The following is a 72,089-nucleotide window of genomic DNA, read 5'->3' as shown; positions in this document are numbered from 1 at the left end:
TGTTGAAACTGCTGGTGGTGATTTTGCTCGGGTCGAGGGGGCTGGCACTAGGGATGTCAATCGGGCCAGCCCACCGGGTTTCGGGCCAACCCTATTCGGGTTGCGGGTCAATCGGGTGCGGGCTAATCGGGTTGTTATTTTTTCGGGTTATAAAAGTTCAGCCCTAACCCTAAAAGCTCGGGTTTCGGGCTAGCCCATCGGGTTAATCAGGTTGCTACCGATAAAATTAACATGCGATCAATCCAATAAATAATGGTAAAAATTAGTTATATTTATAAAATGTAAAATATTTAATTATGATAAATTTGAGATATATGCGTAAACTCAAATATTAACATGATCAAATACTAATATTTGAGATTTATGCAACATAAAACATAAACATCAAGAAATTTTAAAGCATGTTTAGAAATTTAAATATATTTTTTTAGTGAATTTGAAGTTTCTAATTCATTTATCTATTATTATATTAATAAAAACTTAATATATAATTTATATATTTAATATATAAAATGGAAAGTTATTTTTTCAGTAATCTGTATTATAGAATAATCAATGAAGTGTCGAATTAGAGTCAAACAAATAGAACAATATAAATTTTATCGGGTTTCCGGGCCAGCCCATCGGGTTTTCGGGTCTGGCCCTAACGGGTTGCGGGTTAATCGGGTGCGGGCTAATCGGGCTGTAATTTTATCGGGCTGGAAATTTTCAGCCCTAACCCTATAAATTTGGCGGGCTATTCGGGTCAGCCCACGGGTTGCGGGCTAAATTGACATCCCTAGCTGGCACTGTTCAAATTTCTCCTACTTTGAAAATATCTAATTGTCTTTACGTGCCATCTCTTTCCCAGAAACTAATGTCTATTAGTCATGTAACACGAGAGCTAAATTGTACTCTTCTGATGCATCCTAAATTTTGTTTTCTTCAGGATATCCGGATGGGGACAATTATTGGGCGTGGCACTGAACGCCGCGGGTTATACTATGTGGACGAGATAGCTCAAACTGGCAGGGCAATGTTGGCTCATGGATCTTCAGAACGAGAAACATGGTTATGGCATAGGCGGTTAGGGCATCCATCTTCTAGTTATTTAAAACTTTTATTTCCGCATCTTGTGAACAATTCTGTTTTTGAGTGTGAAACTTGTGTTTTGGCTAAAAGCCACAGAAAATCTTTTAAATCCAGCAATACTAGAGTGGACTCAATTTTTTCCTTGATACATTCAGATGTGTGGGGTCCTTGTCCAATTCCTGGGGGAAACGGTTTGAAATACTTTGTCTCATTCATTGATGATTGCACTCGCATGACATGGGTGTATTTTTTGAAAAACAAATCCGATGTCTTCTCTAGATTTTGTGAATTTTATGCCATGATCCTCACCCAATTTCAGACAAAAATCAAAATTCTTCGATCAGATAATGGGGGGGAGTTTGTTAACGCACAAATGAAAAATTTTTGCATTGAGAAAGGTATTATTCACCAAACTTCTTGTGCCTACACGCCCGAACAGAATGGGGTAGCTGAACGCAAAAACCGAACTATTCTAGAGATGACAAGGGCACTTATTTTTGAGTCCAAAGTTCCAAAATATTTTTGGCCCGAAGCAATTGCTACTTCAGTATACCTTATAAATCGTCTCCCAACTAGAATCCTAAATCTCCAAACCCCACTTAAAGATTTATCTACCTTAACTAGTGTTCCTCAAGCCTTATCTCTTGAACCTCGAATTTTCGGATGTTCCGTGTTCGTTCATGTCCCGAAACATGAGCGAACAAAACTAGCCCCTTGTGCGATTAAGTGTGTTTTCATTGGGTATGGGCGAAGTCAAAAGGGATACAGATGCTACGATCCACAAAACCGACAGGTTATCACCACGATGAACTGTAATTTCCTAGAAACAGAATTCTTTTACAACACCCAACTTAACAGTCAGGGGGAGAAGGAAATGAATGAGGTTTCAAATAATGACATGCTAAGTTGGATGCTTATGTTCCATGATCATAATCCCAATGAAGGTCAACCCGAGCCAACTACTCCTGTCGCCGAGCAGGTCTTGCACACATGTCAACCTGCGGAACAAAGTGTCACCCAAACGTCCTCTCATCCGATATCCGAGGTAAACAACTCTAATGAGAACTCTATTACTGTTACTGCTGACAATATGGTTGCAGAAGATGAAGAAAGAGAAATCATTGATGAGGATACTGGACAATATATTTTGCCACGTCGGAGTACTCGGGGAATTCCACCAAAAAAATATTCTCCCGAAAAGATAGGCGGAAGAAAATCAAGATATCCGATAGGAAGTGTAGCAAAAGCAAACTTGACAAAACTGGCCCGAGCATTTGAGGCAGCTTTATATGAAGAAGAAGAAATCCCACAGACAGTGAGAGAAGCACTAAGAATCAAACACTGGAGAGAAGCGATGATGGTCGAATTAAAAGCCTTGGAGAGAAACAAGACTTGGAAAAAATGTCAACTACCAAAAGGAAAACGCATTGTTGGCTGCAGATGGGTCTTTACAATCAAACGGAGGCCAGACGGAACTATCGAGAGATACAATGCCCGTCTTGTAGCTAAAGGATATACTCAGACATATGGGGTGGACTACTCCGAAACATTCTCACCAGTGGCAAAGATGAATACAGTTCGAGTACTGCTCTCCATCGCAGCAAACAAAGATTGGCCCCTGCACCAGTTAGATGTAACTAATGCATTCTTGCATGGTGAACTCAAGAAGGAAGTCTACATGGAAGCTCCGCCTGGTTTCGAGGATGACTTTGAAGTCGGAGAAGTCTGCCAATTGAAGAAAACCTTGTATGGGTTAAAACAGTCTCCGAGAGCTTGGTTCGGGAGATTTACAGAAGCCATGAAGAAGTACAACTATCAGCAGAGTAATGCAGATCACACTCTATTCCTGAAGAAGAGAGGGGATAAAATCACGTGCCTAATAATTTATGTTGATGATATGATCATCACAGGGGACGATTTTGAAGAGATAGAGCAACTTAAGAAGAATTTGGCGACGGAATTTGAAATGAAGGATTTGGGGGTACTCAAGTATTTTCTGGGAGTTGAAGTCCTAAGATCAAAGGAAGGGATTTTTATCAATCAGAAGAAATACACTTTGGATCTTCTAGCAGAATCCGGCATGATGGAGTGTAAGCCAGCAGACACACCAATTGCAATAAACCATGGTCTTCAAATGACCGAGGGAGCCCAGCTAGCTGACCGAGAGAGGTATCAAAGGTTAGTAGGAAAATTAATCTACTTGTCACACACTAGACCAGATATCGCATATGCAGTAAGTGTGATAAGTCAGTTTATGCACCGACCCCAAAATGACCACCTTGAAGCAGCATTGAGAGTTGTCCGATACCTCAAAGGAACCTTTGATCATGGAATTATGTTCAAGAAGAATGGACATTTGGAGATTCACGGTTATACAGATGCCGACTGGGCTGGAAACCCAGTAGATAGAAAATCCACTTCTGGGTACTTTACATTTGTTGGAGGAAACCTAGTCACTTGGAAGAGCAAGAAGCAGAAAGTCGTAGCGTTGTCAAGCGCAAAGGCAGAATTCAGAGGAATCCGAAATGGTTTGACAGAGGTACTGTGGCTTAGGGGATTGATGGAAGAGTTGAGTTTTCTATCACGAAAACCATGTCGATTGTTTTGTGATAACAAAGCCGCGATCAGCATTGCAGAAAATCCAGTCCAACATGATCGAACAAAACACGTTGAAATAGATAGACACTTCATCAAGGAGAAAATCGAGGCAGAAATTGTTGAGTTTCCGTTTGTTCGATCTAAATATCAGCTTGCAGATATTTTGACAAAAGCAGTTGGAGCAAAAGTTTTCTCAGAAGCTCTTACCAAGTTAAGTATCGGAAATCCCGTTACTTAACTTGAGGGGGAGTGTTAGTTAATGAACATCAAGGATTCCAAGACAAAGCATCAAGAGTTCCAAGATGAACATCAAGAGTTTCAAGAATAAAGCATTTATAGTATCTAGTTTCAATGTATACTAGTTCCAAAAATATATTTATTAGTGTATCTCAAGAGTCTCCAACTCTCCTATAAATTCATGGATGTTGGAGTACTTTCTCAATCAATATAGAATATGAAAACTACATGTTCTAACAATTTGTTCCTAAATGTAGGGCTGACAATTCGTGCGGATTGGGTCGCTATCGGGTCAACCCAATATCTACCCAACCCAATAAGGTCAAACCACCCCAACTCGGAATCATCGTGTTCTTATCGGGTTCCAACCCAACAGATTCGTGCGGATTTCGTGTCATTCAAATCCTCTTTTAATGATAGTAAGTTACTATACAATATAGCTTGACGGTACACGATAACGACCGAAACATGATATTATATAATTAAAATTTGATATTACATGATAAAATAAGATATTACAAAATTAAAATAATTAATTTAAATAATTTTAAATCCAAATAATAAAATTAAAGTATAATTTAAATTATATTAAAATTAAATCCTAATAATAAAGTTAAAATAATTAAAATAATTATTTTTTAATAAAATTTAAGTATGCAGTAATATTTTTTTATTATGAAAAATAATTAATAATAGTATTAATCATATTTTTTACTAATAAAATAAAAGTATAATATTTTTTCATTAATAAAAATAATTAAAAATAAATTTTAATATATTATTTTAATTAATAAAAATAATAAAAATAATTATTTATTTTTCTTAACGGATAACCTAACCCGACCCAAACCAACCCAACCCAATCCAAAATTTTTGGATTCTTATTGGGTCGACCCTATAAGGACTCAAATACTAAACGTGCGTGTTCGTGTCGGGTTAACTTTGTGCGGATTCGTATCGGATAAAAAATTGTCAGCCCTTCTTAAATGTGTGAAGATATGGAATTGGTGGTTCATGTGTATTTGTTAATGAGTAGTACTTATTATGTGTAGCAGTCAGTCTAAATTGGTTGGCTGAAGTTTAAGAATGATTAATTTGTTTACGACTTAAGCCTTAAGATTCTCTTTTATCACAATCTAATCTTTGCACGCATGAAACGCAAAAGGAAGACGTGCTCCATGTTTCTTGAGAAAGCAACAAAGGTAGGTGAATGGTAAATGCATTATTATCCACGATTATACAGTGAATAAAGAAGAAATAATTAATTGAGCGGAAAAAATATCAAAACATTCATACCGAGCCGATTTAATTATATTAACACTTATTAACAGATTCGACATCTGCAAGTTAAAAAGCCTTTATTATTATTATTATTATTATTATTATTATTAGAATGATGATGAGGATGCATCTATTGTATATTTTCATAAACAAAACATTATCATATTACACAGTGGAATTTCACAAATTATTTTCTTTATCAATAGACACAATTTAGTTTTGTTTTAGGAAATTAACTAATAATGCCTTGAAGCATTAATTTACTAGAGAATCATTTGTCAAGTTCAATCATAATATGTTGTTCAAAAGTAATTTCAATAACATACCTACTTTTGACAATGAACGCATTCCGTGTCAAGTTGTATCCCATGTTTTGATGCACATGGTATTATTATCAATCATAGCACGTATCACGATTCACATGATATATTTTATGCAAAATTTGTATTCAGTTGTTACAAATTATTTTTAATGATAATAATAAAGAGTGTAGAGTTTCACACGGAAAAAGGCAGAAAAGAAACAGAGAAGAATTAAATAAATATTTTAATGATTATATATATGAGCTGCTCTGCTCTGCTCTAGTAGTGGCAGAAAGTCATATCTAATCGGTTTTCATTACTCACTCCCCTACTCTGTAATTAAGATCTTTCCTCTCTCTTAGATTCTGGAGTATAAAAGAAAGGAAAAAACTTTGGTGCTATTAGAGATAGTTTCGATCTGATCGCAGGCTGCGGTTTGGAGAGAAAAGAGTCGTGAAAACCGTTTTTCATTATACTATTTTGTTTTGTTTTCAAGTTGGGATGTGAGTGAGTGGTGCGTTTGAATTTGGAATTGGCAGAGTAGAGAGAGAATGTCGACGCAGAGGCAAGCAGAGGAAGCTATTGTCTCCAGCGGCGGGAAGGAGGAGGAGGAGGAGGAGGAAGAGGAAGATCATTCTTTCAGTATGAGTAACTTCCTCTGGCACGGCGGTTCCGCTTGGGATGCCTGGTTCAGCTGCTCTTCCAATCAAGTAAGTAGTAAATAGTAGTAGTAATTCTGGGTGTCTCTAAAAAAGTAGTAGTAAGGAGTTTGAATGAGTGAATGTATTGGTGATAGGTTGCGCAAGTGCTGCTGACACTCCCATACTCATTTTCCCAGCTTGGGATGGTGTCTGGAATAGTGTTTCAAATATTCTACGGTTTGGTGGGAAGCTGGACTGCTTACCTGATCAGCCTTCTGTACATGGAGTACAGAAGCCGGAAGGAAAAAGAAGGTGTGAGCTTCAAAAACCATGTGATTCAGTGGTTTGAAGTTCTGGATGGATTACTTGGTCCCTACTGGAAAGCAATGGGTTTGGCTTTCAACTGCACTTTCCTTTTATTCGGATCTGTCATCCAGCTTATAGCCTGTGCTAGGTGGGTGGGTGGCTATTTAGTTAGTACTTATTTTCTAAAATTAAATTTACCACTAATTAACATGTTTTGTTTTGTTACAGCAACATATACTACATCAATGATCATTTGGACAAGAGAACATGGACTTACATATTTGGAGCTTGCTGTGCAACCACTGTTTTCATTCCATCATTCCACAACTACAGAATTTGGTCTTTTCTAGGTCTCGGGATGACCACTTATACCGCTTGGTACTTAACTGCCGCCTCACTCGCTCATGGCCAGGTAATCCTATCAATTTTTATCTACTACTACTACTACTACTACTACTAAATAATTTTATATTAATAGGTTGCAGATGTTCAACACACTGGTCCAAAAAAGCTGGTGCTCTACTTCACCGGCGCCACCAATATACTCTATACTTTTGGAGGGCATGCTGTTACAGTGTAAGCTTTTTCTTGCTAATAAATTAATCTGCTTCTTCCTCACCAGCTTTTTTGCCGGTAACCTCGGGGGCTGTGAAAACACACAGAATCATAGTAGTATACTAGTACAAAGTAAGGAGATAAAAAGAAAACAAAGTAAGAAAGTTTTGCTTTTTGCTAAAAGATGGTCCCAATTACTTAAAATAAAAATACCTTTATTCACTCTCCTTTACTAGTCTCACATTTTATTTTGTAACAGTGAAATAATGCACGCAATGTGGAAACCACAAAGGTTCAAGTACATATACTTGGTGGCCACACTCTATGTCTTCACTCTCACCATTCCGTCAGCCTCTGCAGTCTATTGGGCGTTTGGCGATCAGCTTCTCAACCACTCCAACGCCTTCTCACTCCTTCCCAAGACCGGATGGCGCGACGCTGCAGTAATCCTCATGCTCATCCATCAGGTCTGCTACTTGCTTTCTTCACATTACATTCAAAATTTTAATTGATTTTTTAAATCTTTGGATATTTGACTGCAGTTTATAACATTCGGGTTCGCCTGTACACCACTCTACTTCGTGTGGGAGAAGGTGATCGGAATGCACGACACGAGGAGCATGTGCTTGAGGGCACTGGCTAGGCTGCCTGTGGTCATACCAATATGGTTCTTGGCTATTATATTCCCATTCTTTGGCCCCATCAATTCTGCCGTCGGAGCTCTTCTAGTCAGTTTTACCGTCTACATCATTCCCGCCCTTGCGCATATGCTCACCTACCGAAAAGCCTCCGCTCGTCAGGTAACCATTTTTTCTTATATACATTTGAACTAGTAAATGTAAGTGGCTACTTTAATGTCCACTTTCCCTATATGGTAACCTAGCGTAATGGAAGATCTAATCAAGATTCCAAGAATTTATATGCACACTGCTTTCATTCAAGGATGATTTACTATGAATTTATACCTTAAATAAGTATCACCAAATGGACTGCGTTTTTGGGAAGGAGGATGACCCTTGGTTATCCGGGATATATTATCCAAAAAATACAAAAGATAAAGAAAAAGTGGAATATTTTAGTTTTTTTTTTTGTTTGAATATTTTAGTTCCTACAATAATTTTTATTTATTTATTTTGATAATTATAACTATTAAAATTAAAAAATACAATCTTCGTCCCACAATAAGAGTCCACTTTTGTTATTTTAGTTCGTCCCACAATAAATGTCCACTTTTAGTTTTAATATAAATGGTAAGTAGGTCTCACATTCTACTAACCTATTCCACTCATATTCATTATGAATCTAATAAATAAAAGTGAAACCCTAACTCTACTAATTTTTTCAACTCACTTTTATTCACATGTGACAAGTCAAATGTGGACTTCTATTATGGAATGGAGATAGTACAATACAAGGGATTGAAATTTTGACTTTTGACCTCAGACTTCAACTAGTTTACTGCTTGATCAAGGAACATCATTAGATAAAATTTAGATGTTACTTGTGAATTGTGACCATACACTAAGTTTTGGAATTGGATTTGACATGTTGGTTTCATTACAGAATGCTGCCGAGAAGCCTCCATTCTTTCTCCCAAGCTGGGCAGCCATGTACGCTATAAATACATTCATAGTGATTTGGGTGTTGATAGTAGGGTTCGGATTTGGTGGTTGGGCTAGTGTGACCAATTTTGTGAGACAAGTTGATACATTTGGGCTATTCGCCAAGTGCTACCAGTGCAAGCCGCCGCCCGCTACACATCCACTAGCAGCGGCACCGCCACCGCAACACTAGCAATTCTTCGACGAGAAGGACAAAGGTTTCCTTTTCTTTCTTCTTTCCTTCCTATCTCTAATTTTTTTTTTGTAATATAATATGGGGAAGAGTAATATTTTCCCTTACATGTGATGCGTGTTTTTTTTTATTCCTTGGTTTTGGAATATTTTTATTTATTTAATTAAGTGAGGATATAGACTGTTGAATTGTGGTGGTTAATTCCTTTGCTTTGTTAGAAGGTTTATTAATTTACAGTCAATACCAGTTCAGCCTAGCTCTTTTCTTTGTTTTTTGTTGTCCATTTACTTGGCTATTTCTTATTAGTAGAATAAAATATAAAACTATTACTATTCCGTCCTTCTTGCTAAAAGACATATTTCTTAGTGGTAGGGAATTTTAGAAATTATTGAATAATGTATTTAATTGGAAAGAGAAATTGTGGATTAAGTATTAAATGGAGAGAAAAAAAATTAAAAATTTAATTGTAAAGAGAAATAGTGGTTTACTGTATTTATTAAAGACATAAAATTTTCAACAATAAAAATGTATTATTTTATTTGGAACAAACTAAAAGGGAAATTATTTTATGTTAATTGAAATGGAGGAAGTACTATACTGTATTCGGAATTCTTACTTTTGCTCGAAAATTATTCGGAATTCTTACTTTTATTATACTGTATTCGGAGTAATTCATTTGCTATATTCACTATGTTGATCCTAATTTCTTACTTTTGCTAGAGGAAACTAATTCATTTTTATTCGACAAACTAATGCACTGAATAAAGCCAATATATATTGATAAACCTTGATCATTATTTTTGTAAATGAGTATTTAGTCGGAGCTTTTTTTCCTAATGCAATATTGCTTGCAACCGGAAGTTGTAGGCTAGAAATCAAAATCTAATTATTTATTGACTAATTTTGACCAAAAAGATTCTCTTGAATACGAGTGTGGGATGTGGGACCACCCACCAATCACATGGCAGCACATTTGTTTCATTGATCATCACGAGCCGCTGTTTTCTCTCCCCTATTTATGAGATGATTTATGCATAATGACAATGCATCGACAGGCTTCATATATAACTAAGACCAATTTTTTACATTAGATATTAAAATAATGGATGACGTTAAATTTTATAAATCTAAATAGTGATAAATTTTAATTAATAAAAACTATATATATATTTAAAATGTCTTTCAATTTTAACTAGAATAAGACCAAATTATTTTAAATTATTAGCATCATTAATTACCTACTTTATAACTAATTTAACCCTATTTATAATTATAGGAGAAAAAATATACTATTATTACAAATTTTTCTTAGTTATTTATATTATATTATAAAATTTGTAATTGATTTTATTCTTGAAAATATCCATTTTTATTGAAAGATTAATAATAAAATTTTAGATAGAATAGTCATTCATTATTTTAATATACTCATTATATTTAAACTATCACAATGATATGAAGATAGATAAATTATTTCTTTTCCTATAAAGTAAAATTTGGGAAAAATACTCTTTTGTTTGAAATTTCTCTTGTATTATGCCATATATATTTTTAAATCTACTGGTATTTTATTTTTTATTTCTTCGCAAGTATTATAGTACATGTTGGTAGAAATTTTAAAAGGGAAAAATTATTTGTTTGAAAAAAAAAACATTTCACTTAAATATATTTTAATATTTCTTTGTAATAATATATTTTTAAGCTTTTCTAAATATTGTTTTGCTAGTATATAATATTTCTTAGTACATGAAATAGCAGGTTTAGTGCAGGTCGTGTAATCAACTCATCAAGGGGAGATCCCAAATCTAGTCGTGTCGCTGGCACGAGGACCTAAGAGCATCCGCAAGGTGTGCGTCCGTGCCAGCGGCGCGTCCGTCCGTCCGTGCCAGCGGCGCGTCCGTCCGTCCGTGCCAGCGGCGCGGCACCGCCTGCTCGCCGCTGCGCTCTTGCCGCTGGCGCGGCACTGCTCTTAGCTAAGAGCACGTCCGTGCCAGCGAGCAGGTGACGTGGCGCGTTCTGATTGGCCAACGGCATTTCCGTTGGAAATTCAAGCCCGATTCAACATTGTGAAGGCCTCGCCTCGGCTGTGGTACGTGAAAAATATCGCCGACATCATGTACACGTGTATTATCTTGCACAACATGATTATAGTTGACGAAGGACCGATGGCGGCTAGCTTTTACGACGAGGATGAAGCCGGAAGCTTAACCGCGAGGTCTCCCTCATGCGAGGTGTGCATACGACGGTGAGCGAAAGGATCGAAACAAGAAACACAATGCGCGATATCCGAGCCCACATTGAGCTACAAGAAGACCTAATCAAACACATTTGGGCGAAATTCGGCCACGAGTAGTGGGTTTTTTTAATTTTATGAATTTAATTATATAATTTTTAATTTTTATGATTTTAATTATGTACTTTTTAATTTTTAGGATTTTAATTATGTAATTTTTAATTTTTTTGTAATTTGTAAAAGTATTCCAGATATTTTTAATGCATTTTAATTTTGTGGAAATGTTTTTATTTAAATTGAATAATAGAATGGTGGGACCCTTGAGCTTGTCCTTGCGGAAGAACACGGATGTGGGTGTTGTGCTCTTGCCTAAGAGCAGGGAGTAAAAGTGGGTCCGGGCCCACATCCATGCTCGTTGGCAAGAGCACGGATGGGGATGCTCTAAAACCTGTTATCAACAAAATTCCTCAACCCATTTCTACTGGCTAGTATAGTGGAGCAAGGGTCGAATCCCACAGAGATGGATGAGTGCGAAATGTGATTGAGATGATAATCTAGAAGGGGTTGGTTGACTACCACGCTTTGGGTTGAGATCTACCTAGACACAACTTAATAGGGACCTATACTATCCTGACTGGTAAGACGGTGTCTTATCGGAATGAAGTCGAGTACGTGAAAAGCGGGATAAGACTGGAGTGCATGTGAAAAGTGAAAGTTTACTAAAAATGGACATATAGCGACTGCAACGAATATTCGAACGAACTGGCTGACAAACTGCAAGATCCGCATAAAAGCTGGAGAAAGTGGAAGGACAAAAGGTAAAGTAGCTGAAAAGTGTAAAGTGGTCCACAAATCAGATCTGGGTGTTGTCTTCTCCAACAAGTATGCAAAAATTGCAGATAAACAAAAACTCCATGAACAACATCTTGAATCAACACTTTCCACAAATTTAGATATGAAATTAAAAGCTAAATCGAGAAGATTAAAACCGGTAATCATAGATCATGCAAACTGACTAACATGCAAGGTGACAAACTACGCGAGTACATATTTCATGCATTCCACTTTGAAATAAACAATCAAACACTTGGAGATTTACTCAATAAAACCAGATCTATCCTACCCTAGAGAATCCATGATCAAACAGTTGAAAATTTACGTTAAACTACTAGATCTAACTGATCTAGGCATGAAGAAAACGTTTGCAACCGAAAGATAAACAAAAAGTAAATTTCAACTTCATAACGATCGGATCCAAAACAGAGTACGTTAAATCCAAGTAGTAACGACGATCAACAAGAGATTCCAAATAAAACAAGTAAACTAGAGTTAAAATACGAAAAGCAAGTAAAGATTGTTTGGCCCCTAGGGCGATAAAACAATGATTCTGGCGACTACAACGGCTGGATGGAACGATGGTGAACTCCCTCCGGTAGAGTACCGGAGTCTTCAAGTGATCATGACGGACAACGAGGAACGAGAAGTGTCGGAGCTAGTCTCCGCTGTAGGAACTTGGGATATCCGAGAGTGTAGTGTGTTTGTCTATCTAAGTGAGTCATCTCTCTTCCTTCATGTGACCTTCTATTTATAGGGTGGCTTGCCCTCATTCTTAGGGTTTCCTTCTGATGTGGAAATGTCGCTTTTGCCTTTTTGAACAGTCGGTCTTTTCTAGCAATCCTCCCTTCTCCATCTCGAGCGTTGTTGTCACGACCGCCCTTTTTAGGGTTAATAAATGCGGGTGGTCGTAATGGGACATTAAGAAAGAATAATTTTCTAAGGTTTCGATAAAGAGTTTGACCAAGATAATTAATATTCAAATAACGAGGGAAAATCAGAGTAAATGTTCAAGCTTTAAATCCAAAGTCAACAGTTATCATAATTAATGATCCAAGGGTGAAAAGAGGTTAAAAAACATAATGGAGAAAAACAGTCATAATTCAACGGAAGCATTCAAGAGTAAGAGTGACGCCTTGTATGAAGACACGACGCCCCTCAGAGTTCAAAATAAATCCAACAATGATTAAGGTTCGACTCAACACCACCTCAAGCTCGTCGCCGCTCAACCTGCACATAAGAAAAACACATGCATGGCTGAGTACTATAAAATACTCAGTGGACTCATGCCGAAAACAAGTTATCAAAAATATTTATATTTATCATTCCACTGTCAAGTAACAATCGGGGTTTAGCTTTAGAAATGTACGAGGCAACAAAATATTTCACCATTCAAAATCACGACTGCGCAGTCATTTTCCCATAGACGTCAACCATATCTGCCCATACAAACCAACCGCGCAGTTCTGCCAGATTTGTTGTTATGTGGAAATATCTCTTGTTGCCAAGTTTGAGTGAATTATATGATGCATGTATGATTTAGGAATGTATCCTATGACGTGATTATGTGTGACACGTTGAGAAATATTATGGCATGTCTTCCTTATGTTGATGAATGTTGGGATGGGTAAATTTAAGAGAATGATAAAAGGAACGATAGGACATGCATGATAATGTGAATTGATGGAAGACTGATTTGTATCGTGGTTTGGCAAGGGTTATTGTGTGTACGTGAGCACAAGGAACGAGGGTTGCCTTAAGTGGATATTGAATTGTCTAAGCAAATGAGGTGGGCTTTCTTTTCAAATCTCTTTATTTTCCGAAAATACGATGTGGTGTTATAAGGGTGGTTTAACTTGTTATGTCATGCCACGTTATTTTGTTTGTGTAATTGTTGCCTGATGCCTAGTTCGTCTGAGCTTGCTCCGTTAGGCTATATGGTTGTGTTGTGAAACGAATTCGGGTCTGAGTAGGGCCGTAAACCCTATCAGGCTGTGTACTGGTGGGATCGTGAGCCGTCCTTGCTAGTCGGCCGGTCTCGTGGGCGAATAGTGTGGCCACACTTTCGTCGCACTGTGATATGATGATTGTGATTTATGGATTGATGAGAAAAGCGGGGAGATAAATTGTCTGGCCAGACTTTGAAATATTTTTGTGTTCTCGTGATATTTATTACTACATATAAAACTCGAGATCACTGGTATGGATGACATAACTATATTAAAATGTTTTCGGCATGAGCCCATTGAGTACAACAAGTACTCAGCCCTGCATATTCTTTTTCTTTATGTGCAGGTTGAGCGGGATGTTGAGTTGGCCCTAGAACTTAGGATACGTTGTGTCTTCATACATAGCCGTTATCCTCGACTCTCTTAAAACCTTAGTTCCGCTGCTATATTTTTTGAACTAGGCCTCAAGACTTTATTCCTTTTCGTATTGTGTTTGAGCATGTTTAATTGTGTTAGGCTTTAATATGATGTTTACCTTGGTTCTCTAAAATGGTTTCTCGTGAACTAAACCAAATGTTTTCTTTTGGAAGTTAATTGTTTTTTTTTATTTTCTCCGCTGCTTATTTTGAAAAACCTTTTTGTCTTAAGTCGTTGCTAATTAATAATAAATTTATAACATTAAGTTCTTTAAACTAAAAAATTGTTGTCTAAACTTTTAATGAACTAAAATATTGTTCCTTTAAGCTATTTAAGCTTTCATAAACTGTTATCCTTGTATGTCGTCGTTATTGTTGTCCCTTGGTCACGATCGCCTCGTTTGTGGTACCCCTAGTATGGGCGGTAGTGACAGTGACGCCCACGAAGCAGCTGAAGGCCGGCAAGAAACTCCACCAACCAGCCCTGGAGACTATCCGGGTTGAGGAGAGATTCGCCGAGTACATTACCGGCATTGGTTTTGAATAGATGCTGGAGATCGAGGATCCTTCGTGCCTGAGGACCTAGCCAAAGAATTCTTCACGTCCATCCGGTTTACCGGAAGCACAAACTTAGAGGCCAGGAGCGTCTCCTTCTGGGTGTTCCGGCGTGAGCAGAAGATGAGCCTGAATGAGTTCTCTGTGAGGATGGGACTCTATACAAAGGCCCAGGTCGCTAGTGGAGAATGGTTCGGGCGCGACATTGGCCATCCTCAGAGGAAGCCAGACTTCGATCAACAGGCCGTCTGGCAGGCCTTGTGCAACGGACGTGCCCCCGATTTCAAAGCCTCTGAGTCCAGAGGAACCCATATTGTTGATCCGGCCCTCCGCCTTGCCCAGGTCTACCTTGCCTGCAATCTCCTTGGCCAAGCCAATACACTGGCGATCATTACTCTAGTTGAGCTCTACTTTATGTGGAGCATGAAGGAGCAGAGGAGGTTGCACCTTGGCTACTGGCTTCCTTACTCAATAAATCAGATTGCCACTCGCCCTGCCCGCCACCTCAATATATGCCATCTTCTCGGGGTTATCTTAAGCGGAATTGGACCCTGGTGTTCCTCAGGGACGTGGAGCATCCCAGCAGTTGCCCTAAGCCCTAATTATTTAACCTGGATTTCTTTGTAAGAATACAGGTACTCGAATGGCTGCCCGGCGGGAAGCTTCGCTTCTATACGAAGGCTAGGCAGGAGAGGCAGAAAGAGCAACAGGAGGCCAGGTGCGAGGAAGGGAGGAGGACGGCCAATCGTCCGACAAGCCCTGAGAGGCAACAGAGACGAAGGCTGGAGATGGTCCCCACGACAGAGCCAGAGGAGGCTGCACGTACTAACAATGAATGGAGGCTCCGCATGGAGCAGATGCTTACGCAGTTGGTGGAAAACTCACATGCCTAGCTGGTTGCTCAAGCTAGGATTCTGGAGGCGATCCGCCTACAAACCCTTGACAGCCAACCACCATCTCCCTCTACAAGCTATCCTCCGTCTCGGCGCCCATCATCCTCCAGGCCATCCACAGCTCCTCCCAGTCAACCTCCCCAGAAGCTTTAAGTACAACCCCCCATCTCAGCTCATTTCAATCTCAAAACAATTTTAATTTTATTTGATTTTGGTTTGTATAACTGATTTTCTGCTCCACCTCACACTTAGACCTGTGTTAGGTCTAAGTGTGAGAAGTTATGTATGTTGTTTTTGTTTGTGTTTGTTGGTATGCCTATATCTGTTTTGATTTTTGTTTTTCTGTTTTGGTTGGCATGTTTGACTGTTGGCACTATTTCACACTTAGCCCAGTGTCTGGTCTAAGTGTGAGAAGTTTTCCTTATTTTTTCTGTCGTGCCATTGCCTGTACCTAACCCTTTTCCACTACATCCAGTCCCTCGAGGACGAGTTCATATGCAATGGGAGGGGGGAGGGTTAGTTCCAGAAAATAAAAATCATACATGTCAAAAGTTTGAAAACACAAAATATCAGTTAGTAATAAATAGGCAATATGCATGAAAATTGGATAAGTGGAAGACTTGATTACTTTGGGAAGAGTTAGAGAAAAGAATCAGTATGTTTACAAGCAGAAACTTGATTACAAAAAAACTTGATCAGTTTGAACGACGCAAGTATGATGGAAATGCTCAATTTTTAAACCTACTGTTAAGCCTCTCTATATGTGAGTTATAAGCCAAAGTAGAACACTTTCTACTTTTTTACAAAAAAAAAATTTACGAGAGGCTGAATTTTTTATATTTAGATGAAAATTGCACAAGTAGTAAAGACTAAAGGCATTATGACTTAACCAATTTGAGCCTTCTCTTCTTACGCTCTACGAACTCGCCTCGTCAAGAAAGGCACCCCTTAGTTAACCAAGTTGAGCCCATACACTTTGACCCGTTCTTTTGAAACCAGAACCCATATCCATACACTTTTCCTTTTCTTTTACAAACACGTGAGGAAAGGAGGTCAAGAGATGAGTCATTTCAAAGTAAGGGGTAGTACGATAGAAAGTAAAAAATAGTAGTCGGGTTGAGCGAGTTAATCAATCAGGTTGATCAAATTAGAAATCAAGTCAAAAAAAGGGGGGGTTTCTGTATAATATAACCTTTTTTGAACACCTCTTAAGGGTATTATCGAACTGGACTCACCCAGCACACGATTCATTGCAATAACAATACAAGCACCTCTAGACATTGATCACCACTACCCAAGATATCAGGAATTTTAGATTGCGGAAAATCTGAACCATTTGACAAATCAAAGTAGTGCAGAATCAATATTATATGCTTAATGCTATGTCAACAATAATTAAGAAATAGCAATCACCGAGACCTCTTCTTTCAGTAAATAACAAGAAAAACTTATCTTAACTGATAGATCCTTCAGTGTTATACCTCACCAGTGTCGTTTATTACCTAAGTTTAGGAAACATAGGACTGACACTGCAACCTTTCACGATAGGTTGTCATCTAGGTTGTGAAATTCTATTTCTCTTCTACAAAAACCGACTGCGTCATCTTCTATGAACGTCGTTCACGATCGTAGACCAATCTACGATGTATAAGAATTAGATTTGTCTGTTTCTTATACATTTAAATGTTTAAGAAACATCTTATAAATGCACAAACAAACACCAATGTGATAAAATTACTTCTTCTCGCCTTGAGTTAAAAGTGAATTCTAAAGTTTATTGTATACAAGTAATTCTACCAGTGCAACATGCTCGAAATATGCTTTTCACGAGTGTCGTTTATTACCTATGGTTAGGAAACATACGGACTGACACTGCAACCTTTCACGATAGGTTGTCATCTAGGTTGTGAAATTCTATTTCTCTTCTACAAAAACCGATTGCGTCATCTTCTGTGAACGCCGTTCACGATCGTAGACCACTCTACGATGTAGAAGAATTAGATTTGTCTGCATCTTATACATTTAAATGTTTAAGAAACATTTTATAAATGCATAAACAAACACCAATACGATAAAATTACTTCTTCTCGCCTTGGATTAAAAGTGAATTGTAGAGTTTATTGTATACAAGCAATTCTACCAGTGCAACATGCTCGAAATATGCTTTTCAGTATATCAATCCTAACAAATGAATACTCCTACACCGTAGCTAAATTATTATGAATTAATTGTGAGAAAGAATACTAATTATGTACTAATATTTGTGTCTGACCGACCGTTTCATTGTTTTGGAAATACATGTCAATAACTATATACTCCTACGTTTCATATATATATTTATGTGATTAATGATTTCTTAATGTGATCAAATTAATTCCAAAATGATTAAGTTAATATGCAATTGATTATCATAATCTATCTATATATACAAATATATAAAAGACAAGTTTTGGCCTTCTTTTGAAATATTTATAAGTTATGGGTTGAATTTTAATTTTTATAAAATATATCATTACATATATAAAAGGCGAGTTTTGGCCTTCTTTTGAAATATTTATAAGTTATGGGATAAATTTTAATTTTTGTAAAATATGTCATAATCAATGTAGAGAATGAAGATCAAATGAGTGAAATTTATCATTTAACTGCAGCCAGTGATGCAAAATTTAGGTATAGATACGTGTTTGCAGTTACTATGTATGATGAGCATTAAAACTCATATTAACTTGGCCTTTACTTTTTTAATTAACTCTAAATGTGTGATTAAGGAAAAAAAGTGTGATTAAAAGGGCCTAAATTAATTTTGAAGTTACATTATATGAAAGGTCAAAATTTTTACTCTATAGTAAATGACATTAGGATAACTGCAAATAATTAAGATTGAGAAGAATGCCAAAAGTTATTACCTTTTCTATAAATTTCAATTCCTGTAATCAAAGGCATGTCTACGTTGTGTATCATCGTCTCTCTAGGATTTATGATTTTTAATTTAATATGTAGATTGCATTCTCGATCAGCTTATGATTTGATTTATTTTTTAAATCGGAGATCTTCATATTTCTTTGCAATATCATGTAACCTATATTTTTGCAGCAACATGGCCTGCCGCAAGAAAACGAAAAAATATAATAGAAGAGGAAAAGAGCAATATGTTAGTTCAACTAACATCGTATCTTAACATTCTTTTTTTCTAACAAATTTGCACCACAATTGGAAACCATAAAATGTTGTTTGAACAAAATAGTAGTAACTTTTAGGTGGAAACGCTACTACTTCAATTGGTGGCCGTGTTGGAACAATAGAGTTATCGTCGGTCTTCATTTGATGATCGTGTTGGAAAAATAGAATTAAAGTAGGTCTTGGAATTCGCAGGGATAAAGGATTTGGAATTTGTAGAACAATATGAGAAGAGTATTTATTCTACAGGTGGTGATGATGGTGGTGGCTAGAATTAACGTTTGTAGTACTCCATATATACATTATCATTATTGATGATATGAAAGTCCAAAATATTTATATATTTTTTGTAATAGTCTGGTCCATTAGAAAAATTACAATCTATTTCCTTCAATTTGTAACGCCTTGATACGTTTTTCTATTACTATAACTTAATTCCATATGTTAAGTATATTAGACTGTGAATAATATTAATAAATTGTGAACTATTACTCTCGAGTATATTGACGTTTGTTAAAAATTTTTTTGCCTATAATCTACTTTTAATATTGGTTACAAAAATTTTAAATATTTCATGTTAATATCTAGAAAATATATTTTTGTTTTATTTTTTCATGAAAGTCTTGCCTAGCTTAATGGCATATAGTATTTACCATATCTGAGTACCAATTTAAATAATTATAAAAATGATGAGATTGATTTCATTGACTTGGAGGGAGCGAAATCCATGGGACAAATTGTAGTATATCGTAGGAAAGGAGGAATATTTTAAATACTGGTCTATATACGCTAGTTACAAAAAATGGAGATTTATGGAAATGGATGCAAACAAACCGACAACACAATCTCCTGCATTAAATGCACAAAATGATAGTTGATGGAAAGTTTTTTATCTGTAAATTACCTGATAAAATTAAATTTCCTTATTGAATTTTATTATATTTATAATTATTAAATGAAAATATTATACAATGACATTAATATAAATATAAAATGTTATTATTATCTTTGCTCACCTTAGTTCTTAAAAATATTTATGTAATTATTAGTTGCATTAGCACATCAATATACTTTGTTAGTAAACTTTAAATTCTATTAATGTCTTGATATGTAAATGTTGACTATTCATATTACAAATATAAGTATATTAATTTAGACTATCATAATACTAATAGAAGAAATATGCATGTATTTTTTTTGCCAAATTCACCAATCAATATATTGGTTAACATTTTTTTTTATTTTGAAAATTGTTTGATTTTATATTTTTAATACTCTCCCCGTCCCATAGAAATAGGCTAATAAATTTTTTATTTTATATATTTATGATTTTAGAATCCGTACTATCATATTTGTTTTTATCATTTCATAAAATTATTTCACAGTACTCCTATAAAATAAGTGTGAAGAAAATAAAATTGGTCGTGCATCGCACGGGTGTGATACTAGTTTTATCCTAAATGACGAATGTGAATGGTTTTTATAGAGTCTTATGATTATTTTTTTTGCTATAAATATGACATTTGGAGGCTTACTATCACACATACCTACTTATATAAACTCAAGCTTGGCATTTTTGTTCTTACTAGGAAGAATGGTTGACGCTTGACACCATGGAACCATTCCATACTTGCTCAATGATCAGAAGTTTCCTCAATTTATTCGGTTATAAAAAAAATCGTTGCGTTCATATATATAAAGCTACCACTCATGGAGCCAACAATTGTTGGGGTTTGCACAACGGAAATTGCAAATTAAATAAATCCACAAAAGAATCTATTTTGGAGATTATGTGGATAGATTCAATTTCATGCTTGAACATGTAGAGACATATTATTGCGCAATTAATCACATAGTAATTAAAATTAAATTATGATGTTGAATACTTATAATTATGATTCTCCAAAGAATCGAAGTGGCTTACTACTTCCCCACATGTAGATCTTGAAGCTTGATTGGGATTGCAAGACCAAAGATCTTCTAACATATGACCCAACTCTAGATCTAAATTCCTTGTGTGAGGAATCTCTTAGAAATTATAGGGATCTTGAAGGAGAAGAAAAGAATGCCAAGAACACACAAAGAGGAATTTCGAATTCCTCTATTAGAGAGAGAGGGCCGAAAATTCCAAGTGTGGAGGCTAGGGTATCACTTCTTATGTTACATATTTGTCACATCTCCTTCATCCCTATTTATAGAGTTTGTGATGGGCTAGGTTAGGGATCTTGTTTGGGTTTGGTGCCCCTTGCACAGAGATAAGGATCTATTTGACCGATTATGCGATTAATCAATTTACATGTTAAATATATAATTTGCAAGCTAGAACGCAAATAATTCATGCTTAAAGAAATTAAATCCTAAACCTGAATACTACGGTTTAGAGTTACCGATTTGATTCTCCAAAGAATCGTCGATTGCTTGCGCCTTCTCCACGATGATCTTCAATACTAGACCACAAATCTTCTGACTAGTTCCCGAACTGTATTCCGATATCAGGGTGGACTGATCATATAAAAATACTAGGACTCGAATAAAGAAGACAGAAATCCCTCACAGAGAAGAGCTGAAAAAAATCGTCCTCTTCTATAGAGAGAGAGGGACGAAATTTCTATAGAGAAATTAATGAATAATTCTATCTCCTTTATTCTCCTATTTATATTAAGTTACATATTGGGCTCAGTCAGGGATCTGTGGAAGGTTTTGGATATGGCCTCCCCAATTAGCTTTGGATATGGCCTCCCCAATTAGCTTTTTACCAATTAGCTCCACAATTTAATACAAGCTTATATTGGAATGAGCAGCCACTACCGAAGTAATATTGCACTGCCCATCCAAATATGAAATTATAAGTAATTCGGGCTTCCGTTATGTTTGTCGTTTATTTCACGCGCTTAAGATATAAATATCCATTAATTAATTAATGTATGCTAAAAACTTAATTAATTAACATCCTTTTAATTCCAAGAGTGGACTTAGCAAGAAACACATATTTATTATTCATGGAATAATTAAATTCCAACTGGCCAGTTTCCGAATAATAAAAACTTGTTGGGCCTCCGCCAGCCACGCAGGCCACAGGTAGCGAGCGTTTCCGTAGCCTGCCACCATTGGCCCTTATGCGGGCGGCAGATGGGATATTCGAGGAGGGACAGTTGTCCCGAGCTCCCGGTCGTCGCAGGGGTAGGGCAGAGATGGAGGACACGTTGGATTCCAACGGCGAGCTTCAGCCCATGGAGAGCGGCACCGGAGATGGAGATGATGAGGAGGCTCCAGAGGATGAGGATCCCGATGAGGATCCTGTAGCATCCCAAAAATTCCTGTCACTTTTTGTTTTAATATGGATGTCGAGTGGAAATTTTTCTTTATGGAATTTATTTGTTCCTATGTGATTGAGTTGATTATGTGAAATAAATTGTCTTGAGTGATGTGGAATGAAATGTTATATACTTTATATTTTCCAATGTGGGGAAATAATTAAATGAGATCATGCATTTTGTTCTAGCCAAATTCATAGGGAATTTTCGCCCCCTTCAATTATTGGAATAAATATTTTCTTCTTAGATTTAATTAATTGTTTTGAGATATTTATCCAAATTAAATCAAAATCGAATTATCCCTAATTTGTGCTACCTGAAATTTGAATCATAGTCTAATCTTGTGAGTTTTCGAAAATCCCCTATTCTAATTAGGAGGATGAATTCTTTTCTTTAATTTAATTGGTGCCTTGTTGATTCCTTTCTTTTATTTCAAATCAAATTAAATCATGCCACATTTTGTTTCCTCACCATAATTAAATTAAGATTTGAATTATTTCCTTGTAGAGATTAAAGCTAATTTTCGGCCCTCCCTTATTGTGGAGGAAAATATATTTGGTTCCTATTTTGTGGAATTCCTTCTATTCAAATAAGTACCAAATTAATACCTATGTTGTGACGCCCCACTTTTCGAACCCTAAGACGATTGTATTTATTACTTTGATTGCCACAATTAAATGACGAATTGTTATGTGTTTGCTTTGGTGACCTAATTTTGATTTGACCGAGTTAAATCCGTTGATTTTATGACGTGTCTTAAATTAATTGATGTGGAATGAAATATACATTGCGGTGAATTATATTTTAAGGGGGGTGAGATTTAATTAGAATCATAAATAATTACCTTGCCCTTTTATGGAGGAAATTTTCGACCACTATTGATTATTGGAGAGGAATTTTATTTCTTGGATTTAATTATTTATTTTGGGATAATTATCCAAATTAAATCCTAAAGCCTAATTACCTTATTTCCTATGGAAAAATTGACTCCCACTATTTTCCTAAGGGAGATTTCGAAATCTCCTAATTTTTTGGAGGAGAGAATTATTCATTATTTATTTTGATCCCTTAATTATTTCTTTCCATGTTTTAATTGAAATGTCCTAGCAAATCTTTCCCTACTTTATTTCATTAAAGATTTGGAAATTATTCCTTGTGGGAGGAATATTCCACACGCCTACTACCATATTATTTGGGAGGATTTTCATTAATTTTCTGCTCCATATTATTTTATTCTGCTCCGTGAAAACACCAAATTAAATCATAGGCTAATTAAATAGCCATGATTTTCGAAAATCCTCCTTATTTCTCCCCAAAACTCACGCCACTCTCCCCATCAAATCTCCCCAAATCCCTCTCAAATTAATTACCCAAATCTTTGAATTAATGGTGGTTTATTCTATTCCCTAAACTCTATAAATAAAAGACTCCTAACCCTAGCCACCACACTCACACGCCTTCTCCTTCTCCCTCAAGCCATTCTCTCTTTTTCATCTCCTCTCCCACTTGTTCTTCCACTCTACTCAAGATCCTTTCGAATTTTCAAGAGATTGTTGAAGAATCGAGACTTTTATTCGTTCCTACCGATTGTTTCGTCCAAGAAAGGTAAAAATCAGACCCTATTCTTCATTCCTCTCCATCTAAACATTCTTTGACTCCCTCATGCATGTAGAGAGCGTAGGGAATTCAAATCCAAGGGTTAATCGGTGTGAATTTGCTTTTGTATGTGTGATTACGTTTTGAATGAAATTGTTGGATGATTTAATGAATCTTTGGTGAATGATATGTGATGTTACGAAAGCATGAGTATAAAGACTCTTTTGAGCATGTTTGTGTGTTAAAACCATGAAAAGGTTGATTTTGAATAAATAGGGATAAACCCTAATTCGAATCTTTTTAAAGGCCTGAAAAACTGTGAGTTCGGACAGTATATTCCGACATGTATTTGACCGACCAAATGAACTCCGATTTGATTGATTCTTTTTCCTGAGTACACTTCTTGATGTCTTCTGTGTGTTGTGTGTGAATTTCAACTCTTTTGGTTAAAAGATGAATTTTTGGTGAAATGTTAAAGTTGACTGCGCAATTCTGCCATAAAATGCTTTCTCGACCAGTAGGTTACGTTGTTGATTTGACCGACCAAAAAGGGGTATTTTGACATGAAATTTAAACTGGAAGTTATTTGATGAGTCTACTATATCGTGGTAAAGTTTTAGCCCAAACGGAAGTCGGGTGAATTTATAAAGATTTTTATAAAATGGTTGCGCAGTGCTGCCAGTTTTCTACATTTACAAAACAACTATATTATTATGTTATGAATGATATACATGATTTATATATGCGATGGAGTGATGTAATATGCAAAGAGGTATGCTATGATGTGAATTCCATATGTTGAAGGGGAAAAAGGGAAAGTTAGGGACATGCATAAATTTTAAGTCCATGTTGGTGACTGATTGAGAATACCTTATCTAAAGGTGAAAAATTCGTTCACTAAGCTTGATATCAAAGGGAAAGCAGTACTTGAGATTCTAAACGGTCGAGGTGGGCTCTCTTTTAAATAAGGACTATGTCATAATGTTTTATCGATGGAAATAACTATGATTATCATGCCTTGATTTGTTTTTACGTGTCTATCTGATGTGGGTTTTGCCACTATTATATAAATCGAATTCGGGTCCTCGTAGGCTGCAAACCCTACTTGGATTAGTGTACACCTATGGTAGACTGTGTGCTAGCGTACGGGCTGGCCGGTCTAGTGACCTGGTTTGCGGCCGCATTCCTTGTCATGTATTGGCAGATATGGTTGACGTCTATGGGAAAATGACTGCGTCGTCGCTATTTTTGAACAATGGAAAATCTTTTGGGTGCCTCGGGTCTTTCTAAAGTAAAACCCTGATGGTTACTTACGGATGGCATGATAACATATACTTTTATTTAAAATATTTTCGGCATGAGCCACTGAGTATTATTTTTATAGTACTCAGCCCTGCATATGTTTTCACTATGTGCAGGTTGAGCGACGACGAGCGGTTGGTGGTGTTGAGCAGGAATTATTAATAAACTATGGTCGTTTTGAAACTCCGAGTGTCGTTGTGTCTTTACACATGACGTCACTCTTCTCTTGGATGCTTCCGCTGTGATGTTTTCTTTACATATACTTTTTATTAAATTCTAAAACTGTTTTATTTGGGATATTTGCAAACTCGTTTCTCTTTTTGAATAAATGTTAAACCCTTAGTCATTTACTTGTTGAACATAAATACTTTTGGTCATTTTATTTATTAAACTTAAATTTTTGGTCAAACTCTTGTTGAAAACCCTAGTCTTCTATGTCTGTCATTTAAGTCCTTTTAATCACGATCGCCCGCATTTATTAATCCTAGAGGGCGGTCGTGACATATGTCTAATCCATTGGGGATGTGAATATTTTCCTTTTATTTTGTTCTCCATCCTACACGCCCATATGCCTTTATTTGCCTTGTGGAAATTAATTTATTTGTTACCTGTTTTATGGGAGTCTTTTCCTATAAAATAAAAAAATTACCAAATTTAAATCCTATTCCCATTTAATTGAGGATTTAAATATTTTTCCTTCCTTGCTTCAAAAATACACGCCCCCTTTTTATTTCCTACTTGGAGATTTAATTTATTTTGTTCCCTTGCTTATGAAATACTCATTGTTTTATTACCTAAGTTGTGAATATATTTCTCTCCAAGTAAATACCAAATCAATTACGTGCTAATTAAATAGCAATTTTCGAAATTTCCCTGCCCTCAAAACACACGCCTACCTTCATTGTAATTGTGGGATTTTATTTTATTTCCCCCACAATTTAATTATTTTATTTGAGTGTAGGATTAAACCTAGACTATAAATTTAAAAAAACCTAACCCTAGCCACAAAAAACTCACGCCTCCCCTCTCTTCTCTTCATACCACACGCTCCTTCTCCCTCTCTTCATCCTCTCCAAAAATCCTTCATCAATCCTTTGTTCTTGCATCAATTTGGAGTTGGAACTTCAAGATTCACCGAAGAATCGCATCAATTATCATTTCTACCGTTTGTTTTGATCAAGAAAGGTATAATTGAATTCTTTTCCTCATCCTTTCCATTGGATCCTTGTTCTTGATTCCCTCATGCATATAGTGAGTGTAGAGATCACAGATCTCAAAGTTAATCGGTTGGGATTGAGGGTTACATGAGAAAATATATGTAACGCCCCACTTTTCGAACCCTAAGACGATTGCTTTTATTTCTTTTAATGCCGGGAATTAAATGACGAGTGGAATTGTTATGTGATTCCTTTGGTGACCTAATTTTGGTTTGTAGTTTTGGGTTGACTGAGTCAACTTTGTTGAATATGTGACGTGGCTGCTTTGAATAATTGATGTGGGGTGAAATTAAATATTTTTTTTTGAATAATTGATAATTTGTTATGAGAGCTAGAAATTGTGAAGTAAATCACAATGCGAATTTAAATAATCCCTTTCCGTGAGGAATATTTATTGGACTCAATTTCGTGTTGGATCCGATAAATTGAATAAATAATACAAAAATCCTGTCTGGTAGAAAATAAATTGTGGGCTATACAATTTAAATAAAATACAAATGATGTTGAGCCCAAACAAATTAAATCCTACTAAATGATTCCAAGAAATTAGAAGATCCCAGCGCAGAGTTTCTCCTCTCCAAATCTGCCGTATTTCTTCTCCAAATCAGCAAATAATTCTACAATTTGAGAATTAGTCAAAGGCAGCAATTATAGTCCAAATTAATTGTGAAATCAACTAACACGTTTTTTTTGCTCCAGTTCTTCAATCTGCTCCAAAAATAAACCATCCATCAACCTTTAATTGCTATTATTTTTTAAGAATCAATTACCTATTTTACGTTCCCTCTCCCACGCTCAATAACCGCTCCTCCTCTGCAAATCTCTTCCAAAATTAAACCACAATCAACTCTCAATTGTGAACCCATTTTGAACGGTATATTAATACCCATACCCTAATCCCTTTCCCTCACACAAATTCGCAGTCACTCACTCTCACTTTGCACCTCAAAATTTCCTCAAGCGGCGGAGGGAGCAGTAGGAAGAAGGAGCTCATCTTTTCCCCAACCAAATCCTAATTTCACCACGGTAATCATTCTTTTCACGTTTTCCCCTTGTTTTTCTTCGTAAGGTGAATTCACACAAGAACCTTTTCTTGACAGAAATTTGGAACCAAATCCGAAAATGGGGAAACCTGAAGCTTCAATCTTCTGTCAAAGCTGATTTGTTCAGCGAAGGTATAAGACTCTCCTTTCTATTAATTCTCCAAACATCAAGCATTTCGCTTATTGCGTCAATCGAAACTCGAGAACTGAATTAAAACAATCAACTTAATCAAAATTTAAGAACTTATCTTACGGGGCTAATCGGGGCTGCCGGAACGGCGACGCCGAGCGACGATGTTGGTGTGCGCGGGGCGGCGAATTGGAGCCGACCAGCAGCTGCTCAATATGGACTACACCTGAACGGTGACGAAGCGGGCGAACCACGACGCGATCCTGCTTGACAAATTTGGGGATCTTGTTTTGTCTTCTTGTAAGAGAAATCGAGGGAGAGATAGAGAGAGTTAATTGGTGGGTGCTTCTGTAAGCCTCAAATCAAGTGTTGCAAATTTGAAAAAAAAACTGGGATGTTCTTGGTTGAGAATTTGCAGAAGAGAGAGAGGCGACGGGTTTTGGAAAGAGATCTGTGCTCTCTTGTTTCTTTCTTAAGAAAAATATATGTACCATCCTTTTAACATTATTTTAATCTAATGTATGTTTTTTTTTAAATGGAACAGGTGGTATTTACGTGTAGGCATAATAGTTAATAGGAATAAGTTTCCACTTATTTTATTTCATTTGTTAATGATAGTTAAATAAAGGGTTCTATCTGTGTTGAACAAAAGAAAATGGAAGGATGACTATACTTGTAGTCTGGGAAGGGAGTATTTTCATTTGAGTTAATTAAACCATCTTTCTTTCTTTGGTTAAATGGGTGTGCTTAATTAATTTGAGCCGATTCTTTTAAGGCAGTGGTCGACTCCTTTTAAATCTCTTGGGCTTGATATATACTGACTCTTTTATTAGACTACATGGTGTTTTAATCTTTGGGCAGTGTTAATAAAATTTGTTGGGACATGAGCGGGCGAAATTAATTGAAAAGATCAAGATTTAATTGGGAAGAATTCATAATCATATTAGTAGAATAATTGAAGCTTTAGGATGCATGCATCTTAGCTTTTGCTTGACTTCTCATGTTGATATATGTGTTATTTCCAATATTTAAAGGTGATATCTTGCGCACGAAACTTGATTCCAAGGGAAAGGATATAGTTGAGACTTAAGCGCTTTGAGGTGGACTTTCTTTTAAATAAGGACGATGTCCTAGATGTTTTATCGATGGGAATGAAACTGTGTTTATCATGCATTGTTTGATTTTAACGTGCCTATCTGATATGGCTTTTTGTCATTATTATTTAAATCGAGTTCGGGTCCTCGTAGGGCCGCAAACCCTACTTGGACTAGTGTACACCTATGGTAGATCGTGTGCTAGCGTACGGGCTGGCCGGTCTAGTGACTTGGTTTGTGGCCACATTCCAAGTCATGTATGAGCAGATATGGCTAACGTCTATGGAAAATGACTGATCAGTCGACTTTTACTATGGGAAATGATTTTGAGTGCTTCGGGCCTTTCTAAAGCTAAACCCTGATGGTTACTTACATATGGCATGATAAATAATATTTTGTATTGCAAATGTTTTCGGCATGAGTCCACTGAGTATTATTATAGTACTCAGCCCCATGTGTTTTCCTTAAGTGCAGGTTGAGCGGCGGCGAGAGTATGGTGGTGTTGAGCAAGTTAATTGGAGAATGAATTGTTTATCTTTGAATTATGAGTGTCGTTGTGTCTTCACACATGACGTCACTCTTTCTCTTGGTCGTTTCCGCTGTGACATTTCTTTTACTTATCATTTATTGGGCCTGCAACTTAAATTGTTTGGATATTGAATACTTGGGATTTTACTAGTTTATGTCAAATTCTTGGTCGTTTTCTTTGAATATTAATTATTGGTCCAACTCATTATTGTAACCCTAGTTCCCTTCGTCTGCTTATTGAATTCCTTTAATCACGATCGCACGTATTTATTAACCCTAAAGGGCGGTCGTGACAATATATGTGTATGTGTTTATTGATGTGGATGAATGAACTTGTGGATGATTCGTTGGTGAATGATATGTGAATATATGAGAACATGGTTGTGAGATCTTTTTGAAGCATGATTATGTGTTGGAAGCATGAATATATGTGTTTGGATGAATGAATAGATAAACCCTAATTCAAATTTGTGAAGCATGAAAACTATGGTGTTTGGATAGTAGATTCCGACGGGTGTTTGACCGACCAAACAATCTTATTTTGGCACGAATTTTTAATTGAGTAAAATTTGAGATGTCTTCTGTGTTGTGTGTAAATCTTAGCCTCTTTTGACGAAAGATAAATTTAAAATGAATTTTTAAAGTTAACTGCGCAGTTCTGTCATAAATTGTATTCTCGTCCAGTGAGTTTCGTTTTTTATTTTACCGACCTAAAGATGTGATTTTGATGTGAAATTTTAAATGGATGATCTTTGATGTGTTGTGGTAAAATTTCAGCCCCAATGGAGGTCGGATGGATTTTTAATGATTTTTACAAAACGACTGCGCAGTTCTGCCAGATTTCTGTCATGTTAAAATAATATTTGTTGTCAAGTTTGAATGAATTACATGATGCATGTGTGATTAAGGAAAGTATCTTATGGCGTGGTTATGTGTTATACGTTGAGGTATACTATGGTGTGCTTCCTTATGTTGGTGAACGTTTGGGATGGGTAATTTAAGAAAACGATGAAAGGAACGATAGAACATGCATGATAAATTGTATTGATAGAAGGCTGATTGTGTTGTGGTGTTGACAAGGGTTGTTGTGCGTACGTGAGCACAAGGAACGGGGGTTGCTTTTGAGTTGTGTATTGTGTTGTCTAAGCAAGCAAGGTGGACTTTCTTTAACTAAACTTTTTTATTTTTCCAAAGTATGATTGCGGAGCTATAAGGGTGGTTTAAAGTGTTATGTCATGCCATGGATTGTTTTGATTGAGATTGTGTGCCTGATGCCTAGTTCGTCTGAGTTTACTCCGTTAGGCTATATGGCTATGTGTGAAACGAATTCGGGTCTGAGTAGGGCCGCAAACCCTATCAGGTTGTGTACACTGGTGGGATCGGGAGCCGTCCTTGCTAGTCGGCCGGTCTCGTGGGCGAATAGTGTGGCCACACTTTCCTCGCACTGTGGAAGATGATGTGATTGTTGGATTATTGAGAAAGTGGGGAGATTGATTGTCTGGCCAGACTATGAAAATGTTTTTGTGTTCTCGATGATATTTCTTAACTACATGTAAAAATCGAGTTCACTGGTATGGATGACATAACTGTTATAAAATGTTTTTGGCATGAGCCCATTGAGTACAATAAGTACTCAGCGCTGCATATGTTTTCCCTATGTGCAGGTTGAGCGGGATGTTGCAGCGGATGTTGAGTGAGCTTTAGGAATTCCTGGATGCGTCGTGTCTTCATACATGAGTCTCCTCCTATGACTCTCTTTTGATACTTGTTTTTTCCGGTCCCGTGTTTGAAATTATTTCCTAGAAGTCTTCCGCACTATTTAATACTGTTTTATGACATTGAGTATCTTGAGACTAAAATCCGTTGCTTAACTTTTTAATAAGCTAAAATATTTCTTTTGAAGATAATTGGGTTTTCATATTAAATGTCGTCCTTTATTGTTGTCTGTCACTGCGCCCACCTTTCTTCCCCGCTCCTTAGTCCCTCCCCTCGTCACGTTTTCCTCGTCTTCACTATCCTTAGTAAGGGCGGTCGTGACAGATCCAGAGGAGGATATGATGGGGAACGACGACACCAGGGAGCCACAGATTGGCGGCCTCGTAGAGACTTGATGATGGGGGTCATTCCTCTGCAGCCTATCGAGCCTCCACTAGAGATCCATCCACCTCCCATGGAGCCCTATCACGAGGAGTTGCAGTAGCCTCTCCATCCGGTAGATCTAGCCTTCTACAAGGGGCTGTATCTCTACGCAGAGCATGTGGATCGAGATTTCGCCGCCAACCCCAACATTCCAGTGGCGCCAGATATGGCCCCAAGGGTTCCCCAGCCTATCGTCGCACCCGAGGATGAGGGGGAGCTATGGTCACCAATTGAGATGCCCTTTCCATGGACGAGCCACGGTGACCTAGTGTGGATCAGTAGCGATTCAGAGTAGGGTCGGTTGGACGGATCGTAGCCATGCCAGCGTAGTAGATTAACTTTCATTCCTTTTCTATAACTTTATGCCGTCATATGTAACAGATATTAAGTCCTCACGAGAGGCAATTTTCCCCTACTTTCAATGAATGCTTATGACGTTGCACAGTTATGACTCCTACTTGTTTATTTTTAAGTATATGCATGAAAAATGAAATAAATACTAAGGAAAGGGAAAGTGGATTAATAGTACTAATATCACCTTTTAAACAGAATGCCGCCCAGAAGACACGGGGGCAGACCAAAAAGGAACGCGCAAGTACCAGAGCGTGTGCCCTAGGGAAACCAAGCTGGGGAAGCGGGAGCTCAGCCGCCACCTCCTCCACCACCGCCTCCTGCACCACAGGAGAGACGAGTGGAGGAGTTATTCCTCAGGCAGAACCCTCCTGTTTTCAACGGTCTGGGAGGCCTAGCCATAGCAGAGACCTGGGTACGTGCTATAGAGCGCATCTTCAACTTCCTACAGTGCACAGACAAGGAGCATCTCACCTGTGTGAATTTTCAGCTGGCTGAATCCGCCGACTTCTGGTGGGAAGCCAGGAGAAAGATTATGACTCGTGAACAACTGGCACACCTAACTTGGGAAGAGTTTAAGAATGAACTGTACAGCAAGTACATTCCCAAGTGCTATCGCAAAGCAAAGGAAGTAGAATTCTACAGTCAGAAGCAGGGAAAGATGTCGGTGACCGAGTATGATTGGATGTTTTGCGATACGTCTTGCTATGCGCCTGGCTTAGTGGACACGGACGAGAAAATGGTAGAAAAGTTCTGCACTGGCCTGAGATCGGAGATAAGGATGGCTCTGGCCAGTCATGGAGGTCTGTCCTATATTGAGTCATTGGGCCGAGCCCTTGACATCGAGGCAGCTATGCCCAAAGAGAGGCCGACTGCACATGTCACCACTGCCCCACCGCTGCTACAGCAGCAGCCCCCTCGAGAAAAGAGGAAGGGGACCGTGTCTCGACTGATGCTAAGAAGCCACAGTTCGCCCCAAAGCCACAGTTCGCCCCAAAGCCACAATAGAGCAGATGGCACCAGACTGCCCCAACCCAAAATGTGGAGCACCGAGCCCATACACCTCGATGTGCAAGATGCTCGAAGAAACATGTCGGCGAGTGCAAGGACGGGATAGATGGATGCTTCCATTGTGGCCAGAAGGGGCATTTCAACAGGGACTGCCCAGGGAAAGTAGCTGGGACAGGAGGACAGCGTTCGCAACTGCGGGCACTCCAGGCTGAACAAGAGAAAGAGAGTACAACACTCCCTGCTCCATAGACTCAGCGGCAGCTACGCCTGAGACTTCCCCCCACAGGCGATAACCTTTGCACTGCGGCAGAAGCAGCCTAAGGCAGAGAAGGGGAAACAAGAGCAAGGCAACTTGGCAGGTATGGAAACTCTCCTCAACGTGCCTATCGTCATTTTGTTTGATACCGGTGCATCGCACTCTTTTATATCAACACCTTGTGTGGATACTTTGAACTTGCCTACGGACGTGATTGAACATAAGATGAGGGTGTCCTCACCCGTAGGTGGCCTTATAGACATCTCACGAATGTGCTCGAACATAAAATTTTCTATGGGAAATCTGAACCTAGTAGCTCATAACTTACATGTGATGTTGATGTGGAGCGTCGACATCATACTAGGAATGGATTGGTTAGCCGAGAACTACGCTACCATTCGTTGTAAGGAGAGACAGATAGCGTTACAGTACCCCGGGACAGAACCCGTAATTTTCCATGGGATCTCCATGGAGAGACGAAAGTCGATTATTTCTACCCTACAAGCAATCACCATGATGAGGAAGGGATGCCCCTCATACCTCATCTATCTGAACGAAGAAGAAAAAAAGGACAGGAAAATCAAGGATGTGGCGATAGTGCGAGAATTTCCTGACGTGTTTCCAGAAAAACTACCAGGCTTGCCGCCAGACAGGCAATTGGAGTTCACAATCGACCTGGAGCCAGGATCAGCTCCAATGTCGAAAGCGCCTTACAGAATGGCCCCAAAGGAGTTGGAAGAACTCAAGATGCAATTACAAGAACTACTAGACCTGGGTTTCATCCGACCCAGTGTGTCGCCGTGGGCCCACCAGTGCTATTCGTAAAGAAGAAAGATGGCACCTTGAGAATGTGTATCGACTATCGAGAGCTGAACAAGATAACCCTCAAGAACAAGTGTCCTTTACCAAGGATCGACGACCTCTTCGATCAGCTCCAAGGAGCTGGAGTTTTCTCGAAGATGGATTTGAGATCGGGTTATCATCAGCTCAGAGTGTGACAAGACGATATATCTAAGACTGCATTCCACACCAGATATGGCCATTATGAGTTCACTGTAATGCCTTTTGGGCTTACAAATGCTCCAGCTGTGTTCATGGACCTAATGAACCACGTGTTCCACCCGTACTTGGACAAGTTCATTCTAGTCTTCATAGATGATGTGCTCATCTACTCGAAGAATGAGGAGGAACACGAGGAACATTTGAGGGCCACTTTAGAGACGTTAAGATCCGAGAAGCTCTACGCTAAGTTTAGCAAGTGTGAGTTCTGGCTTAACGAAGTGAACTTCCTAGGACACATAGTGACAGCAGAAGGGATCCGAGTGGACCTTGCTAAAGTTGAAGCCGTGCAACGTTGGCAGTCGCCAACGACGCCCAATAAAATTCGGAGTTTCCTAGGATTTGCAGGATACTACCGAAGATTCATTGAAGGATTTTCTAAGATAGAGAGACCAATGACTCTACAGCTCAAGAAAGGAGTTAAAGTCAATTGGACCCCAGAATGCGAAGCAAGCTTCCAGTTGCTAAAGGAAAAGTTGACCACAGCGCCAGTTCTAGCCGTGCCGGAAGCGGGAGTCGACTATGTGGTGTATACGGATGCATCGAAAGTCGGACTCGGGTGCGTGCTGATGCAGAAGGGCAAGGTGATTGCGTACGCGTCACGCCAGTTAAGGCCGCACGAGTTGAACTTCCCGACGCATGACCTAGAATTAGCAGCAGTGGTGCACGCTTTGAAAATCTGGAGACATCATCTCTATGGAGTTCGATGTGAGTTTTTCACAGATCATAAGAGTCTCAAGTACTTCTTTGAACAGAAGGATTTGAATATGAGACAGCGCAGATGGCTGGAATTAGTTAAGGACTATGACTGCGGTATAAATTACCACCTAGGCTAGGCCAATGTGGTAGCAGATGCCTTGAGCAGAAAGACTGTACCTCAAGTGGCTACTTTCCTCACACGGGAGGAAGAGCTTATCCGGGAATTCGCCAAGATGCGACTGGAAATAGTAAGAGCCCCGGAGACAGTGGACAGCAGAATTTCCACCTTGGTCATAGAACCAGATTTAAGAGCCAGAATCATCGACGCCCAGAGAAGCGATGAGGCCTTAGAAAAGACTCGTCTCAGAGTGAGGACCGGAAAAGGATATAGTTACCATGAAGAGACGGATAACGCTCTCACTTTCGAAGAAAGACTATGCATACCCAACGATGAGGCACTTAGGAACGAGATCATGAGTGAAGCTCATGAGACGCCCTACACTGCCCATCCTGGAAGTACGAAGATGTATCAGGATTTGAAGAAGAAATTTTGGTGGGATGGCTTGAAGAGAAGCATAGCTTCGTTTGTAGAAAGATGTCTGGCTTGCCAGCAAGTGAAGGCCTTGCATCAACACCCTATGGTAAGTTGCAGCCCCTCGAGATTCCAGAATGGAAATGGGAGCATATAGCAATGGATTTTGTGACAGGATTGCCAAAATCTCAGCGAGGAAATATTTCCATCTGGGTGATTATAGATCGCCTCACCAAAAGTGCTCACTTCATACCAATTCGTATCACATACGGATCAGACAAGTTGGCACAGATTTAGGTGCAAGAGATCGTGCACCTGCATGGTGTACCAGTAACGATCACCTCAGATCGAGATTCAAGGTTTACCTCTAGATTTTGGATAAGCCTAAAGCGAGAGTTAGGCACTCAGCTGAATTTCAACACAACTTTCCATCCACAGACTGACGGACAGTCCGAACGGACGATTCAGACATTAGAGGATATGTTGAGAGCCGTAGTGCTCGACCGTGGAGTAAGCTGGGAGCCAGTACTTCCACTTATAGAGTTCGCTTACAACAACAGTTGCCAGGAAACTATCAATATGGCCCCATATGAAGCACTCTATGGGAAGAAGTGTAGATCACCGCTTTACTGGGATGAAGTTGGTGAGAGAAGGATTCTCTTACCAGACTCGGTAGAGGAAATGATAGAAATTTTCCGACAGATCCGAGAGAGAATCAAGGAAGCTCAAGATAGACAGAAATCCTATGCAGATGCTCGCAGAACGGATTTACAGTTCAAAGTAGGAGACAAGGTCTTTCTGAAAGTATCCCCATCGAAAGGGATAACCAGATTTGGCGTCAAGGGCAAGCTGAAACCGTGTTTTATTGGACCTTATGAGATCCTAGAAACAGTTGGCCCTGTGGCATACAGATTAGCACTCCCGCCAAGGTTCGAGAATGTTCACAACGTATTCCATGTATCACAGTTGAGGAAATATGTGTTTGTACATAGTATACCAAGAAGAGATGGTGTTAGAACCAGATTTGAGCTATGAAGAAAAGCCAGAAGCAATTCTGAACAGAAAAGTGAAAGAGTTGAGAAATAAAACTATTGTAACAGAGAAGGTCCTATGGAAGCACCACGGCCGCGAGGAGGCGACGTGGGAGCTCGAGGACCAGATGAAAGAGAAATACCCACAGCTTTCGAGATAAAATTTCGGGATGAAATTTTTGTTAAGGGGGGGTAGAATGTAATAGCCGGGACTTAGATTGTAACGGCCCGAAAATTTTGACAATTTAAATTAGTTCAAATGCGTTGGAGGTCGTAAATAAATTAATTTATAGGTCTTAATCAGTACTATAACTTAGTATGTTGGGTTGGTAAGAAAATTAATTCCAGAAGTGTGTAGATAGTTCTTACAATGTGAATTATTTGTTTGTGGTGTTTATTATTAGAAGTATAGAGAAAGAATAGAAAAAAAAAGTGATTTAAAGAAATAGAAAAAGAATTTGGAAAATTGAATGAGATTTTTATCCATTTCTCTCCCATTTACGGGAACCATCTACACACTTTCAACTCCCACTTCCACACCGCCACACACATACACACACTAAATATCTCTCCCTCTAGAATTCTCTATGAACATCTCTCAACTCTCTTTCTAAACAAACACAAATACACGTAATGTTGGGAAGGAGATGGACTCCCCCAAGACCGCCATCTACTGCTCCTCCGGCGGCGCCGTTGCCGCCGGCCATCGGCCCTAGCCTTCTTGCTCATAACTTCTTCCTCTCTATCTTCTCCAACCTCCATTAATGAATTTCAAGGTTGAAGCTTTGTTTCCCCAAACTCAAGTTTCTTGCTAATTGAGGTAGCAATTGGACTCATCTTTGATTATCTTACTTCCTATGTTAATGTTTGTGGTTTTGAGTACAAGATTTGTGCTTTTGGTTGTGTGTGTCTGAAAGTGAGAATTTTGTAGCTCTCAATCTAAATTTGGGGATTTCATATTATTATGCTTGATGTAGCTATTAATTAGTTGTTGGGAGTGAATTTGTATAAGTTGTTATGGCTATGAAACTATTGCAAACACGAGTATTTAAACTGAGTTGCTACTGTACTGATCTGTTTCGGCCACTTTAACATGCTAGAATTTATGTTCTAAAATTTATATGCATACTATCAGGTTTTGGGAAGATCTCTTCAAAATTTCAAGTCGTTTCGTTAAGGTTTACTATTTTTAAATATTCTTACAAAACAGTTGCCAGAATCTGTCACAAACTGGCAGCTTCTATGAAAACAGTCATAACTCCCAAACTCCTTGAAGTTTTGAGGATCACTTTATTTTAAATTAAACTAGACTTTTCTTCTTATCTTTTAAAATTGGTTTCGTTAGTGTCCGACTTATGAGTCGAGCGGAATGATTTTTCAAAGTTAGTGATATCTGCTGTGAATATAGTAGTGAAAGTGATCTTGTTGATTTTATTTGAGTAACCCATTGGTGTGAGATGATTATGAACTTGAGATATGCTTTAAATAATGATGTAGGGAGGATGTGTGATTTTTCTTGGAATTGTCTAATACCGTTTCTTATTGTTTTGCGAATTATTTCAGTTGATCACATGAGTAGTAAGTCTGGTGGCCGTTGTACTTGATGATTTGAGTAGTTCTTTTTATGCTTTAACTGGTTTTATGATTAAGAATAAAACCTTTAGATGTCCTAAAGTTTGAATGTCAAGTTGAAAGTTTATAAACTAAGTTAAAATGCACAAGTGCTAGGAGAGGCGCATCCGAGGCTCAGAGACGGACAACCCACCAAGCATGAAGAGGTTATTTTGGATTGCAGCTTTCGAGGTAGTATATTCTACATTAGGTCTTAATTCCTGAATTAAGTTTACGTGATTGCATATAGAATATATAGTGTGTTAATCGGTGATACATTATGTGATCTATATATTTTGCTTATGACGTGAAATATGTGAACATTGGATATGTGATGTAATTGATAGAATTGGAATTTATCTGTTTATTTGATATGATATGGTGTGAAATGAATATAAATGTGGCTGGAAAGCAAATGAGATAAATGATATATGCCTACGAAATGTATACTTATATGATTTACATGTGAAGATGTCTGATCTATCTGTGATGATGTATGATCTGTATACGTTGACGTGTATGTCGGAAATTATCAGATATAAAGTATATTTGATTATGTTTACGCCCCGTGCTTGAGTGTATTCTGTGGGTACAATTGGCATGTCATAGGACAGCAGCGCTGCATTATCTATGATCTCTAGTCTTCTGGATAACCGAAGCGAGGATCGTCTGTTATCTGATGGGCCCTCCCTATCTGATCTGTCTGATATGCACCCTATGGGTGGTCTGTTCCTAGGATTATCTGTCTGCACCCTAATGGGTGGTCTGTGCGGCGTCTTCTCGAGGACCATGACCGCGTCTGTATCTGATTTTGTTTCTGATCTGGTCCGCGTACCTTAGTTTGTCACTAAGCACTTAATGGGGCTATATGTGTTCTGATATGTGAGAACAATGGTGATCGCTATATGTGTTATGATATGTGATTGTGTGAAACCTCTGTTATAACTCTGATATATTTGGTACATAAGATCAGGTGTTGTTATATGTGGTTGGATACGTGAAAATGTTGGTGATCTGTATACGTATTGGTGTATAAATAATACTGTGATATATTCTGTGGTTAACTTGATAATTGGTGATGTGCACTTTACTTTGTGTTTTATCCCATTAGTTTATGAATTTATATGTGACTATGAATCTGGTAAATTCCATGAGATCAAGGGATGATGACCTAAACTTATGATTATGTTGTTGGGGGTTTCTGATATTAGATATATGTAAATGGATATGATGAGATAGGCTTTGGAGTGTTTTCTGGATTAATAAAAATGAAAATGCATAGGTTGCATAACGTTTACTTAACCCCGTAAATTATGCTCTAATGTTGAGTATACTACCGGGCTTGTTGAAGCTCACCCCTTTCTTTTTCCCCTCTGCAGATTAGAGGATCAGACCTAGCTCTTTTGTTGTTCGGCTGCTCAGCCAGGTCACTAGCCAGTCTTTTGAGTTCGAGTAATTCTCGGATATGTTAGTTGTGGCATGTATAGAAAGTGTAATGTGGTTAGGACGTTTCATTTACTTCGTTATCCAGGTTGTATAAATATATATATAGACTTTTGGGAAACAGGTTTATGGTCCATTTTCAGACGTTATATAGCAGTTTTTTCCGTTTACCAAGTAAATAAAAATAATATATTCTTGTATAAAAAAAAAGAATCAAGGATTTTCTGTTAAGTCGGATTTGTACCAAAGGTGACATCACTTATTCGATTATTAAATTAATCAGGTAAGGGGTGTTACATAGTTCCTCGAGAATTATGAAATAAAATACCAGAATTTTATATAAAGAATGAAGGAGTATTTTTATTTCTTGAATAAGAGTATGAATACAAATTTCAGAATTTCAAAGCTAATAAATTACAAATGCTTGAGATTAAATACACACCAACTAATATCGAACTCTTCGTACATGATGGGAAGTAAGTTGAGTCGAACTACAATATTACATGGTTGAAGCCCTAGCAACTGTGTCAAATTTTTTTCATCAATAGGCCGTCTCGGCCCCAGTTCCCAGAAAGCCGGAAGGGCGAGTCATCGAGGAAACAGTCTCGGCAGCTAGCCTTATACGCTGCCAACAACAAACAAGATCAGCCCTCATACCTGTCGGTCACCAACAAAATGAACAAGAAAAAAAAGGCATAAGAGAATAAGACAATAGATGGGCAAAAACCAGCAAGGTTAAGAGACAAACCTACTTTAAGGGTTGGAGACCATAACTTGCTTAAAGGGGTAAGATGGCAGGCTGCAATTACCTGGGCACCGAGTGCAGCAAATCACAACGAGAATCGCAGCATCTGCACCCCATTTCAAACCACCTTTACTCCAGCTCATATCTGCAAAAGGTCACACATACTGCAGTGAGTACATAACAACAGTTAAGGACTGAGAGGGCCTGCAATATGGCAACAAAAGAAGTTATAAAACCCCTATGAATCCACGGGTACACAGCCTGCAAAGCTGCAGGAAGGGCCAGCCAGCCTACACAACCTTAAGGCCCCTTTTTCCAGTCAAATAGCAAGCTTTTACAGCTTTCAGTTACAACTATGTATATATATATATATACATATCCTACCCTTTCGGTTACACTCCATCATTTCCACCACATTCCTCACTCAGTTAAATAGCAAGCAAGAGGGTGAAGGAGTCAAGTGTTAGTAGGAAGCTCGGTGAAAGCAAGGTCAGAACCTCACAGCCACTCCCTTCCACTTCACCCACAAGAGGTAATCCCCTCAACACCAAAAACTTCATCATATAGAACAAGTAAATAGCTAGAACATGAGAACTTAGGAACATAAAAGCTCAAGAACACAGGAGCATGCTTTAGAACCCCACACCATAACAGATCAATGAGTGAAACTTAGGATCAAGATCTTAGAACAACAAAACATTTGTTCAACAATCAAGTTTCACACAGGAATCAAGGCTGCCTGAACAGAGAACAAAAGGAACTTGAACAACAAGAACGATATGCAGATAACAACAGTAACTCTCACATTAAAAGTCAAACATAAAAGCTCCATTATCACGTAGCTACTGCCATTTCGAGAACCACCAAGTGAGCTAAGTATAGGAGGAAAACTTAGCTTAGAAGGGGCGTCCGCGAGGCGACGGAGCCCCGAAGATCATCGCGGGGCAGCGACGGTCGCTCCCATGCTTTGGACAACGACGGCGTTGGTCGTCGAAGGGGAAGAGGAGACGCTGTCGTGGTTGAACAGTGAAATCCCTCCCTCACAGAACTAGACATCTTCTAAAGTCTAGCTAGTGCATAAGCATGAATTAAAGTTTGAGGCATAAATAAGCTCACAACCTTCTAAACATACGGTCGCAACCCATTAATACTATAACTAATAGTGAGATACTCTAACCAACAATATCTCAAACCGGTCATGATAGTCAGAAAATGAACCTATCTGCTTGAGAGATAGCAGCTTAGTCATCGAGTCCCCAAGCAAATGGTGGCCAAAGCAGCCTTCCAAAGCCTGCAAAAACAAAACCCATGGCGTAGCCATCACATGTTCCTAGTACTTGGACTAGTTCTGGAACTATTTGAGTGCGTGGCCATCAAAATTGATCACCTCAAGCTGTTAGAGTTTGTATACTAGAAATCACCTTTCGAGTGATTGAATACTGTAAAACTCTATATGATATTTTCCAAATGAATGAAACAGATTATTTTTGTCATAATGTTGTTATGTTTTACATTTAATGGATGTTTATTGCATATTTAAATGTATAAGCAACATAACAAAGTCTAAGTCTTTGTTTTAGTAGACCGGTTGTGGGCGTCGTCCACTTTAAGGTAACACGGTCAGTTCTAAACAAAAAAAAAGAATAATTTCACAACCTAGATAGGCCTAGACTACCTATCGTGAAAGGTTGCAATGTCAGTCTGCATATTTCTAAGCCTTACTGAAATAAGATGACATTGGTGTGGTATAACGCTGAATTGGATCTAACGGCAAAACGAGTCTTTATGCTATCTACTGAAAGATGAGGTCTTGATAATTAATTTCTTAATCAATGTACGTTAGCATTGAGCATACGATATTGATTATGCACTACTTTGACTTACCAAAAGGTGCGGGTTTTTCGCAACCCAAGAATCATGGTATATTAGGTAGTGGTGATTAATATCTAGCGGTGCTAGGATTGCTATTATATTGAATCGTGCGCTTCGCAACCCAAGAATCGTGGTATATTGGGTAGTGGTGATTAATATCTAGCGGTGTTAGGATTGCTATTATATTGAATCGTGCGCGAGGTGAGTCTCGTTTGATAACATCCACAAGATGAGCTCGAAACAAGGTTTCATTATTCGGAACCTAGCTAGTTGGAGTTTGATTACTCTATAAATAATGAATAAGTGTTTCTTGCTAAGTCCACTCTTGGAGTTAATAATATGTTAATTATTTAAGTCCATAGCAGGCATTAATTAATTAATGGATGTTTCTATCTTAAGCACGGGAAATAAATGACAAACAAATGGAAACCCGGAATACTTGCAATTTGGGATTTGGATGGACAGTGCAATATTACTTCTGTAGTGGTTGTTCGTAATATTCCAATATAAGCTTATATTAAATTGTGGGTTCAATTTAATTAGTAAAAAGCTAATTGGCGGAGGCCATATCCAAATTCTTCCATAGATCCTTGACTGGGCCCAATATGTGACTAAATATAAATATTATAGATTCTTATAGGTGCATACTCGCCTACTAATAATATTATAGATTTATTTATAGTCTTATGCTTCTAGGAAATTTCATACAAGTATTTCTCTCTTACTTTAGGCCTAAATCTTATACAATTTTGTGAAGAATGTGAAGAAAAATGTACATAATATTTGGATGTGCAGCACCCTTGGTTAGAGACTATTTTTATGGCAATTTTGAAGTCCAATTAGTTCATAATGAATATCATTCTCTTCGTCTTTGAAAGAGATTCGTGTGGGTATCTTATACGTCTCAATCGGAGTTCTGTAGAAAAAGTTATGCTCATTTTACGAAGATTGTGCGCTGTCCAAAAACATGGAGCAGTCCACTCAACCTCCGCGCAGAAGCCGGGCGGCCCGCTCCGGAATTCTGCCGAAAAACAGTCTCCCGGTCAGAAATTGGGAGCAGTCCGCTCCGGAAAGGTGGAAATGCAGATCGAGATTTTGATGCCTAATCATGTTTGGAAACTTAGGGCACGAAATATATGATATTTGGGAGGATTTTCACACCATTCTTCACCATTCCTACAATCCAAGAGAGAGAAAAACAACTTTGAGAGCAAGGATTCAAGATTGAACTTCCCCAATCCATTCCTAGGTTGAAGAAGGAGCTTCCAATCAATATTCCCAAGTAGTTAGTTTCGTTTTCGTGATGTTTCATTCCTTTTGTTATTTGACTTTCGTGACGAACATGAATAGCTAAACACTTCGTAGAGTTCTACGAGGGAGATACAATATACACATAAATACATGTACTGCACACACACGACACACTAAGTTACACAACCTATAAACAAAGTACATGCACCGCAAATACAAAATACAGATAGTGCCCTACATGCACTCACTATAAAAAATAAACAATACATGTGGTTATTTTGATTTCTTTCGTAGAGTTCTTCCTATGCTTTGGCTCATGTGGTTATTTTGATTTCTTTTGTGCTTATACATTTATATGACTGATCACCTTATAAAAGAATTTTTTAGGTTTCAATTATACTTAAAGCATGTTTTAATTCAAGTTATGAGCATGATACATGTGATAATTGCGCGAATAGAATTTTTCTAATTAATCTGATAAATAGATCAGAATTATTATGTAATTGATTTTATCATGCGCTGTCGCTGCCAACCCCTTCACACTCGACCACACAAGAATTCGAGTTTAGAGGTTCGTACAACACGATTTATTTAAATATCATCGTCTTAGGAAAAGTAGAAATTAGCACAACGGAAACGACTGAAACACGGTTCCATGTATGAAGACATGAACCTCCGAGAGTACTGCATGATTTAGAAATAAGCCCACTTGATTAAGCATTCTCCCTTCATCGCGCCTCAACCTACAGATTTAGAAATACAAGTAGGACTGAGTACAAAACGTACTCAGTGAATACATTGCCGAAAGATATAAATATACATGTATAAAAGAAATATTGTCAAGCCATTATAACAATAACACTTGGGAGTTTTTTTTGTTAAAAAGGCCCAAGCTTACTAAAATCCTTTGCTTAAAAGTTTTGATGGCAGTTCTGTACCTTCTTTAATCCGCAATATCTGAACATTCCTTCTTGTGCCGGGAAAGTGGCCACTTTCCACGGACATCGAACCGGCCAACCCTCTCGATGACACACAGTCCACGTGTACACTAGTCCGAATATGGACTCTCCCCTTGCTGGGACTCGAATTCAATTTCTTACTTTATTTGGCATAGCACATTCGGTATAACCAGATAGATAGACAACATTACATAAAAATAAAACATTTATGGCAAGACAATATCATTTGCATAGATAAAATATTTTAAAAACATTTCATATTTTCATTTGTATATAGGATAGAAAGTTCACCTTAAACCTTGCAACTTTTTTAAGAAAATACCTCCTTCTTAGGATATTACTTCCTTGCGATTGCCTTAGTTAAAAAAAAATTAATACCGACCATTTAGCTTCAAGATAAGTAAAAGTAGATGTCATGCACCTAGGATCATATCTCGTCTCATTCCTTTAAACCATTAACTTCATTAATTCAACTAAGAGATTTAATTCATTTGCATGAAATTAATTAAATCTAGAGGTTAAATAATTTAACCATGAATTTACCTTGCTCAAATTATGCAAGGACACAAACAAATTTAAGACAATAAATCCCAAAGCTTCAACTTAGACATAGCTTACTAGTTAAATAATTCTAACTTTAGGAATTAATTATAATTATCATAAAAGTTAGATTAATCCAATATTAAAATTTAGGGAAGACTTTGGCTCAAATATTTTAATTTTAAAGAGTCCATTCAATATAATAAAAGATAAATAAAAGAGGCCATAAATAAATAAAAGAGGCCCTAAAAATTAATTAATTTTAAGAACCATTCTTTAGCCATTAAAGAAATAAATGATCAAGCCCTACTCACGTCATACTCACTTTGCGCCTCCTGCCCCCCTTCCCACGTCTCTCTCTCAAACCTCCCTTCTCTCTCTCGCCTCTGCCGGAAACGGCTACTGCCGGTCACGCCGGCGCCGACCAGCCGCCCCTCTCTCCTTCTTCCTTTCTCTTTCCTTCTTTCCCCTCTTCTCACTCTCTCTCTCGGTCTCCTTCTCCACCAGCACCACCGCCGGCTGGAAACCGCCGCTGCTGCCGTCGGGCTGCCGCCGCCGCTGCGCCGGCCGCCGCCGCTTCGGAGGTGAGTATATTTCACTTTTTAAATTTTGTAAAACAAGTTTCTAAACTTTGAATCTTTGCTTAAATTTTCAGAAATCAAGAGGGGTTGAAAAGACATTGAAAAAGAGTGTCGTCTTTTGCCGGATTTCGTCACCACCGCCGGGCTGCCGTCGCCGCCGCTGAGCCGCCGGAGGGCAGAAACTCCAGCCCATGTATGATTTCTTATTTCCTTAGTTTAATCTTTAATTAATTGGCTTATGTATTTGTGATTCAAGAGGCCAAGGTTTTCCTATTTATGCTTAAGAGTTGAGATCTTGAAGAAATATTAAGCATGCTTGTGTTTTGGGTTTTGGGATATGTACTAAATGATGGCATGCTTTGAAGAAAGAATTTTGGTAGGGAACTTACTTAGATGATGAGAAAAAGCTTGATGAATGAACAATATGCAACTCTCCTCTCCTTGCTAGCTAGACTCTTGAAGCACTTTCCTCCAAACTTGAATGGGTGGAAACATGGATTTTTGTGGGTGGAATGGATAAGTTTATATGATGAAACTGATGAGAGATTGTGATGGGAAAAAGGGTTGATAGGGATGTTCTATTTATAGTGAATTTCTTACCGTGTGATGTTTAATGTGGCGACAAGATACATAAGGCTCCTCTCCTCTTATTCTTCATACTCATCATGGTGTTGGGGACTTTGTTCCTCTGATTCTAATTAACTCACTGTTGGAGCATGCATGGGGAGGATTTATTCATGCAAGATTTTGAAAATGATAATGCATGTGTGCTATATGGGCAATGGCTAGCTGCAACAGGACGAGCAATTTTGTTTAGGTTTGTATACTCAATGTCATACACAAACTAAACATTGCACAATTATGCCCACTGTTGAGGTTTTGGGGCACTTCAGGCCTTTGTTTGCTGCGTGCATTTGAATAAGCAATATCTATGGGATATTAAGAAACCTATTTAATATTGTAAGCATTATATCTGGGATGTTGAGTAATACTAGTTCAGTCATGCACTTTAGCTCATTCTTCAATTTAATATTTGCCATGTTTTTCTGTTAATTCATCAATTCAATAAATAGGTCATAAAGTCTAATATTTAGATGCATCAAAACATTTGTATATGGTTTCCAAAAACAAAGATGATGAACTTGTGATTTTAAGGTCCCATATTGTTTCATGCCTATTGTTTGTTCTACTTCTAATTTACGGAACAGTTTAAACATTATTTACTACAGATTTATGTAAAAAAGTTTACTAATTATATTACTAACCTATTTAAATATATTTTTCTATTTATGTATCAGGTTGCATAGAAAAGAGAAGATTATGATTGCAGCTTTGGAAAAAGGCAAAACACCAATTTTAAGAGAACCGTTTAATGCAGAACAGTTTCAAAGCAGGTACGTAGAAAAAATAAAGAAGGTATGCTATGGTTTCCATGACCACAAGTCCACAAGTTGATCCAGTTCTTTCTCGACTTCATGTATAATATATTGTCGGTCTTAATATCGTGGCCAAGTGTTACTGATGTAAACATTTGTAACCATTACAAGTCCACAAAATTTCTGAATTTTGCAGGTTATTACAGATGTAAACATTACGATAGGAAGAAAAAAAAGGAAAAAAAAGTGTTGCTGATGCAGCTGAAGCTATTCAAGCACCGGGCAACCTGTATAGGAGTCTGAGAACAATTCCCAAAAACAGGAAAAAAAAAGAAGAAAAGAAAAAAAGGAAAAAAATTGGAAAAAAGGAAAAAAAGAAAAAAAAGGAAAAAAGAAGGTAGAGACGAATACTCAACGATGCCTGTGGAGCATGAAGATGTTGAGGTTTGAGCTGTTGTTTTCCCTCTTACCTTTTGTGTGATTGCTGAATTTATTATTACGGATATCATGATAGATATTTTTGACTAACTGAGCCATTTTTCTTTATAGCCAAGAGAAATGACTTTGGAAGACATTGAGAACAGATTAGGATAAAGACGATTACTCAACTAAAATGTGCGGTGTGGAAAGAACGGCTTAAAGGTTAGGGTTCAAATTATTGCTTGACCTTATTTGTGACAGTTATATTGTTAGGTCTGTTTATGTGTGTTTTCCCCCTTAAGTTATGGTTTTGCATCGTGGGCTCATTGTATCCCACTTTTTGGGTGAAAACATGTCCCTCAACCGTATGATTTACAACTTACTGGAAACAATGATTGCATGTTTGCATCATAGAAATTTGTTACAATTACAAATGGATACAATTTTATCAGGCTATGATGCTAATGTATGCTTAGAAAAATAACTCTTGACCTGTGCATCTGTTTTGCAAGTCAGTTTGGTGTCTTTTGATCATTTCATTATAATTTTATCGTTCTGTTTTTCTTGAGGATAATTTATCTGGTTAGCTCCCGTTGAAGAAATTGTCAGTTTTTCTATGTGTGGTTTCCTTGTCTACCAATTTTTTTTTATAGATTTAGCAACGTTAGCATGATATTGTCCTGCCTTAGTAATTCAGTCTTATATCTCTCCCCTGATAGGTAACCAAAAATTTGAGAATATACAGGGTTCCGCTTTTGCTATTATTAGCGAATGATTGAAGTAATATGGAGCTTTTCAAGGTATTATACTACTTTCCATTATAACTCATTCATCTTATAATCAAAAATTGATTAGGTTATTCCACTTTTCCATACCATTATATTGATTTTTCTCATGCCGCATATCCATTGCAGATAATTATGATTCTGGTAGCATTTTATTCATACTTTTTATATTTTATTTTCAGAATGCTTCAAATGGTGTGAGAGGATAAAGGCTGTCGCTGAACTAACAGAACTTGCACCCGCCAAAAAGATTACTCCCGGAGATTTTTCAGAAGTTTGTCATACAATAAAGAAGGTATGCTATGGTTTCCATGACCACAAGTCCACAAGTTAATCCAGTTCTTTCTTGACTTTATGCAGAACATATTGTTGGTCTTAATATCGTAGCCAAATAATTCGTGTTGCCTGCACAACATTTTTGAATCTTGCAGGTTATCACAGATGTAAACATTGCGATAGGAAGAAGGAAAAAAAATAGTTTCTATTGCAGAAAAGGGCAACCTTTTTAGGGGTCTGAGAACACTTCCCAAAAAAAAGAAAAAAATGGAAAAAAAAGAAAAGAAAAAGAAAAAAAGGAAAAAAGAAAAAAAGTAGAGATAATTACTCAACTATGCCTGTGGAGCTTGAAGATGTTGAGGTTTGAGCTACGATTTTCTTTTCCCCTCTTACCTTTTGTATGATAGCTGAATACAATTAGGGACATCACGATAGATATTTTTGACTAACTGGCCCATTTTTCTTTACAGCCAGGAAAAATGAGTTTGGAAGAGATTGAGAGCAGATTAGGATTCCTTATTCAAACGGAGACGATTACTTAACTAAAATGTGCTGTGTGGATAGAGCAGCTTAAAGGTTAGGGTTCAAATTACCATTTGACCTTATTTATGACAGTTACATATTTAGGTCATATATATGTGTGTTTTTATGTCTGTTTTCCCCCTTAAAATATGATTTTGCATCAAGGGTTCATTGTATCCCACTTTTTGGGTATAAACATGTACATCAACTGTATGATTTGCAGCTTATTGGAAACAATGATTGCATGTTTGTCTCTAAACTGAGATTTCAGACACTATCATGCGTCCCAGAAATTTGTTACAAATGGAAACAATTTTATCTTGCTCTGATGCTAATGTATGAATAGAAAAATACCTCTAGACCGGTGCATCTGTTTCTAAGTCAGTTGGTGTCTGTTGATCATTTCATAGATGATTATGTTTCATAATTATTTTATCGTTCTGTTTTTCTTAAGGAAAGTGTTTCTGGTTAGTTAATATGCTCCCGTTGAAGATTGTCAGTCATTCCATGTGTGGTTTCTTTGTCTACCTAAATATTTTACTGATTTAGCAACGTTAGTATGGAATTGTTCTGTCTTAGATATTCTTCATCCTATATTTACAAGTATATGGATTCTACAATCTGCTTGTTTTGAAATTTTCTTTTGCTCTTAAGATAAACCTTTATTCAATTCCTTTGCCAATGTTTAACTTGGACAAATTTATCTTGTATATTTGAAGCAAAATAGTATATGGGGTGTAGATTAATCCTCATATCATGGCTTTTTATTATCAATTTTCTTGATATTCTCTTTAAATACTGCTTTGTTTATTGGTCTTTTTTAAAAAGGTTATATAATGCTGCAGTATACATTTTGTTTTTGGTTCTTCGATGTTAGAGTATTAAACTTATTGAGATGCTTTTGTATGAATTGCTTTAAAAATTGAGGCCACCCATTCAAAATTGTTATCTTGCTAATGATAAAATCTGTAATTCAATTTTTAATTTCTGATTTTTTTGTTTCAGCTATTGTGTCTTTTAAAGAGCAGCTGAAGCATGCTTTAATGAAATATTGAGGGTTTATTTACAAGAAACTGTATGAACATCCCAAATTTTTGTTCCTTGAATGAGGTTTGCTAACTTTAGTTGTTAGATGGCACTAAACCTATCTTATATCTCTCCCATTATAGGTATCCAAAAGTTTGAGAGATTTACAAGGTTCCGCTTTTGTTATTATTAGCGAATGAGTGAAGCAATATGGAGCTCTTAAAGGTTAATATGCTACTTTCCATTATAACCCATTCATCTTATAAACAAAAATAGATAAGGTTATTCCACTTTTTCATATCATTATATTGATTTTTCTTGTACCACATCCATTGCAGATAATTATGATTCTGGTAGCATTTTATTCATACTTTTTATATTTTATTTTCAGAATGCTTCAAATGGTGTGATAGGAAAGAGGCTGTCGCTGAACTAACAGAACTTGCACCCGCCAAAAAGATTACTCCTGGAGATTTTTCAGAAGTTTGTCATACAATAAAGAAGGTATGCTATGGTTTCCATGACCACAAGTCCACAAATTAATCCAGTTCTTTCTTGACTTCATGCAGAACATATTGTTGGTCTTAATATCGTAGCCAAATAATTCGTGTTGCCTGCACAACATTTTTGAATCTTGCAGGTTATCACAGATGTAAACATTACGATAGGAAGAAGGAAAAAAAATAGTTTCTGTTGCAGAAAAGGGCAACCATTTTAGGGGTCTGAGAACACTTACCAAAAAAAGGGAAAAAATGGAAAAAAAAGAAAAGAAAAAGAAAAAAAGGAAAAAAGAAAAAAAAAGTAGAGATGATTACTCAACTATGCCTGTGGAGCTTGAAGATGTTAAGGTTTGAGCTACGATTTTCTTTTCCCCTCTTACCTTTTGTATGATAGCTGAATACAATTAGGGACATCAAGGTAGATATTTTTGACTAACTGGCCCAATTTTCTTTACAGCCAGGAAAAATGAGTTTGGAAGAGATTGAGAGCATATTAGGATCCCTTATTCAAACGGAGACGATTACTCAACTAAAATGTGCTGTGTGGATAGAGCAGCTTAAAGGTTTGGGTTCAAATTACCATTTGACCTTATTTATGACAGTTACATATTTAGGTTATATATATGTGTGTTTTTATGTCTGTTTTCCCCCTTAAAATATGATTTTGCATCAAGGGTTCATTGTATCCCACTTTTTGGGTATAAACATGTACATCAACGGTATGATTTGCAGCTTATTGGAAACAATGATTGCATGTTTGTCTGTAAACTGAGATTTTAGACACTATCATGCGTCCCAGAAATTTGTTACAAATGGAAACAATTTTATCTTGCTCTGATGCTAATGTATGATTAGAAAAATAACTCTAGACCGGTGCATCTGTTTCTAAGTCAGTTGGTGTCTGTTGATCATTTCATAGATGATTATGTTTCATAATTATTTTATCGTTCTGTTTTTCTTAAGGAAAGTTTTTCTGGTTAGTTAATATGCTCCCGTTGAAGATTGTCATTTGTCAGTCATTCCATGTGTGGTTTCTTTGTCTACCTAAATATTTTACTGATTTAGCAACGTTAGTATGGAATTGTTCTGTCTTAGATATTCTTCATCCTATATTTACAAGTATATGGATTCTACAATCTGCTTGTTTTGAAATTTTCTTTTGCTCTTAAGATAAACCTTTATTCAATTCCTTTGCCAATGTTTAACTTGGACAAATTTATCTTGTATATTTGAAGCAAAATAGTATATGGGGTGTAGATTAATCATCATATCATGGCTTTTTATTTTCAATTTTCTTGATATTCTCTTTAAATACTGCTTTGTTTATTGGTCTTTTTTAAAAAGGTTATATAATGCTGCAGTATACATTTTGTTTTAGGTTCTTCGATGTTAGAGTATTAAACTTATTGAGATGCTTTTGTATGAATTGCTTTAAAAAATAAGGCCACCCATTCAAAATTGTTATCTTGCTAATGATAAAATCTGTAATTCAATTTTTAATTTCTGATTTTTTTGTTTCAGCTATTGTGTCTTTTAAAGAGCAGCTGAAGCATGCTTTAATGAAATATTGAGGGTTTATTTACAAGAAACTGTATGAACATCCAAAATTTTTGTTCCTTGAATGAGGTTTGCTAACTTTAGTTGTTAGGTGGCACTAAACCTATCTTATATCTCTCCCATTATAGGTATCCAAAAGTTTGAGAGATTTACAAGGTTCCGCTTTTGTTATTATTAGCGAATGAGTGAAGCAATATGGAGCTCTTAAAGGTTAATATGCTACTTTCTATTATAACCCATTCATCTTATAAACAAAAATAGATAAGGTTATTCCACTTTTTCATATCATTATATTGATTTTTCTTGTACCACATCCATTGCAGATAATTATGATTCTGGTAGCATTTTATTCATACTTTTTATATTTTATTTTCAGAATGCTTCAAATGGTGTGATAGGAAAGAGGCTGTCGCTGAACTAACAGAACTTGCACCCGCCAAAAAGATTACTCCTGGAGATTTTTCAGAAGTTTGTCATACAATAAAGAAGGTATGCTATGGTTTCCATGACCACAAGTCCACAAATTAATCCAGTTCTTTCTTGACTTCATGCAGAACATATTGTTGGTCTTAATATCGTAGCCAAATAATTCGTGTTGCCTGCACAACATTTTTGAATCTTGCAGGTTATCACAGATGTAAACATTACGATAGGAAGAAGGAAAAAAAATAGTTTCTGTTGCAGAAAAGGGCAACCTTTTTAGGGGTCTGAGAACACTTACCAAAAAAAAGGAAAAAATGGAAAAAAAAGAAAAGAAAAAGAAAAAAAGGAAAAAAGAAAAAAAAAGTAGAGATGATTACTCAACTATGCCTGTGGAGCTTGAAGATGTTGAGGTTTGAGCTACGATTTTCTTTTCCCCTCTTACCTTTTGTATGATAGCTGAATACAATTAGGGACATCACGGTAGATATTTTTGACTAACTGGCCTATTTTTCTTTACAGCCAGGAAAAATGAGTTTGGAAGAGATTGAGAGCAGATTAGGATCCCTTATTCAAACGGAGACAATTACTCAACTAAAATGTGCTGTGTGGATAGAGCAGCTTAAAGGTTAGGGTTCAAATTACCATTTGACCTTATTTATGACAGTTACATATATAGGTCATATATATGTGTGTTTTTATGTCTGTTTTCCCCCTTAAAATATGATTTTGCATCAAGGGTTCATTGTATCCCACTTTGTGGGTATAAACACGTACATAAACTGTATGATTTGCAGCTTATTGGAAACAATGATTGCATGTTTGTCTCTAAACTGAGATTTTAGACACTATCATGCGTCCCAGAAATTTGTTACTAATGGAAACAATTTTATCTTGCTCTGATGCTAATGTATGATTAGAAAAATAACTCTAGACCGGTGCATCTGTTTCTAAGTCAGTTGGTGTCTGTTGATCATTTCATAGATGATTATGTTTCATAATTATTTTATCGTTCTGTTTTTCTTAAGGAACGTTTTTCTGGTTAGTTAAATATGCTCCCGTTGAAGATTGTCATTTGTCAGTCATTCCATGTGTGGTTTCTTTGTCTACCTAAATATTTTACTGATTTAGCAACGTTAGTATGGAATTGTTCTGTCTTAGATATTCTTCATCCTCTATTTACAAGTATATGGATTCTATAATCTGCTTGTTTTGAATTTTTCTTTTGCTCTTAAGATAAACCTTTATTCAATTCCTTTGCCAATATTTAACTTGGACAAATTTATCTTGTATATTTGAAGCAAAATAGTATATGGGGTGTAGATTAATCATCATATCATGGCTTTTTATTTTCAATTTTCTTGATATTCTCTTTAAATACTGCTTTGTTTATTGGTCTTTTTTAAAAAGGTTATATAATGCTGCAGTATACATTTTGTTTTTGGTTCTTCGATGTTAGAGTATTAAACTTATTGAGATGCTTTTGTATGAATTGCTTTAAAAAATAAGGCCACCCATTCAAAATTGTTATCTTGCTAATGATAAAATCTGTAATTCAATTTTTAATTTCTGATTTTTTTGTTTCAGCTATTGTGTCTTTTAAAGAGCAGCTGAAGCATGCTTTAATGAAATATTGAGGGTTTATTTACAAGAAACTGTATGAACATCCAAAATTTTTGTTCCTTGAATGAGGTTTGCTAACTTTAGTTGTTAGGTGGCACTAAACCTATCTTATATCTCTCCCATTATAGGTATCCAAAAGTTTGAGAGATTTACAAGGTTCCGCTTTTGTTATTATTAGCGAATGAGTGAAGCAATATGGAGCTCTTAAAGGTTAATATGCTACTTTCCATTATAACCCATTCATCTTATAAACAAAAATAGATAAGGTTATTCCACTTTTTCATATCATTATATTGATTTTTCTTGTACCACATCCATTGCAGATAATTATGATTCTGGTAGCATTTTATTCATACTTTTTATATTTTATTTTCAGAATGCTTCAAATGGTGTGAGAGGAAAGAGGCTGTCGCTGAACTAACAGAACTTGCACCCGCCAAAAAGATTACTCCTGGAGATTTTTCAGAAGTTTGTCATACAATAAAGAAGGTATGCTATGGTTTCCATGACCACAAGTCCACAAATTAATCCAGTTCTTTCTTGACTTCATGCAGAACATATTGTTGGTCTTAATATCGTAGCCAAATAATTCGTGTTGCCTGCACAACATTTTTGAATCTTGCAGGTTATCACAGATGTAAACATTACGATAGGAAGAAGGAAAAAAAATAGTTTCTGTTGCAGAAAAGGGCAACCTTTTTAGGGGTCTGAGAACACTTACCAAAAAAAAGGAAAAAATGGAAAAAAAAGAAAAGAAAAAGAAAAAAAGGAAAAAAGAAAAAAAAAGTAGAGATGATTACTCAACTATGCCTGTGGAGCTTGAAGATGTTGAGGTTTGAGCTACGATTTTCTTTTCCCCTCTTACCTTTTGTATGATAGCTGAATACAATTAGGGACATCACGGTAGATATTTTTGACTAACTGGCCTATTTTTCTTTACAGCCAGGAAAAATGAGTTTGGAAGAGATTGAGAGCAGATTAGGATCCCTTATTCAAACGGAGACAATTACTCAACTAAAATGTGCTGTGTGGATAGAGCAGCTTAAAGGTTAGGGTTCAAATTACCATTTGACCTTATTTATGACAGTTACATATATAGGTCATATATATGTGTGTTTTTATGTCTGTTTTCCCCCTTAAAATATGATTTTGCATCAAGGGTTCATTGTATCCCACTTTTTGGGTATAAACACGTACATAAACTGTATGATTTGCAGCTTATTGGAAACAATGATTGCATGTTTGTCTCTAAACTGAGATTTTAGACACTATCATGCGTCCCAGAAATTTGTTACTAATGGAAACAATTTTATCTTGCTCTGATGCTAATGTATGATTAGAAAAATAACTCTAGACCGGTGCATCTGTTTCTAAGTCAGTTGGTGTCTGTTGATCATTTCATAGATGATTATGTTTCATAATTATTTTATCGTTCTGTTTTTCTTAAGGAACGTTTTTCTGGTTAGTTAATATGCTCCCGTTGAAGATTGTCATTTGTCAGTCATTCCATGTGTGGTTTCTTTGTCTACCTAAATATTTTACTGATTTAGCAACGTTAGTATGGAATTGTTCTGTCTTAGATATTCTTCATCCTCTATTTACAAGTATATGGATTCTATAATCTGCTTGTTTTGAATTTTTCTTTTGCTCTTAAGATAAACCTTTATTCAATTCCTTTGCCAATATTTAACTTGGACAAATTTATCTTGTATATTTGAAGCAAAATAGTATATGGGGTGTAGATTAATCATCATATCATGGCTTTTTATTTTCAATTTTCTTGATATTCTCTTTAAATACTGCTTTGTTTATTGGTCTTTTTTAAAAAGGTTATATAATGCTGCAGTATACATTTTGTTTTTGGTTCTTCGATGTTAGAGTATTAAACTTATTGAGATGCTTTTGTATGAATTGCTTTAAAAAATAAGGCCACCCATTCAAAATTGTTATCTTGCTAATGATAAAATCTGTAATTCAATTTTTAATTTCTGATTTTTTTGTTTCAGCTATTGTGTCTTTTAAAGAGCAGCTGAAGCATGCTTTAATGAAATATTGAGGGTTTATTTACAAGAAACTGTATGAACATCCAAAATTTTTGTTCCTTGAATGAGGTTTGCTAACTTTAGTTGTTAGGTGGCACTAAACCTATCTTATATCTCTCCCATTATAGGTATCCAAAAGTTTGAGAGATTTACAAGGTTCCGCTTTTGTTATTATTAGCGAATGAGTGAAGCAATATGGAGCTCTTAAAGGTTAATATGCTACTTTCCATTATAACCCATTCATCTTATAAACAAAAATAGATAAGGTTATTCCACTTTTTCATATCATTATATTGATTTTTCTTGTACCACATCCATTGCAGATAATTATGATTCTGGTAGCATTTTATTCATACTTTTTATATTTTATTTTCAGAATGCTTCAAATGGTGTGAGAGGAAAGAGGCTGTCGCTGAACTAACAGAACTTGCACCCGCTAAAAAGATTACTCCTGGAGATTTTTCAGAAGTTTGTCATACAATAAAGAAGGTATGCTATGGTTTCCATGACCACAAGTCCACAAGTTAATCCAGTTCTTTCTTGACTTCATGCAGAACATATTGTTGGTCTTAATATCGTAGCCAAATAATTCGTGTTGCCTGCACAACATTTTTGAATCTTGCAGGTTATCACAGATGTAAACATTACGATAGGAAGAAGGAAAAAAAATAGTTTCTGTTGCAGAAAAGGGCAACCTTTTTAGGGGTCTGAGAACACTTACCAAAAAAAAGGAAAAAATGGAAAAAAAAGAAAAGAAAAAGAAAAAAAGGAAAAAAGAAAAAAAAAGTAGAGATGATTACTCAACTATGCCTGTGGAGCTTGAAGATGTTGAGGTTTGAGCTACGATTTTCTTTTCCCCTCTTACCTTTTGTATGATAGCTGAATACAATTAGGGACATCACGGTAGATATTTTTGACTAACTGGCCTATTTTTCTTTACAGCCAGGAAAAATGAGTTTGGAAGAGATTGAGAGCAGATTAGGATCCCTTATTCAAACGGAGACAATTACTCAACTAAAATGTGCTGTGTGGATAGAGCAGCTTAAAGGTTAGGGTTCAAATTACCATTTGACCTTATTTATGACAGTTACATATATAGGTCATATATATGTGTGTTTTTATGTCTGTTTTCCCCCTTAAAATATGATTTTGCATCAAGGGTTCATTGTATCCCACTTTTTGGGTATAAACACGTACATAAACTGTATGATTTGCAGCTTATTGGAAACAATGATTGCATGTTTGTCTCTAAACTGAGATTTTAGACACTATCATGCGTCCCAGAAATTTGTTACTAATGGAAACAATTTTATCTTGCTCTGATGCTAATGTATGATTAGAAAAATAACTCTAGACCGGTGCATCTGTTTCTAAGTCAGTTGGTGTCTGTTGATCATTTCATAGATGATTATGTTTCATAATTATTTTATCGTTCTGTTTTTCTTAAGGAACGTTTTTCTGGTTAGTTAATATGCTCCCGTTGAAGATTGTCATTTGTCAGTCATTCCATGTGTGGTTTCTTTGTCTACCTAAATATTTTACTGATTTAGCAACGTTAGTATGGAATTGTTCTGTCTTAGATATTCTTCATCCTCTATTTACAAGTATATGGATTCTATAATCTGCTTGTTTTGAATTTTTCTTTTGCTCTTAAGATAAACCTTTATTCAATTCCTTTGCCAATATTTAACTTGGACAAATTTATCTTGTATATTTGAAGCAAAATAGTATATGGGGTGTAGATTAATCATCATATCATGGCTTTTTATTTTCAATTTTCTTGATATTCTCTTTAAATACTGCTTTGTTTATTGGTCTTTTTTAAAAAGGTTATATAATGCTGCAGTATACATTTTGTTTTTGGTTCTTCGATGTTAGAGTATTAAACTTATTGAGATGCTTTTGTATGAATTGCTTTAAAAAATGAGGCCACCCATTCAAAATTGTTATCTTGCTAATGATAAAATCTGTAATTCAATTTTTAATTTCTGACTTTTTTGTTTCAGCTATTGTGTCTTTTAAAGAGCAGCTGAAGCATGCTTTAATGAAATATTGAGGGTTTATTTACAAGAAACTGTATGAACATCCAAAATTTTTGTTCCTTGAATGAGGTTTGCTAACTTTAGTTGTTAGGTGGCACTAAACCTATCTTATATCTCTCCCATTATAGGTATCCAAAAGTTTGAGAGATTTACAAGGTTCCGCTTTTGTTATTATTAGCGAATGAGTGAAGCAATATGGAGCTCTTAAAGGTTAATATGCTACTTTCCATTATAACCCATTCATCTTATAAACAAAAATAGATAAGGTTATTCCACTTTTTCATATCATTATATTGATTTTTCTTGTACCACATCCATTGCAGATAATTATGATTCTGGTAGCATTTTATTCATACTTTTTATATTTTATTTTCAGAATGCTTCAAATGGTGTGAGAGGAAAGAGGCTGTCGCTGAACTAACAGAACTTGCACCCGCTAAAAAGATTACTCCTGGAGATTTTTCAGAAGTTTGTCATACAATAAAGAAGGTATGCTATGGTTTCCATGACCACAAGTCCACAAGTTAATCCAGTTCTTTCTTGACTTTATGCAGAACATATTGTTGGTCTTAATATCGTAGCCAACTAATTCGTGTTGCCTGCACAACATTTTTGAATCTTGCAGGTTATCACAGATGTAAACATTACGATAGGAAGAAGGAAAAAAAATAGTTTCTGTTGCAGAAAAGGGCAACCTTTTTAGCGGTCTGAGAACACTTACCAAAAAAAAGGAAAAAATGGAAAAAAAAAAGAAAAGAAAAAGAAAAAAAGGAAAAAAGAAAAAAAAAGTAGAGATGATTACTCAACTATGCCTGTGGAGCTTGAAGATGTTGAGGTTTGAGCTACGATTTTCTTTTCCCCTCTTACCTTTTGTATGATAGCTGAATACAATTAGGGACATCACGGTAGATATTTTTGACTATCTGGCCTATTTTTCTTTACAGCCAGGAAAAATGAGTTTGGAAGAGATTGAGAGCAGATTAGGATCCCTTATTCAAACGGAGACAATTACTCAACTAAAATGTGCTGTGTGGATAGAGCAACTTAAAGGTTAGGGTTCAAATTACCATTTGACCTTATTTATGACAGTTACATATTTAGGTCATATATATGTGTGTTTTTATGTCTGTTTTCCCCCTTAAAATATGATTTTGCATCAAGGGTTCATTGTATCCCACTTTTTGGGTATAAACACGTACATAAACTGTATGATTTGCAGCTTATTGGAAACAATGATTGCATGTTTGTCTCTAAACTGAGATTTTAGACACTATCATGCGTCCCAGAAATTTGTTACTTATGGAAACAATTTTATCTTGCTCTGATGCTAATGTATGATTAGAAAAATAACTCTAGACCGGTGCATCTGTTTCTAAGTCAGTTGGTGTCTGTTGATCATTTCATAGATGATTATGTTTCATAATTATTTTATCGTTCTGTTTTTCTTAAGGAACGTTTTTCTGGTTAGTTAATATGCTCCCGTTGAAGATTGTCATTTGTCAGTCATTCCATGTGTGGTTTCTTTGTCTACCTAAATATTTTACTGATTTAGCAACGTTAGTATGGAATTGTTCTGTCTTAGATATTCTTCATCCTCTATTTACAAGTATATGGATTCTATAATCTGCTTGTTTTGAATTTTTCTTTTGCTCTTAAGATAAACCTTTATTCAATTCCTTTGCCAATATTTAACTTGGACAAATTTATCTTGTATATTTGAAGCAAAATAGTATATGGGGTGTAGATTAATCATCATATCATGGCTTTTTATTTTCAATTTTCTTGATATTCTCTTTAAATACTGCTTTGTTTATTGGTCTTTTTTAAAAAGGTTATATAATGCTGCAGTATACATTTTGTTTTTGGTTCTTCGATGTTAGAGTAATAAACTTTTTTAGATGCTTTTGTATGAATCGCTTTAAAAAATGAGGCCACCCATTCAAAATTGTTATCTTGCTAATGACAAAATCTGTAATTCAATTTTTAATTTCTGATTTTTTTGTTTCAGCTATTGTGTCTTTTAAAGAGCAGTTGAAGCATGCTTTAATGAAATATTGAGGGTTTGTTTACAAGAAACTGTATGAACTTCCAAAATTTTTATTCCTTGAATGAGGTTTGCTAACTTTAGTTGTTAGGTGGCACTAAACCTATCCTATATCTCTCCCCTTATAGGTATCCAAAAATTTGAGAGATTTACAAGGTTCCGCTTTTGCTATTATTAGCGAATGAATGAAACAATAAGGAGCTTTTCAAGGTTAACATGCTACTTTCCTTTATAACCCATTCATCTTATAATCAAAAATAGATAAGGTTATTCCACTTTTCCATATCATTATATTGATTTTTCTCGTACCACATCCATTGCATATAATTATGATTGTAGTAGCATTTTATTCATACTTTTTATATTTTATTTTCAGAAAGGTTCAAATGGTGTGTGAGGAAAGAAGTTGTCGCTGAACTAACAAAGCTTGCATCCACCAAAAAGATTACCCCTGGAGATTTTTCAGAAGTTTGTCGAGCAATTAAGAAGGTATGCTATGGTTTCCATGACCGCAAGTCCACAAGTTAATCCAGTTCTCTCTCGACTTTATGTAGAACATGTTGTTGGTGTTAATATTGTGACCAAGTAATTAGTGTTGCCTGAGCAACATTTTTGAATCTTGCAGGTTATATCACAGATGTAAAAATTACGATAGGAAGAAAAAAAAGGAAAAAAAAAGCGTTGCTGTTGCAGCTGAAGCTATTCTAGCTCTGGGCAACCTGTATAGGAGTCTGAGAACACTTCCCCAAAAAAGGAAAAAAGGAAAAATGAGAAGAAAAGAAAAAAAGGAAAAAAATGGAAAAAAAGGAAAAAAAGGAGAAAAAAGAAAAAAAGGAGAAGACTATTACTCGACTATGCCTGTGGATCTTGAAGATGTTGAGGTGCTGTTTTCTTTTCCCCCCCTTACCTTTGGTATGCTAGCTGAATACTAATGAGTTTGGAAGAAATTGAGAGCAGATTAGGATCCCTTATTCAAATAGAGACATTACTCAACTAAGATCTGATGTATGGAAAGAGCGGCTTAAAGATTTGGGTTCAAATTAGCGCTTGACCTTTTTTATGACAGTTACATATTTAGGTCACATATATTTGTGTTTTCCCCTTAAGATATGGTTTTGCGTCAAGGGTTCATTGTATGCCACTGTTTAGGTATAAACATGTCAATCAACCGTATGATTTGCAGCTTACTTGAAACAATGATTGCATGTTTAGTCTCTTAAATGAGATTTTAGACACAATTTCATGCATTACAGAAATTTGTTACAAATGGAAACAATTTATCTGTCTTTGATGCTAATGTATGCTTAGAAAAATAACTCTTGACCGGTGCATCTGTTTCATAGATGATTGTTTCATTATAATTTTATCATTCTTCTGTTTTTCTTAAGGAAATTTTCTCTGGTTAGTTAATATGCTCCCTTTGAAGAAATTTTCAGTTATTCCATGTGTGGTTTCCTTGTCTACTTAAATATTTTATAGATTTAGCAACGTTAGTATGGAATTGTTCTGTCTTATTTATTCTTCCTCCTCTATTTACAATTGTATGGATCATATAATCTTCTTGTTTTGAATTTTCCTTTTGCTCTTAAGATAAACCTTTATCAATTCTGTTGCCATTGTTTAATTTGGAAAAATTTATCATGTATATTTGAAGCAAAATAGTATATGGGTTGTAGATTAATCCTCATATCATGGCTTTTTATTTTTAATTTTCTTGATATTCTCTTTATATACCGCTTTGTTTATTGGTCTCTTTTAAAAAGGCTATATAATGATGCAGTATACATGTTGTCTTTGGATCTTTGATGTTAGAGTATTAAACTTATTTAGATGCTTTTGTATGAATCGCTTTAAAAAATGAGGCCACCCATTCAAAATTGTTATCTTGCTAATGATAAAATCTGTACTTCAATTTTTAATTTATGAATTTTTTGTTTCAACTACTGTCTTTTGAAGAGCAGTTTTAAAGAGCAGCTGAAGCATGCTTTAATGAAATATTGAGGGTTTGTTTACAAGAAACTGTATGAACATCCAAAATTTTTATTCCTTGAATGAGATTTGCTAACTTTAGTTGTTAGGTGGCACTAAACCTATCTTATATCTCTCCCCTTATAGGTATCCAAAAATTTGAGAGATTTACAAGGTTCCACTTTTGCTATTATTAGCGAATGAGTGAAGCAATATGGAGCTTTTCAAGGTTAATATGCTACTTTCCATTATAACCCATTCATCTTATAATAAAAAATAGATACGGTTATTCCACTTTTCCATATCATTATATTGATTTTTCTCGTACCATCTTATGATTCTGGTAGCATTTTATTCATACATTTTATATTTTGTTTTCAGAAAGTTTCAAATGGTGTGAGAGGAAAGAGGCTGTCGCTGAACTAACAGAGCGTGCATCCACCAAAAAGATTACTCCTTGAGATTTTTCAGAAGTTTGTCGAACAATTAAGAAGGTATGCTATGGTTTCCATGACCGCAAGTCCACAAGTTAATCCAGTTCTCTCTTGACTTTATGCAGAACATGTTGTTGGTGTTAATATTGTGACCAAGTAATTAGTGTTGCCTGAGTAACATTTTTGAATCTTGCAGGTTATATCACAGATGTAAACATTACGATAGGAAGAAAAAAAAAGGAAAAAAAAGCGTTGCTGTTGCAGCTGAAGCTATTCAAGCTCTGGGCAACCTGTATAGGAGTCCGAGAACAAAAAAAGGAAAAAAAGGAAAAAAGAGAGAGAAAGAAAAAAAGGAAAATAATGGAAAAAAAAGAAAAAAAGGAAAAAAAGGAAAAAAAAAGGAAAAAAAAAGGAAAAAATGGAGAAAAAAGAAAAAAAGGAGAAGACTATTACTTGACTATGCCTGTGGAGCTTGAAGATGTTGAGGTGCTGTTTTGTTTTCCCCCTCTTACCTTTAGTATGCTAGCTGAATACATTATTATTTGGGGTATCATGATAGATATTTTTGACTAACTGGCCCATTTTTCTTTTCAGCCAAGAGAAATGAGTTTGGAAGAAATTGAGAGCAGATTCGGATCCCTTATTCAAGGAGAGACATTACTCAACTAAGATCTGCTGTGTGGAAAGAGCGGCTTAAAGGTTAGGGTTCAAATTACCGCTTGACCTTTTTTATGATAGTTACATATTTAGGTCACGTATATGTGTGTTTTTCCTCTTAAGCTATGGTTTTGCATCAAGGGTTCTTGTATGCCACTGTTTAGGTATAAACATGTCCATCAACCGTATGATTTGCAGCTTACTGGAAACAATGATTGCATGTTTGGTCTCTTAAATGAGATTTTAGTTACAATATCCTGCATCAGAGAAATTTGTTACAAATGGAAACAATTTATCTGGCTTTGATGCTAATGTATGGTTAGAAAAATAACTCTTGACCGGTGCATCTGTTTCATAGATGATTATGTCTCATTATATTTTTATCGTTCTTCTGTTTTTCTTAAGGAAAATTTTTCTGGTTAGTTAATATGCTCCCGTTGAAGATTGTCAGTCATTCCATGTGTGGTTTCTTTGTCTACCTAAATATTTTATAGATTCAGCAACGTTAGTATGGAATTTTTCTTAGTTATTTCTCCTCCTATGTTTACAGTTATACGGATCCTATAATCTGCTTGTTTTGAATTTTCCTTTTGCTCTTAAGATAAACCTTTATCAATTCTGTTGCCATTTTTTAATTTAGAAAAATGTATCATGTATATTTGAAGCAAAATAGTATATGGGGTGTGGAATAACTGCTTTGTTTATTGGTCTTTTCTAAAAAAGGTTAGATAATCCTGTAGTATACATGTTGTCTTTGGTTCTTCTATGTTAGAGTATTAAACTTTTGAGATGCTTTTGTATGAAATGCATTAGAAAAGAGGCCACCCATTCAAAATTGTTATCTTGCTAATGATAAAATCTGTAGTACAATTTTTAATTTATGAATTTTTTGTTTCAGCTATTGTGTCTTTTAAAGAGTAGGTTGAATCACAAACTGATTTGGATCCATCTGTTGAGAGGTCGATCCATTTACTTTGTGTTATTCCCAGCTGGAATGAGAAAAATGTTCTGGTGCTGCATCCAGAAACTTAAAATTTTTACATAATTTCTTTGTTGTTATCGACTACTTGTAATGTTGAACTTGCTTAAGCATGGTCTGTTGAACAGGTCCTGCAAGAAGTTATTGATATTGTCACCCAAATTACTGCGGTAGCATCGAAGCTTCTTAAAGATTGTGTTGTGATTTGCCTTTCAGGTGAGAAAATCTTCAAATGGTGTAAGAGGAAAGAGGCTGCTGCTGAACTAACAGAACTTGCATCCACCAAAAAGATTGCTCTTGGAGATTTTTTAGAAGTTTGTCGAACAATAAAGGTGTCAATCCAGTTCTCTCTTGACTTTATGCACAACATATTGTTGGTGTTAATATCGTGACCAAGTAATTGGTGTTGACTGAGCAACATTTTTGAATCTTGCAGGTTACTATAAGAAAAAAAGAAAAAAAGGGAAAAAAAAGAAAAAAAGGAAAAAGGGGAAAAAAGGAAAAAAAAGGAAAAATAAAAGAAAAAAGAAGTAGAGACGATTACTCAACTAAGCCTGTCGAGGATGAAGATGTTGAGGTGTGAGCTGCTGTTTTCTTTTCCCGTCTTACCGTTTGTATGATGGCTTAATACATTATTAGGGACATCACAATAGATATTTTTGATTAACCGACCCATTTTTTTTACAGCCAAGAGAAATCAGTTTGGAAGAGATTGAGAGCAAATTAGGAATTCAAGTAGAGACGATTACTCAACTAACAGAACTTGCATCCTCCAAAAAGATTGCTCTTGGAGATTCTTCATAAGTTTGTCGAACAATAAAGAAGGTATGCTATGGTTTCCATTACCACAAGTCCACAAGTTAATCCAGTTCTCTCTTGACTTTATACATCACATATTGTTGTTGTTAATATCTCTACCAAGTAATTGGTGTTGCCTGAGCAATATTTTTGAATCTTGCAGGTTATATCACAGATGTAAACCGTTGCTGTTGCAGCTGAAGCTGAAGCTGAAGCTATTCAAGCACTGGGCAACCTTTATAGGGGTCTGAGAACACTTCCCAAGAAAAAGGACAAAAAAGGAAAAGAAAACAAAAATAAAAAGAAAAAAAAGAAAAAAGGGGAAAAAAGAAAAAAAGAAAAAAAGAAAGAAAAAAGAAGTAGAGACGATTACTCAACTAAAACCTGTGGAGCATGATGATGTTGGGGTTTGAGCTACTGTTTTCTTTTCCCCTCTTATTGTATAATGTCTTATTAGAAAATAGTGTTATAAGACCTCCTGTTATGAGAATTGTTGACCTTTCATCGTTTGTTGCGGTCTTCAGCCATACATTACAACTGTAGGTATCCAAAAACTTGAGAGATATACAAGGTTCTGCTTTAGCTATTATTAGCGAATAGCGAATGATTAAAGCATATGGTGCTTCTGAAGGTATTATGCTACTTTCCATTATAACTCATTTATCTCATAATCAAAAATATATTAGGTTATTCCACTTTTCGATATCATTATATTCATTTTTCTCGTTCCACATATCCATTGCAGATAATTATAATTCTGGTAGCATTTTATTCATACTGTTTATATTTTATTTTCAAAAAGGTTCAAATGGTGTGAGAGGAAAGAGGTTGTCGCTGAACTAACAGAACTTGCATCCACCAAAAAGATTACTCCTGTAGATTTTTCGGAAGTTTGTCGAACAATAAAGAAGGTATGCTATGGTTTCAATGGCAGCAAGTCCACAAGTTAATTCAGTTCTCTCTTCTTGACTCTATGTAGAACATGTTGTTGGTGTTAATATTGTGACCATGTAATCGGTGTTGCCTTAGCAACATTTTTGAATCTTGCAGGTTACAGATGTAAACATTACTGGAAACAATGATTGCATGTTTGGTCTCATTCTGAGATTTTAGACACAATATCCTGCATCGTAGAATACATATGTCCTGATAATTCTTATCTAACATATTTAAACAATCTTGGATCAGCCTAACAAGGGATCCAGGCAAGAATCCATCATGTTTGTTCAAGACATCAACATTCAGTCACATGTTTTGATCAGCCTGAAAGATTCAAACAAGGTTGGTGCAGATTTATTTTTTAGGGCAATAAGGTGTAAATATTTTGGTAACTGCAGGCTGCAAACAGTGCCTGTATCTTGTTTTGGAAATAAAAGAGATTATTAACTTAGTGTTACTCTCGCAGGATGACAGGGAAAGGATTATTGTTCGCAGATTCAAATTTGAAGAATTGAGAATAGAGGAAATTCAATATCTTGAGGTTTCCAATCTATTTTAAGATATCTTTATTAATTTTGGGGATTAGATTTTCCACACCCCAGAGGAAGCCTTCATACAACTTTTGAGAACTTTTGTCAGCTTTTGGGTTTGGGGTAAATGGTGTTAGACCATTAGTGTTGACTTGTTTTTACATTCTTTATAGATCCTTGTAAGTGACTTTGCTTTACCTCTCAAACAGAATGATGTCATGAAATACTTTCGAGAGGATCTTCATCGGAGGCTCTTAAGTGCTGACTTCAAAGATCAAGTTGATGGCATTGAGATATTGCAGAAGGTTCTTTCAACATAAATTCTAGTTTCTATTCTGTAACTTGAAATTTTCTTTTAACCTTCGATTAGTTTTTTTTATGTCAGCATGCCGTGTGCTTAGCTATCTGAATTTATCCAATGATATTATGAAAAAGAAATGAGAGGTATCATATTTGTTGAGTATTCTCAAGACACTTGTTATTAGAACATTTGTTTATTCAGTTTGTTTGTGGAATTGCTAAAATTACAAATTGTTATTGATTTTCCAATATCTAGCTCTCTAATGATGTTACAACTAGTGCATATATATATGTTCGGATTATTCTTATCTATCATATTTAAACTATCTCTCTTGACCTTCTGTAATTTTGATAAGGTACTTGAAATTATTCCCGAGCTTCTGGATATGTTGAGAAATGAGGGTTACACTATATGTCTTTGGCATGTGATTCTGGCTGTTTTTGAATTGGATTGAATTTCTTTTTTATTTTAAAATGAAATATCTCAACCAGCATCTCCAAAGTGTTATTAAGCTAAGGAAGTTGTTGTGGAGAGTGAATGCATAGTTATTACTTTTGTTTTGAACATTGTCTTTCCTGATAATTCTACAAATTATATAGGTGATGATATTTGGATATATGTCAGGATCCTTACCGAGGCACAATTAAGTATGTTGAACTTGCTGTTATTTATGTATACTCTATAATATACTGAAATGATGGAGAGGAATGTCTTTGGACCCAAATATGTTCCAAATTGTAGTGTGACAAGGCAAGACATTCATTGTAAACTGTTTCTATAATTTATATTTGCATAATATTGAAGGGAAAAATTATTAATGACCTCATTGGTCCTTTCCTTTTTGGTTATGGTAATTAGTTTTTAATGCCCACAGGTCTAATCCAGCTGAACAAAGTGGGGACTTATCAAGACCCGTTGGCATCCCAACATTCAATCTTTATAGACTACCAATGCCGCAGGCTTAGTCTGCTGTTGGGCTAAAATCATAGAATATGGTTCTCCTGAACAGGGTAGGGGGTAAAGATGAGGAATATTTTTCAATGGAATGCTTTTTCAGAAGATTAGGTATGTCTTTGAAATATCTGCTCAGATTTGTTAATCGATGCATTTGAAAAAAGTTGTCCGAAGAACCAATAGTATGATAATTTGTTAATATTAGTTATGGGGAATCAATAGTCTTCGAATCACATTTAATCTATTAGGGACATCTTAACTAACTTAATGTGTAGATAATTCTTTGGATTTTAGTTTGAAAAGTTTGTACAATACTGAGGAAGCAAATAGACTGACATTTTTTTAAAAGATCTAACAAGATTGCATTACTGAGTGGTTGATGTTGGTCAGTAATATCTTAAAATGTTAAAAATTGTATGTTCACATGATCTCATATAATTATTGGTTTTTCAAAATTGTATTAGCACTTTACTTAATGCTTGAATTAGAACTTTTTTATCTACTTTTCTAATTTTGTCTACTGATAATATCTCTGATTCTGCTTTGTTTGTCCAATGTCATTTCTACGTTTATTTGGGCAATTATAGCTTTCTCTTGAGAAACTTATTGTTGTTTTTGGCAACAGGCTGATGAAGGCATGAAAGGTGTGCTATGAATTGTCACAAGCAACTGCTGATCCCAAGAGTAGCACAATGGGCTGTTAAAATATATCACCGTTTCTTCATTCTACTTTATCATACCGAGCTACTCCACCAAAAAATCTCATGCCATTAATGAAAATATAATAATAATTATAATATTTTTATTATTATTATAATGTATGATTTTATTAATTAGATTCAGATTTCTAAATAATATAATAATATCAATAATAATAATTATAGTTATTATTAGTATATGAATGTAGTAGAATATAATTCGCAGTTTCAAATTTTCATTAAAATTTTCTTAATTAGTTATTACGTACTAAATTAAAACAAAAACATATAATAATAATAATTATTATTATTATGACGATTTTATATTTTGATTATTGAACTAAGACATATTATATAATTGCTTATGACATTATGCTTTCTTTATTGTTTTAATAACCGATACTCTGTATATTTGACAAACTAACCTAGTTTCTTTACAGCTAACAGATATGAGTTTGGAAGAGATTTGGAGCAGATTAGGATCCCTTATTGATTCAGAGACGATTACTCAACTAAGAAGTGTTGTGTGGAAAGAGCGGCTTGAAGGTTAGGGTTCAAATTACTGCATGACCTTATTTATGACAGTTGTATATTTAGGTCATATTTATGTGTGTTCATTGTAATGATATTATGAAAAAAAAAGAGTTATCATATTTGTTTTTTTGTCAGCATGCCGTGTGTTTAGCTGTCTGAATTTATCTAATGATATTATGAAAAAAAAATGAGAGTTATCATACTTGTTGAGTATTCTCAAGACACTTGTTATTAGAACATTTGTTTATTCAATTTGTTTGTGGAATTGCTAAAATTACAAATTGTTATTGATTTTCCAATATCTAGCTCTCTAATGATGTTACAGCCAGTGAATATATATGTTCGGATAATTCTTATCTATCATATTTAAACTATCTCTCTTGACCTTCTACAACTTTGATAAGGTACTTGAATTTATTCACGAGCTTCTGGATATGTTGAGAAATGAGGGCTACACTATGACAGAAGTTTAGGAAACCATCTTTATTCCTTGCTTGGCTGAGAAGGTAACTGATTTGTTAACTGTCTATGTGATATGTTGTTAATAGTCTTCTGGCTATATGTCTTTGGCATGTGATTTCGGCTGTTTTTGAATTGGATTGAATTTCTTTTTTTTTAAATGTAATATCTCAACCAGTATCCAAAGTTTTGTTAAGCTAAGGAAGTTGTGGCGAGTGAATGCATAGTTATTACTTCTGTTTTGAACATCGTCTTTCCTGATAATTCTGAAAATTATGTAGGTGATGATATTTGGATATATGTCAGGAAGCTCCGAGGTATGTTGAACTTGTTGTTATTTATGTATACTCTATAATATACTTAAATGATCGAGAGGAATGAGTTTGGACCCAAATCTGTTCCAAATTGTTGTGTGTCAAGGCAATACATTCATTGTAAATTGTTGCTATAATTTATATTTGCATACTATTAAAGGGAAAAATTAATAATGACCTCATTGGTCCTTTCCTTTTTGGTTATGGTAATTAGTTATTAATGACCTCATTGGCCCATAGGTCTGATCCAGCTGAACAAAGTGGGGACATATCAAGACCCATGGGCATCCCAACATTCAATCATTACTCAAACTTTTATGTACTGAATTACTGATTGTCTATAATCAACACCACTATCCAAACTGATTTGCTATTTTCCGTTGAACACATCTCTTAATAATTTATAAGATGTGTTCACTTTCTACTAATTTATGTTTTTTTGAACTCTAAGGGAGAACTATGGCGTTTCTGAAATCCACACAGATAGACTACCAATGCCGCAGACTTAGTCTGGTGTTGGGCTCACAGACTGGAATGAAGCTTTAAAAATCATAGAATATGGTTCTCCTGAACAGGGTAGGGGGTAATGATGAGGAATATTTTTCAATGGAATGCTTTTCGGAAGATTAGGTATGTCTTTGAAATATCTACTCAGATTTGTTAATCGATGCATTTGAAAAAAGTTGTCCGAAGAACCAAATAGTGTGATAATTTTTTAATATTAGTTATTGGGAATCAACAGTCTTCGAATCCCATTTAATCTATTTTGGACATCTTAACTAACTTACTATGTAGATAATTCTTTGGATTTTAGTTTGAAAAGTTTGTACAATACTGAGGAAGCAAATGGATTGACATTTTTTTTAAAAGATCTAACAAGATTGCATTACTGAGTTGTTGATACTGGTTGGTAATATCTTAAAATGTTAAAAATTGTATGTTCACATGATCTCATATAATTATTAGCTTTTCAAAATTGTATTAGCACTTTTCTTATTGCTTGAATTAGAACTTTGTGATACGGATTGGAGGAGGGGGAGAGAGAAAGATGGTTGGGCCGGCAGAGAGAAAGGAGGAAGCAGGTGGAGAAGATTAAGGAAGAGAGCTGATTCCTATTTTTATGCTTTTCAATATTTGTTATTCGGTTTCCTTTATTTTAGCACTAGAATTGCCTATATATAGAGAGTCTCCTAATAGAGAGATCATCTTGGAGAGATCATTATTGGACGAGTTTTTCTCGTAGGCCTCCTTCGTGAGCATTAGGCCTCTGCGGAGGATTTCCCTTTCTGGTTTTGCTATTCAGTTTCTTTCAATAAAGCCGAGCATTTCTGATTCCAGATTCTATATTATATTCTTGTTCGTCAGCCTTTACTCCTATCACTTTGTTTATCCACTGTTCTAATTTTTCTTCATAATTTTACGTACTGATAGTATCTCCGATTCTGTTTTGTTTGTCCAGTGTCATTTCTACGTTTATTTGGGCAATTATAGCTTTCTCTTGAGAAACTTATTGTTGTTTTTTGGCAACAGGCTGTTGAAAGGATGAAAGGTGTGCTATGAATTGCAAATGCTGATCCCAAGAGATGTTTAGGTGCTGCATCTAGAAATCTAAATTTTTTACATAACTTCGTTGTTGTTACCGACTACTTGGACTACTGAACTTAACGTAAGAATGGTCTGTTGAGAAGGTCCTGCAACAAGTTATTTATATTGTCACCCATATTGCTGCGACAGCATCAAAGTTTCGTAAAGAATGTGTTGTGCTTTTCCTTTCAGGTAATAATAGTTTGGTGCAATCATAACCATAAATATTTATTTGCATTTCTTTGATTGGCTACGTAGTTATTTGTCACAATCGTAACTCTTACACGTAGTTATGAGATGCAAATGCTCATATTTTTTCCTGATGTTTTTCTGATATTCGTCGAGTTAAAATTAATAAGCTTTTGGTTATTTCTTACGTATGCTAGTTTTTACTTGTGAGATGCAAATGCTCATATTTTTTCCTGATGTTTTTCTGATATTCGTCGAGTTAAAATTAATAACTTTTGGTTATTTCTTACGTATGCTAGTTTTTACTTGATAGGTATCACTCAAAGAGGAGCTTACTTGATAGGTATCACTCAAAGAGGAGCCGACATAAAGACTCGTGCTCAGGCCATGAAGTGTGTTTAACATCAAACATCTAAACCCCTCAAAAGTTGTCTTATTATTTTTTTTTGCATTTTTATTTATCGTGTGCATAATATAATGAGTGTAGTATGTGCCACCTAAGTGTAGTGTATCTAGTGTGTTTATAGTTCGTGGAGTGTGTATATTTTTGTATAGTGCGTATATGTTTGTAAAGTGTTTGTAGTGTGTATGTTTGCTGTAGTGTGATTGTATTGTGTGTAACATAGTGTGTGTGTGTGTGTGAACTGTGTTTTTTTGTGTATTGTGTATGTAGTCACGTTTGTTTTGTGTAGAGTATGAATTGTATGTATTTTGTTTATATATTTTGTCTATAGCGTGTGTGTTATGTGTAATTTATGTAGTGTGTGTATGTGCGGTGCTTGTATTTTGAGTATAGAGCGTGTATTTTATGTCCTATGTATAATGTGCATTTTCTGTATAATGTAGTATGTGTATATTGTGAGTGAAATGTTTGTATTTTGTTTATAGTCTGTGTAATTTTAGGGTTCTGTCTATTTTGTGTATAGTGTATTTAACCTTTTTGTTTTGTGAACATTGTGTATAGTGTGTGTC

At 35.9% G+C, this 72,089-nt stretch overlaps 2 protein-coding genes and 3 long non-coding RNA genes across 8 annotated transcripts; 4 read left to right on the top strand and 1 right to left on the bottom strand.

Annotated features, from left to right (window-relative positions):
* Positions 1–5,716: 5,716 nt before the first annotated feature.
* Positions 5,717–9,041, top strand: LOC121795564 (auxin transporter-like protein 2). Its single transcript, XM_042194094.1, has 7 exons — positions 5,717–6,199; positions 6,286–6,584; positions 6,665–6,848; positions 6,915–7,012; positions 7,251–7,458; positions 7,534–7,791; positions 8,555–9,041. Exons 1-7 carry the CDS (start codon positions 6,041–6,043, stop codon positions 8,783–8,785), a joined length of 1,437 nt encoding a protein of 478 aa, XP_042050028.1. The 5' UTR covers positions 5,717–6,040; the 3' UTR covers positions 8,786–9,041.
* A 17,618-nt stretch (positions 9,042–26,659) lies between these two features.
* Positions 26,660–28,449, bottom strand: LOC121797298. The gene is made up of 2 exons (XR_006049816.1): positions 27,568–28,449; positions 26,660–26,888 (listed from the first exon to the last, which is right to left on the bottom strand). It is a non-coding gene; the product is annotated as an uncharacterized LOC121797298 (long non-coding RNA).
* Positions 26,883–28,004, top strand: LOC121797297. Its single transcript, XR_006049815.1, has 2 exons — positions 26,883–27,297; positions 27,372–28,004. It is a non-coding gene; the product is annotated as an uncharacterized LOC121797297 (long non-coding RNA).
* A 4,479-nt stretch (positions 28,450–32,928) lies between the features above and the next one.
* LOC121796792 lies at positions 32,929–33,648 on the top strand. Its single transcript, XM_042195573.1, has one exon. It carries the CDS (start codon positions 32,929–32,931, stop codon positions 33,646–33,648), a length of 720 nt encoding a protein of 239 aa, XP_042051507.1.
* Positions 33,649–44,870: 11,222 nt separating this feature from the next.
* LOC121795552 lies at positions 44,871–71,738 on the top strand. Of its 4 annotated transcripts, XR_006049555.1 has the most exons (53): positions 44,871–45,149; positions 45,221–45,339; positions 46,445–46,540; positions 46,719–46,966; positions 47,072–47,164; positions 47,662–47,742; positions 47,910–48,022; positions 48,159–48,364; positions 48,474–48,579; positions 49,695–49,776; positions 49,943–50,055; positions 50,192–50,399; positions 50,509–50,614; positions 51,737–51,818; positions 51,985–52,097; positions 52,234–52,441; positions 52,551–52,656; positions 53,780–53,861; positions 54,028–54,140; positions 54,277–54,484; positions 54,594–54,699; positions 55,822–55,903; positions 56,070–56,182; positions 56,319–56,526; positions 56,636–56,741; positions 57,864–57,945; positions 58,112–58,224; positions 58,361–58,570; positions 58,680–58,785; positions 59,908–59,989; positions 60,156–60,268; positions 60,405–60,660; positions 61,895–61,976; positions 62,129–62,241; positions 62,378–62,667; positions 62,776–62,880; positions 64,034–64,149; positions 64,254–64,394; positions 64,505–64,642; positions 64,779–65,246; positions 65,418–65,526; positions 65,804–65,896; positions 66,021–66,095; positions 66,294–66,389; positions 67,260–67,450; positions 67,965–67,983; positions 68,478–68,583; positions 68,976–69,077; positions 69,312–69,347; positions 69,796–69,974; positions 70,875–70,935; positions 71,033–71,120; positions 71,431–71,738. It is a non-coding gene; the product is annotated as an uncharacterized LOC121795552 (long non-coding RNA). The 4 variants fall into 4 exon arrangements; XR_006049556.1 differs by lacking the exon at positions 71,033–71,120 and having other exon boundaries at positions 71,461–71,738; XR_006049554.1 differs by having other exon boundaries at positions 70,875–71,120.
* The last annotated feature ends 351 nt before the right edge of the window (positions 71,739–72,089 follow it).

This window comes from Salvia splendens, chromosome 3 (genome assembly GCF_004379255.2).
Source record: "Salvia splendens isolate huo1 chromosome 3, SspV2, whole genome shotgun sequence".
NCBI lineage: Eukaryota > Viridiplantae > Streptophyta > Magnoliopsida > Lamiales > Lamiaceae > Salvia > Salvia splendens.
Note: the sequence above shows the minus strand (reverse complement) of the source record. Positions and strands in the feature narration are given on the sequence as shown.

Bases quoted from the DNA above. Each gene is read 5' to 3' on its own strand.
- LOC121796792 (XM_042195573.1), top strand. From the start codon at position 32,929: ATGGAAACTCTCCTCAACGTGCCTATCGTCATTTTGTTTGATACCGGT.
- LOC121795564 (XM_042194094.1), top strand. From the start codon at position 6,041: ATGTCGACGCAGAGGCAAGCAGAGGAAGCTATTGTCTCCAGCGGCGGG. The intron at 7,459-7,533 runs GTCTGCTACTTG...ATTTGACTGCAG, and splicing joins TCCTCATGCTCATCCATCAG to TTTATAACATTCGGGTTCGC. The intron at 7,792-8,554 runs GTAACCATTTTT...GTTTCATTACAG, and splicing joins GAAAAGCCTCCGCTCGTCAG to AATGCTGCCGAGAAGCCTCC.